At 27.9% G+C, this 72,089-nt stretch overlaps 1 protein-coding gene across 2 annotated transcripts; it reads right to left on the bottom strand.

Annotated features, from left to right (window-relative positions):
• Positions 1-19,806: 19,806 nt before the first annotated feature.
• On the bottom strand, positions 19,807-65,083 carry Gasp (Chitin binding Peritrophin-A domain-containing protein Gasp). Of its 2 annotated transcripts, none has more exons than XM_065516011.1 (5): positions 64,918-65,083; positions 39,828-40,037; positions 39,389-39,577; positions 39,110-39,320; positions 19,807-20,112 (listed from the first exon to the last, which is right to left on the bottom strand). In XM_065516011.1, the coding sequence occupies exons 1-5, from the start codon at positions 64,958-64,960 to the stop codon at positions 20,058-20,060; spliced, it is 708 nt and encodes a 235-aa protein (XP_065372083.1). In that variant the 5' UTR covers positions 64,961-65,083; the 3' UTR covers positions 19,807-20,057. The 2 variants fall into 2 exon arrangements, with proteins under 2 accessions (XP_065372083.1, XP_065372082.1); XM_065516010.1 differs by lacking the exon at positions 19,807-20,112 and adding an exon at positions 37,946-38,772 and having other exon boundaries at positions 64,918-65,075.
• Between the last annotated feature and the right edge of the window lie 7,006 nt (positions 65,084-72,089).

Here is a 72,089-nt window from a genome sequence, read left to right as displayed (position 1 = left end):
AAATCAAAATCCAGTATAAATACATTGCTTGGAATTGCTTTCATTTCACAAGAAATTGTCATGTATTTCTATACAAATCTTGAGCTAAAAATTGCCAAAAAAAAGTAGCAAAAGATTCTAAAAATGTGATGGTCTTTACTTTTATTGTGTTGTCAATCAACTGAGTTTCATAGAAAAATAATTTTACTGCAAACAAAAAATTGGTTTTAATGAAAACTCAGTATCTTTTCGTACCACAAGCACTTGTATGATGGTGGTCAACCTTAAACAAAGGCCAACAAATTAACAAAAAAGTAAAAAAAAAGAAAAATGAAACTGAAAAAGCAACCTGAAATAAAATCTAACAAATACTGAAAGGAAAGCAATTTAACATGAAGAAGAGTGTACGAGTAAAAACATACGACTACTACACACTACTTGTACATACCGAAAACGTACATTCCATTGTTGATTTTAGTTCATTTGCGGAAGAATTTGTTTCATTGTAAGTTAAGTTGAGGGTGAAGGGAATTGCCAGGGTAGGGGTGCTCAACACAAATAAATAGCAATAGAAATATGACTATTATCCTTGTAAAAAGAACATTTCTCTTTTATTTATTTCTATGTTTCTTTTTTTTTTTTGCTATTCATTCAGATCTCCACATATATTTCTTTTGTTATTTTGCATTTTTTTTATAAACATACTTGCAATTTTTTATGATTATTTTCTATGATTTTTTTGTTTTCTCATATTTGAAATAAATAGTACGAGTAGTAGTTGTATAAATATAAAAATATGAGGGAACAAATAAGTCCACTATTGTTATAGTGGACTTGTTTAAGAATGTGGATGTGATTTTTATAAATGTACTTTGTTTGGACAGTGTAGTTTGCTTTTATAAAATAAATATTTGGGGCTCCAACTATTGGTTGAATGTAAATTTCAGATATTTCAAAAGACTGAAAAATCAGTACACTAGGGTGATTCTTATTTTTAACTTTTGCGATTTTCAATGCACCCAAGGCCTAAAATTATTATTCTTTATCTAACCTAATGCTGAAAGTTAGAGCAAAATCGAATAACGTTTAGTTGTACATTTTAGTTGAAGATTTGAAGATTTACTTTGACCCAATATAGCAATATTTTCAAAAGAATTAAATAAAAAAGCCCTTAAGATTGGAATCTTAAAAACTAAAATTGTCAATATCATTGGTCATAAATAGAAAATTAAAAATATAAAAAATGGTTTTTGTATTTTATTTACCCATAGATTTATAAATATAATATATACGTAACAGCTCATTATTATTTGATATCAAAAAAATCATAAAATCTCATCCAATTTTAATAAGAGGGTCAATAAATCAGAAAAAACCCATTACTCAAACCAAGTCAAAATCGTAATATACGATGAATTCTAAGAAGGTTTGCCGAAGAAACCATGGGTCTAAAATCCAAATCGAGCTTCCCGTTTTTAACGCGAAACTTTTCTTTTCGTATTTTATATTTTTGTTTAAATATGTTAACATTTGATTTAGCCTTTTTAGACTTGAGTATGTTTGGGCTTGTTCGACAGGAAAGAAAGAAAATATGAATCTTGGTACATAGTCAAGTTATTAAAAAAATTGGTCTACTTCGGAAGCCTCTTGACCACGCAGTTATACAAATATTCAAATTATTTTTTTTGTACAGTACTTCCCAAAATGTTACCATTGAGAAAAATATAAACACATTATTTATTTTGTTTTTATTTTCTGTGAGTTATATAAAAAAAAAAAATTAGCGAAAAAAATACTTTTTAAAAATGTTTAATTTAAGAGCACATAACTTTTGACTTGGTATCGATTTTGAAATATGTCTTTTCTTATAAAACTAAAAAATTTGTTGTTAATTAAAAAATATATATTTAAAAAAAAAAACCGGCAGAGTTTTGGATCCGCTATGTGCAAAAATGTTTTTTGTAGTTCTATTCTTGTAGATTCTACATCTATACAAATCTTTCAAATTGGATCGAGAACAAAAATTTGGCATCATTTTTAATTTTTAAAATACCCGAGACACCCCAATTTGGGTCCTCGAGGCTCCGTCCCACCTTAATATTGAATGTCACCAAAATCTCCTCTATAGTCGTGGAAAATTTAATTAAAATCGGATTATTGGTTAATAAGTCACAGATTTATTTGTACTTTTTTTTCATTTTCCCAACTGTGACCCAAAAGCTCGGTTTTAGGTTCTTGCACAAACACGATATGAAATTTTTTAACCATGAAGTTTAATGTTAATCTTTCCCATTTTTCTGCCTTTCATTCCTGTAGAACAAGACCAAACATAGTCAGGTTTCTTAAAAGACTCATTAAAATGTTAGCATAGTTATTTAAACAAAAATATTAAATACGAAAAGAAAAGTTTCGTGTTAAAACGGGAAGCTCGATTTTGTTTTCGACCCATGGTATCTTCGGCAAACCTTCATAGGATTCACCGTAGATTACGATTTTGACAACCGTTAGGTGAATTTTTCTTAATGCATACAAATTGACCCACTCTAGTGCACACATGTACAGTTTCCAAGGTAAATCCGCCCTATTCTTTGGATTTAGCCCCGAGTAACTATTTTATTTTTCAAAATTAGAAGAAATTGCTTGGCGGAAAGAGATTTGACACTAAGGGTGAAATCATCTCACAAACAAATAACTATTTTGGTGACTTGCACAAAATAAGTTCTCGACAAATCTTATAAAGGGATAAAAAAAATGTAAGAAACTTTGGAAATAATGTATAGAGTTCATAGGAAAAAATTAAATTATATTTTAGACAAAAACCTGTGTTTGATTTAAAAAGTCACAGACTCGTTGACCCACACGCAGAGAAAAAATATAGTTGGGCATGGTTACTGTAACCATTTCAATATTGTTACAAGTTTTTTAACTATATTATAGTCACAGTAACCATTTACATGATTGTGGTAACCATAATATGGTTAACTTACGATTCACATGATTGTCTCAACCATATATATGGTTACAGTAAACATATATATGTTTGTGACAACCATTTATATGATGAAGGACTTATCATATTATGGTGCTCTCGGCTTATCATAATCTGAGAACAACATATTATGATAAAATTATTCATCATAAATATGGTTGCCACAAACATATATATGTTTACTGTAACCATATATATGGTTGAGACAATCATGTGAATCGTAAGTTAACCATATTATGGTTACCACAATCATGTAAATGGTTACTGTGACTATAATATAGTTAAAAAACTTGTAACACTATATAAATGGTTACATTAACCATGCCCAATTATATTTTTTCTCTGCGTGCACCCTCCTATTACATTCTACCTTTCTACCTTAGTGACCGAAATTTACAGTTGTGGCTACACAATTTTAGAAGTAGTAACAAAAGGTTGGTTGCTTCAACCGAAATTCTTTTTTATCAACTGACTTTCTGTACAACCGAATCATTCGATTGACAACAAATTCGGTTGCTAATACGAATCTGTTTTCTCTGTGTAGCTTTACTTCTATTTTATTCCTCAGGCATCCTAGATATTAAAAATTTCGAAAATTTAGATTGTATCCAAAGGGTCAGTGTATTTTTGGGGCTTAGTCGAATCTACTAGAACATATATCTATGCTAGCAGTGGATAACAGGCCCCTTGAATTATTCGCCCAATATATTGTCTATAATTAGGTCCATCTCTCATGTCACTGCATTGTTGTTATCTGTATGTATGTATATTGTTGTCTATGATAGCTATAAATGTATAAGATTGTAATTGAACGAGTATGTGTGTGCGTTTTAATATGTTGCGTATAAAAGCAAGTATATCATTTGGGTGTTATTTTATGATATTCGCCATTGAACTTTGTAAGTCATGAACATAAATTTTACTTTAGTCCATATAAAGTGTACTACTTTTTATTTTCATTATAATCAGCTCATGGAATTTACCAATAAATACTTTTTTCCTCGTTTTTTTTTTATTTTTTTTTTCAAGAAAACAAAGCATACAAAACAAAAACGAAAAAAAACTACGCAAACAACAAACGGATACAAGTAATAGTTCCAATTCACGGTTTATTTTATATATAAGTGCATACAAGTGTCCCTACTCCTTGATATTTGTTATACTTACTTCAACATACATGCCAACAAAATCCTCCTAGTAGATGAGTGCAATTCATTTTCCAAAACAAAAATCCATAATTCTTGAGGAATGTATGCGAAAATATTTTCATGGTTTTTTGGATGAGAATTCTAAAAATATAAATTGGATTATTGATGTGAATTTGTGTGTAATTGTTTATATTTATAACATTTAACTTTATATATTATTTAGCTAACTTACTTAAGTATTTAAGTGCGTGAACTTCTCCCAGTTACTGCATATATCTTTTATTACCTTGTCTTCTTTTTCATAAATCGTAGCAAATAACTGTTGTGTACATTTGTGAAGTTCCAAGTAACCAAATAAATAGTTATTTCTTAAAGTATACATTGTAAAGAGTCGTCGGTATTAGAGAGATTGAAAGAGGGGAAACAGTTTTATTAATGTTATTCAATAGATTATTACAACAACAATAATAAATTTAGTTAAATTGTTTGATTTAATATTTAATCAGAGCACTTTCCACTACTTAATAATGCAAAAATAAATTAACCAGTGCAAACAGGTTTTTTGTACAGCCATAATAATTAAGTGTTTCCAAATTGACACAGCGACCGAGAATAGGTTAACTATTAGTTAATTGATTTTTCCGTCCAAATTATTTTATACTCAAATACTTCATGGCATATAAAAAATGATTAAAAAACGGTCCATAATTTATTCTCTCTCTATATATTATGATGGTTCATTTATGATATATTTAATATTTATGTTGAGTTTTTGGGGGTTATTCATAGAGATCAAGTCTAAGAAATTTTGCCACATAAGTTAGACAAGTCCATAAATTGTCTGGATGTAATAATGTTTGGTTTTCTGAATATTTGAGTATGTAGAACCTCATCACCTCATCAAGGTAAAAGTGGCACACTACGAGCGGCTCAGTATATTCGAAAGTTCAATAATTATTTTGCTCCATATTAAGCCCAGTTGTACTTATTTTCTTTAAAAATCAAATTGTTTGGATGTTTTATTGGATTTCTCTTTCAGAATTAATCAAGTTTCAATGAATATCTAGCTGAAAAGAACATGTTGCCATTATATGAACTGTGCACATACGACTTCTTAGATAGATAGTATATATCGAGCTTTCTTTAAAAATAATGTTCTTTGTAAGTTTTATTTGTTTTTTTTCTAAGTATTTTTAGGTTATGAACTCTGTGTTTTCAGCCTTTTATAAAAGTGAGCCAAACTGATTTTTACGTACAAATTTCCAAAAATATTTGTCATTGAAAATAACTAAAAATCTAGATAACAATTAAATAAACTCGTTGCAATGGTGTGATGTCCTCGTGCGTCTAATATGTCTCGGAGGAGCCTCCAATGAGTCTATAGGATGTCGAATTTTTGATGACTTCTATGTCAGTACTTATACCAGACAATATTTTTCCAACAACATGATAATTGATAATTCATGAAGCTGACCTTCAGGATTTCTTTGGAGTCAGAATTTGTCTATACATTTTCACAGCTTTGAATATTTATAGATTTTGACCCACTTCACGAAGCTTTGGAACATATTATTAATAATAACACTTTTTGTCAGAACTTGAAAAACGATAAATACCATAACAGGCAGTTGACGCTATTGAGAATATCTTTTCTAAATAAGTTAAACCAAAAAATGAATTTCAATCTGTAATTATACATATTTGCTTCTTTCTAAGTTTGAAGTTTATTTTACAGCAGATATAATAGATAATTCAGCTATCTAATACCCCCTTCGAACAAAAATCCCTCAGCGTCACTGACTTAAAGTCCACAACAATAAGAAATCGTAAGCAATCGAAGTGTTCACAATTCATTGTTATGTTACGTAATTGCATTTCAGTATCGCATAGATATTTATGGCTCCACTCGGTCAAGTAATGCGTTGGTAACAGATTTTGCTGCAAATGCGGTCAACCACAAAAGCTCAGAGACCTTCGATTGTATGTATAAATATATGTATATATCTCACACATACACGTATGACTTGAATGTGCTATACAACCCTCTGCTATTGCTACAATAAAACGTATTAAATTCAAAACGCAAATGTATAAGACTTCTACTAAAAAAAACACTTTTTTTTAAAGGACACAGTGACATAAAAAGTAGGAAAAAATCACATCACTATTGCAGCCACTACTGCCGCTGGCATTAACAACACCTTGATTTTTCTTTCATTTTTTCCATAATTCTATACACAAACACTTGCAACTATACATACATACATCCCACCTATATATAATATACTTATTTGCCACCTGTTTTGTAATGTTGTGATATTCTTCTTAGGGTATTCATTGGACTGTTCATTTCTCTGTTCATATTCCTTCCTTACAGTGCTTGCAACTAAAGGGTTTTTTTTTTCTTATTTTTATGGCATTAACATTTACCATTATTGCTGGGAATCAACTTTGCTGGAGAAGAAAAAAAAATTAAAATTTTTATTGAACTTCACAGCTGGTTTTGTATTGTTGTAATAATAAAGTTTTTATGCTTTTCGATTTAGGTATTAATATTGATAAGAGGACATAAAATAACCCTTAGAAGTGTAAGTAAAACAGTGTTAATATAATGGAAAAAGAAGATTTTTTTATATTTAATTAAAAATTAAGTGCATAATAAATAATATCTTAATTTCATTTCAATTTTCATTGATAGCACAAAGTTTATTTAAATCTAAAATTGAAAATATTCAGTGATATATATGTATATCAGTCAAAGTAACAGCAGTATATAAAAACATAAGTAGTTGACCTAATTTGTTATTTTTCCACTCGTAAATCGGCTAACATGAAAAGTTCGGTTTAAATTCGATATAAATACTAAAGGAAATTATGAACTATCTTCACAGTCCATATTTAAGACGATTTTCTAAATTAAGTGACAGATAATGAAATTAATGTCAGCTTAACTAATGTTGGTTTTTTAAATTTGTGTCTTTTTTATACCCACCAGCAAAAATATTGATTCTGTCATTCCGTTTGTATCATATGGCAATATTTATTGGTCATGGAGCATAAAAGTATACATATTCTGGATCCAGAATCTGAGACAGGCTCAAAAATCTGAGACAGCCTCAAAAAAGTTTACATTTTCAACAATCTTTTGCTATTTTCGTAAATATATTGCAAATAATGCCATGAAATTTTGCACAAATTTTTGCTATGACAAAATCACAGTCTTTCTCATTATTTCTACCAGCTCACAGTGAGACAGAATCAAAATTTTTTGGAAATAAATCAGGCACTTATAAACGACGTGGGCGTAGCCGAAGAGTATTCGAGTTTAAGTTATTAAAATGGGCCCTACAAATGCTCCAAGTACGGCGCTTTTTTTGCCATTTTTTGTTTCCCATCATATTTCAAAGATTTAGGCTAGTTCTTTCTTGCGTGTTATATTTATCACTTATAATTTCCGAGTTATAGGCATTTAAAAATTTAAATTTTAAAATTTGGTCCGCTTTTTTAAAAATATAGACCGTACTTTTGTTAGTTAGACAACTAAATTACCAATAATATAGAAAATATTTCAGAGCAATATCAATTATGGATCCAAAAATAAATAGAGTTTTCGTGTTTTTTTTGGGCGAAAAGGTGAATTAACTCTTTATTTATTAATAAAAAAACATTCTTTAAGAACATATAACAATTTTATATTTTTCTATAAGGTATCGTTACGGAGAACATTTTGGTATAAAAATCATGTCCTATTTTTCGAATATGTCGCCAATACGTTCTTTAGAATTTGATCTATTTTTTTTTATGAAAATTTCAAATTTGGGCGACAGGTTCTTAAATCCCAAAGCAGCTTTACAAACCCTGATGACTTACCTATTTACGCTCAAAGTATTTTCCTAAAGTATTTCCAAAGTATTATAAATATCCATATTGAAGAAAAATTTTACAAAAATCAGTTGTATAATGATAGGGCGTATAAGAACGAATATAGGGGGTGAAAATATTCCTTGTTGATCGAAAATGTTTGGTGTGGAAAATGGGAAAATCGGTCCAACAAAATAAAGGCCGTCCGACGTTTAAAATACGAGGAGATTTAGAAGAACAATAAAAACTATATATAAAACTATACAAATCTGAAGAAGCAGATAGATGTTTTTATACAAATCAATCCGTATAACTTTCATACTTGTTACTAACTATATTTGCTATCGAAATTACATACGCATATAAGTTGCCGATCCTAAGTCTTACTGTATAAGTTTCTGAATGTTTTATGTAATTCAAAAGTTTATAGAGTATTGATTAAATTTAAACAGAAAACCATAATTTATATAATGTTTATTTCAATATCCAGACGTGTATTGCATTAAATATACGTACTCAGTTCTAACCTTAAATTGGCCATAAATCAATTTGTCTTCATCTACATACTTACATATTTTGCAAATGTACTAACGACTACATGGTGCGAGAACAACATAAAACAAGACCAATATTGACAATGAAAATTATGCTTACAACAATGTTTTAACATGTGTGGTATTAAATTTATTTGTCAGTTTCTTTTTTTGCTGCATGTTACCAGTACTATAGGGGTGCAAATGTTTGCAATGAGGCAACAAACCTATTAGTCAGTTTATGGCTACTTCAAACCAAAAAGATACAAAAAAAAATACTTAAATGTGTGCAGGCAATGTATTTTTAAATGTGGACAATATTAAATAGTTTAATATATGGGAGATTTCACGTCAAGTGAACCAACTTTTAAAATCGATGTTTTCCAATCGGGATGAAATTTTAACCAAGACCTATTGGATAGTAATTCAGACACAATTTTTCAACAAGATCGGTCAAGAACTCTCGGAGATAGAGGGGGTCAAAATTTGACATTTTGGCCAAACATGTGATTATTCTCATCCATGTAACTTATTACCTATTGTTCTTAGCAAAATGTGTCCCAAATAGTTTACAAGCTATTTCTTTTATATTTCGAAAAAAAAAATAAAAAAATTTTAATATTTATTTCCGAAATCAAAAACTTTTTGGGATGCGAGTGGGATATCTATTTAAATAAATGTTTTGTAACTCAAAATATGAAATTTTTTGCAAAATATAACTTTATTTAAAATGAGTCCTTTTTTAAATTTTTTTCGTTCAAAAGAAAGCTTGGGTCTATTCCTTTAAGACCTATTTGGTTGCTTAGTGGGATGCGAGTGGGATATATAGCAAAATAAATGTTTTGTAACTCAAGATATACAATTTTTGATTTTTTTTGGCAAAATAGAACTTTTTCCTCTTTTTAAATTTTTTTTTTTGCTCAAATGAAAGCTTAGGTCCATTCCTTTAAGAGCTTTTTGGTCCCTTAGAGGGATGCCAGTGGGACACAGTCAAAATAAATGTTTTAACATACAAATTATATGTCTTGAGTTACAAAATATTTATTATTATTAAAAGTTCTATTTTGCCAAAAAAAAAATCAAAAATTGTATATCTTAAGTAGTCTAACACCCACCTTAAAGTATACCGATCGACTTAGAATCACTTTCTGAGTCGATTAGGCGATGTCCGTCCGTCCGTCTGGTCGGCTGGCTGTCCATGTAAACCTTGTGCGCAGAGTACAGGTCGCAATTTTGAAGATATTTCGATGAAATTTGATACATAATATTTTTTCGACTCAAGGACCAAGCCTGTTGAAACTGGCTGAAATCGCTCCATTATTTCACCTAGTGTCCTCCCGAAATTGGACTTTATCGGTGATAAATGTTTTATTTATATATGTATCTACACAAATTCCTCTCCAAATAAGTTCTATATACACAAAATTCATGTCACTAAATTTTGTTACGATCAGTCCATAATTAGTCATAGCTCCGATATAGACCCGCTTCCGAAAATCACTTTAACGTGCATAAATCGCTTAAAAATGTTGGTAAACACACAAAATTCAACATAGTTAACTTTAGTATAGACATAAATCACGCGACCTAATTTCATGGTGATCGGTCCATAATTGGTCATAGCCCCCATATAAGGCCGACTTCCGAAAATCACTCAAAAATATAAATTATTGAAATTTTAAAAGAAAAATTTTATTTGCTCTTTTACTTAGTGTAGGGTATTATATGGTCGGGATTGACAGACCATACTTTCTTACTTGTTTAAATTGTGGACGTATGAGTAACAATTTAGTATACATCATAATTTAATATTAATCATACGCAATAATGTGGTATTTACTAAACTTTAATTCCCCAATACATATGAATGCTGTAAATGTAATATCAAATAAAAGGCTTTTAATAGAATCCATTGTAAGTTGTCTACACTTTGTATTTATAGTTGTAAAAAAAAGTTTGAAAACTAAAACTCCTGGACAGTTTTAAGCATTTAAAATTGTTGGTTTGTTAATGAAGAATCACTGATTTCAAAAGCAATTTCATTGTTCAATAATATTAACTGGTTATTTGTAAAATGTACAATATAACAGAGAATTTCTCCCCTTTTCGTGTTTTGTATTAAATTGTGTAGACGATTGGCAGTTGCTGTTGCAAATAGGTATATGTATGTACAACAACTTTTAAAACAACAAAACATAGACTAAATACCACAACAGTTCTGCACCAGCAGTGGTGACAACTTGATAATACTAAAATGTTTGTTAAATTCAATGTTGTGGTAAAACTTACATATATATACATATAAATTTCCTTATATCTATAAAATGTTCAGTGTTTAACAAATCTTCTGCTACTGTACAAGCTATTTCGTATAGAGTACCTTATAGATGTTTAGGATGTGTCGAGTATGTCTAATGCAATTTTTGTTAAACAAATACAAACTGTGAAGCATTTTGGCTTTTCCGCTGAAACACCCAGAGTCTTTGGCGGGAATCGAACGCACAACTCTTAGACTGATAACACAGGTCAACAACAAAAAAAAAATACTTGAATAACCACTATATATGTATATTTGATATATGTATCATGGCTACCTAAGTACAAATATGATCTAAATTTTAAATTCTATGTAGATGTTTTTTAAAAAAAAATTAAGTAAAATTAGGCCGATATTATTAAAATAAACTTAGAAATTTAATTGAAATTTACATAAACTTTAAACTTTTTTATATATTGCGTTTTAATCCTTAGACTGATAACACAGGTCAACAGCAAAATTCATGTCACCAAATTTTGTTACGATCGGTCCATAATTAGTCATAGCTCCCATATAGACCCGCTTCCGAAAATCACTTTAACGTGCTTAAGTATTTAAAAATTTTGGTATATACACAAAATTCAACATAAATAACTTTCACATAGACATAAATCACACGACCTAATTTTATGGTGATCGGTCCATAATTGGTCATAGCTCCCATAAAAGGCCCACTTCCGAAAATCACTCACGAATATAAATTGTTGATATTTTAAAAGAAAAATATTTTTACTCATTTACTTGGTGTAGGATATTATATGGTCGGGCTTGACCGCTATAGTAGTGTTGGGTGTAAACAATGGTTAAGTGATGTTTTTTCTCCTAAGACTTGAGTCAGGGAAAGTTCGTTAAAAAAATCATCATAGCATTATCGGAAGGAAATTTAAATTTGGTCTGTGGAACTACATATATTGAGTTCCTCTGAAAAATAAGCGGCCGAAAACAATAACGGTATTGCTAAATGTTGCAAGACCTAGATTAATTATTATATCGAGGGCCTATATTCAAAACCCTCTATCTTGAAAAACACAACTTTTCAGGAGAGCCAAAAAATTGGTTTTTTGTGTATTACTTGAGTTATTAAAATTCGGTATTCTACAATATTTTTTTAAAGCAACTACTGATTCTCACATATAATTGGTTTTTAAAATTTTGCATTATTGTGGATATTTCAAATGTGTATGTATGAAATGATCAAATAGTGGATTTTGCACTTAAAAAAAAATAATTATTTAGATTTAAGTTATGTCATCTTTCTGTTTTTAACTTGATTTATTTAAGATAGCGTCTAATGATACAATATTAAACAAAAAATTATAGAAAAAATGTTTTTATTTTGCTTTTGCAAAATAAGAACATTTTACCAACAAAAAGTAATTTTCGTGAAAATCAAAGATAGAGCATAGAACATAGACCTCGATATTTGAAATTTTATTCGTTGGAATTTTTGGGGTTTTTATAATATTTAGGTAATTATTTCACTATTAAGATTTATATTGAAGGAAATTAAACATTGCAACTTGGTCATAATATGACGATTATTTTTTCTGTACAATGACCACTTATTGATTTCAATTAACAAACATGTTTGTAAGCAAATGTATGGTAATACAATGCATAAACTAATGCATACATTTGCATATTAACACAAGTTTGTTTGTATACACTTCATAGATGTGTATATGTGTACCCTACATTATACTGCATGTATTCTTCCTACCGGATTTTAAATATCTGTAATTATATGTGTGTAAGTTTACTGCTCCAAATTGCAACAAAGCAGACAGTATGAATGTAAATTTTTAAAGTATGTATAAAGTATACATGGATTTGTGATTTGGTATACACAGATTCAAATGCATAAAAATTAGGGTGGCTCTTATTTTGCAATTTTGTGATTATCGGTGCTCCTAAGGTCTAAAATTATTCTATTTCAATTAAAAGTTTGAGCAAAATCGGATAACGTTTAGAGGTTGGACATTTTATTTTCAAGTTTCGTGCTTTGAGTTAGAGTCAAAAAGGGTATACAAATATATTTAGACAACGTTCAAGTGATTTCTATTATTTTAATTGAATTTCATCATTACAATAGTTTTATGAGTATTATAGTTATTATCGCAAGTGGAAATTATATGGGTGCTGTGGCCAATTATGGACCGACATACACAAAATTCAAAATTGATTTTTGCATACTAATACAAATTACTAATCTGTGTATTATTTTGGTTCGATATATGGGAGCTATGGCCTATTATGGGCCTATCGCCATATAATATTGCAAAGTAATTGCTTAGTATTGGAGTGGACCTTATATGGGAGCTATGGCGAATTATGGACCGATATTTAAAACATATTGTGGTATGATTTTTGGATACAAATTGCTGATCGGTGTAAAATTTTGGATCAGTACAGTATTTTTTTTTGATATTTGTGTAGGTTAATGTGTTTTCATAGCCTCTATCTATGACGAATTATGGGCCGATCATCATAAAATTTGGTACAGCAATTTTTGTAAATATTGAAATTTTTTGATTCGAATTTTAACTTGACAACTCTATTTTTAAAATTAAAAAAATTATGAGAATTTTAGAGATTTTCGGCAGTGAACCTTATATGGGAGCTATGGTCAAATATGGACCGATATTCACACAATCCAGTAGTAAGATAACTGGATACAAATTACTGATCTGTGTATAATTTAATTTTGATAACGATATGTTTTAGATATTCGAGTTATGATCGTTCGATTAATCGAACAATTTCGTACGAATAATTCAAAGAATTTAAAAATTACAATTTTCGAATTACGAATAATTCGAACAATTTTATGAAGAATAATCGAACAAAACGACTAAAAATATTAGTTTTAAGTCATCATATTTGTTTAAAATATTTCATAATTCCAAATTTAAATATGTAATAATGTCGTCTATTACATCTCGTTATAATCATAATTAATGAATTTGCGTTCACGTTTTGCCATACAATTTGCAGTAGAACTAAAACCAAGCTTCTCTTTCCTGGATTTTATTTAGAATCATAAATTGTAGGGACCAGATAAGACGACGTAATGCGTAAATATCATGGTGAAATATTGACAGAATCGCAATTATATATTATGCGCGCTATACGTTATTGATACTGTTGTTGGTAAAATAAATAATACTGACAGAAATGTTAACTCAGAAGAAAGTAATATTGAATGTGATGGTGAATATGATATAGATGAAAAAGGACGATCTTAAAATGTATAGAAGTGATGTTATTAAAGGTGACTTTAGACGATACGTACTTTACGTACGACTTGACGAAGAAAAAACTTCTTATTTTACATTCGAATAATTCGGTTAATTTTAAAAATGTAATCAAATTATTCGAACAACTCTTGAAATCTCTTGTTCGAATTATTCGAACAAAACAAAAATTTAATAATATGACGGCCTGAACCGAAAATTTTTAAGGAATGAGATAAATAAATGGATAAAAATAATTTTTAATGTCCAGTTTTTTTGATTTTTCCAGCTTTTTAAACGCCAATTAAAACGCCAATGTCCAGTTTTTTGCGAAATTGAATCTGACATCCCTATTCTAAACACATTCTTTTAAATTGGTGTAAACTTAAGTTTATATTCATATGCATGAATATTTGTTGAAGCTTGTATTTGTTTAAATTCATGGAACTTAGTATTTAGGGTTTTATGGTTGTCGTACCAATCGTGTCTAGTTTTCAACCACTTTGTAAGTGTGAGGCATAGTGCATGTAAGTATATGACAAAATATAGAGAAAATAATAGACAAACATTTCAGAATGTTGAAATTTTTTCTTTTTGTTCGATTTTTTCTTCTTTAAGCCCTAACAACAATGTAATATAAATGCACACAATAGTATGTATGTATGTGCAACATTTGTTATTGTTAGTTCTTTTTATCAATAATTAACATTTTGTTATCTTTTTTTATGCGTCTGTGACTTCTTGTCTACATATTAGTATACACACACTTACATACATTTGTGTGCTTTCATATTTATATTGAAAATTTGCTGAGTGTATTTAAGCTTGCAACTATTGGTTGGTCTTTCAAATTGTGCAACAAACATTGTCAACAAAATACAAAACACAAACATCCCTTGAATTCTCCCAAACATATATATGCATATTGTCTGTATTTATTAATTGTGCTGTAAAAAGATTTCAAATTGTTCTACTTCTCTGTGTTATAAATTTTTTTTTTTATAATATTCTATAGAACTATTAGCTGCAAGCTAATTTTAATCTTCGAATTACAAAGTCTATTGAAAATACTGTTATATACATACGTATACAATTCACACAGCATAGCTATTTGCAAAGCTTAAAAACATTGATTTGTTTTGAACACCCTCTTTTCCAAAACAAGAATTCTTTAAAAGTTTTAAATTGCAAACAATAGCAAAACATTCCTAAAGCATTGGAACATGTTGTTCAGTTTATTCTTTTAATTGTTGGAATATTTGCTAGAATTAAATGCAGTACAGTATGTTCATTAGTGTAGTTCAAATTTATTTTTTCTATGCTATGGAAGGGATATAATCCATACAATTAACATTCTATGATAATAGGAGCACGATGCTTTAATTATTGAAATGAAATATTACGTTATTTAAATTTTAGGTGATGATATACATGAGTATTATAAATTATTCTAAATTATGTTTAAACTTTAAAGTTTAATTAAGTTTTCCTGCCTGGTTTAAATTATCATTGACATAATTGTATCAAGGAGCTGTTATGCTTCTTAAATCTTGTAAAATATTCCACTTATTTGGGGTTTTGAAAATGAACCCGAAAAGAAGGCTATCGATTCAATGTTATTTGTATATGGTTACATTCGAATAGACAGGTCGAATTTTATTTTATAAACTTTAGAAAATCCAGTTTAAAAATTACATACAAATTGCTTACGTTTCTAAACGAATCGTTTTATAAAATGAGGCCTTAAATATTTGTACACCATAGAAAACTATCTATACAATGATATATATTTTGTTGAAATTACGGGCATTAATATGGGGTTTATACAGTATTTATTCCGGCTAAAAATATAAAATAAATACATATTTATTAGAGTTCGTTTGTGACCAGGTCACCTCATTTGTTTTACGGGTATCATCATTTTTCTGAAGGTTTTAGCGCAAATAAAAATAATGGCGTCCTTTTTTTTTGGAAAATTTTCACTACTTGTGGTGGTTCAACGCACCTAAAGACGCGTATTTTGAGCACATTTTTCTGTAGCGCAAAAACGGTTGATTATATTGCAAATGTGATTCCAACAGTCGATTGTGCATCAAAAATTAATACAATTGATGTTTTTTGAAACCTTAAAAATAGTTCCAAAAACCCACAACAGGGGGCGCAAATTTCATAAACAATATAAAAAAAGTATTTTAGGTTTTTTAAATATACACAATGAAAGGGCATTTTAAGATTATCAAAATGGTACCAATATTTCCTTTCTATCACAACCCCTTAAAAAGTGTTCAATACAGATCAGATTACAGCAGCTCATAATAGATAGGACATTTTTGCTCCCACCAAATACAGAGCATAACCTTATCGCCCAAGATATTTGGCTTCAGTATCCATCGTGCTGGTTGGCCAAGCTTCACGTACGACATGTTACTCTTCGGATTATATTATTTTCATCGCGAGTAATGATTCGGTGCAAAAATCGTCGTTCAAGGTCACTTGGCATCAATTCGTTATTACCTAATTTCCCTACTTTTGCATGAATCCATCTGATCGCAAACGTTTTGAATTTGCTGCTTGAGTTACTCCCAATAATGTTTGTCTTCCGTGTCAAAATCACAACTTCTGAACCACACGAACTATCTCTCGCACTTTGAAACCGATGGAACACATTTACCAGTGGTGAGCTTAGATGAGCAATCAGTCTGCTTCAGCGACACTTTTTTCAAATTAACAAAAGATGATACGACATTTTCAAAGCAAAAACTATACTTTACACACCCCGATGAGCCGCTTAAAATCAATAAATTTTGCATCCAAAATTACCCATAAGTCTTCTTTCTGGACATTTTTTGCTTCTTTGCTGCATTTCTGTGTGCTTTTACTGTAAGTACACAGAGAAAACAGATTCGTAGTAGTAGTATTTAACCGAATTTGTTGCCAATCAAATTTTCAAGAGAAAATCAGTTCATAAAAAAGAATTTGGGTGAAAGCAAGTTGACTTTTGTTAACACTTCTAAAAATTTTATAGGCACAACTTTAAAATTTTGTCACTAAGGCAGAATCCTTCGATTGGCAACAATTTCGGTTGCCACAACGAATTTGTTTTCCCTGGGTAGATATAATGTAAGCTATGGTATTGCTTCCAAAAATTATATTGCATCAGTTTATAACTCGGAACCTAATTTATTGATTTTACACACATTTTTTTTTAGATTGGACCGATTTTTATAAATACCAAACATTTCTGATCAACAGAAAATATTTATGTAAAATTTTATCCCCTTAGCTCCATAACTTCAACAAACGAACGGACATAGATATATCGTCTTAGGATTTTATAAGGATCCAGGCTATATATTTGTGAATGGATATGAAAACAGCAATTAGATTTAAATATTGGCCTAACTTTATTACCACTCTAATGTATATTGTACCACACTAATGTATATGCATTTGAATTTATTTTTTTGCCTCAGCATTACAATGAATAAGTAAAAGGGAAAAACCTTCGAAATCATTATAATTTCGAGGTCCTGTTTATTTGTATGTGGTTTATGATAAAGTTCAATACTATCATTGTACCCTACACCACCATATTGGGAGGAGTCTAATGCGTTTGAGCTGTGTTTACAACGCCCAAAAATATTAGTTTAACACCCACCGAAAGTATTACGATCGACTAAGGATCAGTTTCTGGCTCTATTAAACGATGTCCGGTCGTGTGGCTGGCTGGATGTCCATGTAGGCCTTGAACTCAAAGTACATGTCGCAATTTTAAAGATATTTCGATACATTTTGGTAAGTAAATTGTTTTCGGCCCCATTACGAAGCCCATTAAAAATGGCTGAAATCGGTGCATTATTTCCCCTAGTCCTATATAAATTTCCTCCCGTAATAGGACTTTATTTGTCATTAATTTGTATCTTATGAAAATATCCACACAAATTTCGCTCAAAATATTAATGATGATTTTATGATGATCGGTAAAATTCTACAGAAATAAGTTTCATATAGACTTAAATCACAGGACCTTTCATGGCGATCAGTCCATAATTAGTCGCAGTTCTGATATAAGGCCAACTTCCGAAAATCATACACCAAAATAAATTATTGAAATTTAAACAAAAAAAAAAAACGCGTTCAAAGGATACCATCTATTGTAAATGCCGAATTTTTAAGTCATACACCCAATATTTCTAATTTGAAAATACATGTCGTTTTACTTTTTGATGTTTTGTTATATTTTTTCTCACGTTTTTGGAAAAGTATAATTGAGAACTTGATTTATAATGATTCTATCTTATATCATTGTACCATGGGGAACCCATAATTTGTCTGCACTCTAATAAAATAATTTAACTTGTTTTTATTTAATAAATAAAAATCCCTTGGTTGACCAAATAAATTTGTTATTTATAACCATTAGTTTGTAATTCATGTAAAACTCAATACATACCTTTTTCATTAGTTGCTGGTCATTTTAAAGATCTGGAGCAACAAAATGTAGGTGGGAGAGAGAAACAAACAACTTCATGTTTATTTATACAAACATACATTTATTTGATAATTTATATATTTTAATTCAATTAGATTAAATTTAATACCTTAACTTAATCTACAAACAGCATATACATACATATGTATATAAGTAAATTGCCTAACTTTTAGATAAAAGTACATTTGCATAAAGAAAGTCACAACTCAAAATTCGGAATATTTTAACTGAATATAACAAAATTTGTGAAGCGTTTAAATGTCTAATACAATTATTAGATTTTTCTTCTCCAGAATGACTTTAAACTTTTTCTGCGAAATTATACTTTTTGATTTATGACTATGTTAATGCAAATGATACAATTGTTTTAGTGTTTTACATTGAATGTGTGTTTGTACATACATATGTATTGCTATTATTTGTATTTACAAATACTAATAAATTATTTTGACTTGGTATTAAACAAAAAAATTTAATAAAGAAGATAAAATAGAAATTTGTAATACATACACTTTGAATCATTTGAATAGGGGGTTTTTTGTTTGTTTAATTGGTTTGTTCTTGATAGTTTTTAATAGTTATTAATTTAATTTTTATGTATACAAATGCACTATATTTTCGTTAAATATTTATTTTTGAATATTGAGTTATAAAACTCAAATAAAACTTCTTAAGCTATTTATGTTTCCTTATTAGCTAAATGGTAGGTGTTAGTTTTTATTAGTATTGTAATTTTACAATACTAAAAATAGACTGTAAGCTTAAAAATATTGGAAAATATTGGATACATAAATACTTGAATTGTTTTCTTGTTACAAAATTTTGTATATTTACATCTATACATATATTCAAATAAAATATAAAACGAGTATTAAAAAAGCTTATTTCAATTTCATATAGAGATTTAAACGACTATAGAACAGACAGACAAATGTTGGTATAAAATAAAATAGAAAAAAATTAAAAAAAAAATATTATGTATCTCATAAGAAAAATATTATTATACTTAGTTGCGTAAAAAGTGTTTGTGTAAGAGCTTTTATTATTTGTTTTAAAATAAATATGTTTATTTAGATATTGTATAAAGTTTTTATTTTATTTTATAGAGTATGTATGCATATTTTATTTTAATATTTATTATTGAACAATTAAAATTAATTTAAATATTGCTTTTTTCTCTACTAGTTATTACAATCGTATTGGTAGCAAAATATATAGTATGCAAACTATTTTGAAATTTATGTATTTGGTTTAAGGAAAATAATGTCTGTTTTTAAAGAAATATTTATATAAATACAGGACTCAATTCATGCCAAACATACATGAAAATATCTGTGTATACGTTTTCCTTTTTGAAGTCAAATATGGTTCAGTCTTTTTAGCTACAAAAAAATGTAATAAGTAAACTGATTTTCTTATGCTGCTTACACTTGTTTGTTCTTTACAAACTCCAAAATATCGTTGTTTTGTTTTTGTTTGGTAGTTGTTGTCTATGGGCGTCCATTTTAATAGCCCAACTTTTTCAAAGCCTTTAGATCTACATCTCCATAGTAATCCTCGCTATAAATACGTTAAGGGGAAATATAAAAAAAGAAGAAAAATTAAGCAAAATATTTTGATATTTTTAACACGAAGAAAAGTTGAATTTTAAGAAGATAATATTTAGTACTTGTTTCTCGTAATTTATATTTGAATTATTTATTCATGAAACATTACTATGTACATAATTTAATAAAGTTGTAAAAATGTACACAATTATTCACAACAATAATTTGTCAAATTTTATTTAAAGTAATTTTCCAACAATTACCACATCTTTTAATTTTTGATTTATCTCATACAAACATAACGTAAGTTACATAAGATTGACCGTATCCCGGTTTAATATAAAATCTGAGTCTGCTAAATTTTACTTTATTCGTTGTTAAATATTTGTGTTGGCTACCGTTATCGTTAAGCTCTAAAATATTCTTTGAGCTCGACAATGGTTATCTCCAAAATACTGCTACCGAAATAACTGCAATTACCGTTACTGCTAAAATGCTATTATGGTTTTAATCGAAACGTTATTCAAGAAACATTTTTTATAACCACCATCATAAAAAATTGTGGATACGTTGATATTGTTATTCTGTTTACAACACATTAAAATATTTGTCGCATACCCACATAAGTATAGGGGGGATTTCATGTCACGTGAACGAGCTTTTGAAACCAATGTCCGATCGGGATGAAATTAGCACCAAGTTTAGTCCTATTGGAGAGTAATTTAAGCACAATTTTTCAACAAAATCGGTGAAGTACTATTTGACTTATGGCCTCATTTTGTATCTTGAGATACAATTTTTCATTTGCCTTTCCGTGTAGAAAGAAAAAATTAAAATTTGGTATTTTATGAAACTAAGCGATACTTGTGTTTCAAGTCAATTATTTGATGTGGTACCAATCATAGAATAAACGCATAGAACGGAAGGAGAGAGGAAAAATTTACTCTCTTTTCACACATACGGGTGATATAAAATTAAATTTTAAATACAGAAACGAAAAATACGTTTTGAAAAATATGAAAATTCAATAATTACAATTTTTTCGAAAGAAAAAAAAAACGTTTCGTTACGTCTTACAAAATTAGGGCATTACAGTTTGACATTTTGGCCAAACAGGAATTTTTTTCTCATCCATGTAGCTTATTATCTATTGTTCCTAGCAAAAATTTTCCCAAATAGTCAATCTTTCGAAAAAAAATGTTTGACTTTTTTTGCAAAATCAAAAACTTGTTTGACTTTTTTCAAAATGGGCCCTTTTTCTCAAAAGAAAGCTTAGGTCTTTTCTTTTAAGAGCTTTTTTGTCGCAGAGTGGAATGCGAGTGGGACAAGTATCTATCAAAATAAATGTTTTGTAACTCAAAACATACCATTTTTTTACTTTTTTTGCAAAATCTTAAACTTTGTTTCAAAATGTACCCGTTTGTGTCCTAGTGAAACTTATGACATACAATTTATGAGTAACTATCTGGCTGAAATCTTCCACAAATTCTTGCTGCTGGTAAGGTTTGTTTGGTATTGCAAATGGGCAATATCGGTCCACGATTTCACCTAGCTCCCAAGCAAATGTTAAAATATGTTGATTATGCGACAATTCCCAAACAATGTTGCACAAATTATTTATAACTGAAAGTATGGCGAAAACCGGGAAACAGTTGTCCCTAGTCTAAATGCAAGGTAGCCCTCTGAAAATTACTTGAACACTCATAATTGACCTATAATAATTAATATCGTGATGAAATTGGACATAAAAAAGTTTTACATGAACCTAAATCTTTCTTTCTTCTAATTGACCCTACCCCATATAATATCTATGTCAGAAAATTATTTTATTGTCAATAAATAATTTATATATAATGGTATTAATATAAATTTCCACATAAGTCATGTAAAGTTTTAAGAAGGTAATAACTCTATAAAATTCTGTACAATTCAGAACATAACTGATTCAAGTGTAAATAAAATTTGTTGTTTTCCATAATTGAGTTTATTAGAATCCACAGAAGTTTATGTTTAATACAGTACCAACATTTTTTGTAAATATTATTAAAAATTGAGGTCAACCGAAATAGCACCAAAAACCTTTACCGCTAAAATACCATTATCAATATATGTAATTAAAATTATGTATTAGCATTGTATTTTAACCGTTTCGAATCGATATGCGTATGAGTTATTATTATTACATATTCATTGCTCATACTATATTTTTGGTGTAGTTCACACTAGTGATGAGCGATATTTCCATACCTGTGATTTAATCACTGTGATTGAAAAATCACTGGTAACAACAGTTACTGAATATTGCAAGTAACAGGTACATTTAAATCGTTCTTTTATATTTTTCTGTATACTGTTAAATGTTGTTCTTTTATATTTTTTAACATTCACTGGTATCGTTTTAGAAAAATCACTGGAACAACTGTACTAACAGGTACTTTTGATATCTTTCTTTCACATTTTTCAACATACTGTTAAATGTCGTTCTTTTATATCTTTCAACATTCATTGGTAACGTTTTTAAAAAATCACTGGTAACAAAACAAGAAAGTAACAGGTACTTTTAATGTCGTTCTTTTACGTATTCCAATAAACTGTTAAATGTCATTCTTTTATATTTTACAACGTTCACTGGTAACAACAGGTGCCTATTTTTAGGCGCATAATTTTATTTATATCCAACACAGTGTATAAAATAAAATATTAAGTACCATATCAGTTTATTCTCTTAAAATTTTGTTGCATCTGCTTAACTATGCTATTTTCCTATTTTTTTAAAAAAAAACATTTTTAAAACAGCAAATATTAGTTTTTGGTTTACATACGAACAGATTTAAAAATGAAAATAATATATAATATTTTTCTTAACATAGACAAAACGTGATCACGGTCATTGTTTAAAAGAACAGTGATTTATAAATCACGTTCACTGAGAACGACGTTCTTCAAAAATCACGGGATCGCTCAGCTCTAGTTCACACTGAAGAATATATGAGTTTCATCTTGGTTTTAGATTTATTTATTTAGAAAATCAAAAAAAAAAAACTAATTTATAATATAGAAAATTTACCAATAAGTTCCTTCATGTTTATATTCATTTAGAAAAGTGATTCATTTATAGATAATATAATAATATATAACAAGAACGGATAAAATATTACGATTAAAAGCAAAAATTACACCTTTAGCTTTAGAACCTAACGGTTTTATTTTTTTATTTCAGATTTCAATGTTCAATTTTGGCACACATTAATTTTGAAAAATTTAATTCACAAGAAAAAATTGTATCAATTCATAACATTACTATCTGAATATACCAGTATCAGTAGAAGAACTTAAAGAAATTCCAATATATTCAGAAAGCTCGCTTTTCTTTTCATTCTTACGATCTTTCCAGAAAGCTGAAAATGTTAAAACCAGTATTACAAACAATAAAAACAGATATAAATTGTAACTGATAAATCTTATTTCGTAAAAATATTAACACGTAGAAAACGTTATCAACATTATTATCATTTCAATAGCTTTCATGTTTATCTCAACTAAAATTAACAAAATCATATACATATATGTTGGAACCACATTGTGATTGGTTATTTTTATGTATGATTACTGTGATTGTGGCAAGCATATGGATCCTTGCAATTACCATAATATTGTTGAATTAGAGCTTTAAGATTGCTTTTGATCATGTCGAAAAAAGATTTTTTTGAGCATTTATGAAAATAATATTAGAACAAGTTTAAATATGCATAGTCTGCCACAAATTATTCCAATTGACCATCCAATGATGATGATACAAATGGCTATCAATTATGTTGAGAGATTGAATGCTGGATGTTCGTGGCTTGGTAAGGACCTTAGGAACTCTAAGATATTGTACTGCTATGGGAATAATATCTTACAGTTACCATATATGCATATATGCGGACTGTATCCCCCTGATGATGTCATAAGCATATATACTGACGGTTGTAAAGGGGATAATAGGGTCGATGAAGGTATCTTTATGGAGAATTATGGGACAAGGTCCTACTTCAGGCTACCTAACTTCTGCACTGCTCTTCAGGCGGAAACTACTGACACAAAATGTGCATCCAATTGGCTGAAGTATAATCGAATATCTGTAGATATATGTATATTTACTGATATCAAGGCTGCCGAAATAAGGGTATATCGTACGTGACATCAAACGGAAGTCATTTTGAGGTACATGTAGAAATATGCGAAAATTTGCGAATCGTGAGAGGCGTAATGTTTTCTTTTAATTTCTTACTCTAAACCAAATATTTTTCCTTTACAATCCGTCATATTTAAATAAAAACAATCTTTGGATTATTTTATAGTAAATAAAATTTAATATCGTACGTGACATACCGTACGTAACAGATTTTTCTCTTTTAATAAAACAATATATATTCTGTAAATATATGTATACAAAATCTAAAAAAATTAATAGAAAATATACATTCGGTTTCAATAAACAATTTGATAATAGCAAAAAAACAATCAGAGTCAAATTCATTTCATACTACATGCTAATTGAGAGCTTAGTTTTCGCCACAATTTTAGCCTAAAACATACCAATTAAATTAAAAAATTAAATATAGTCAGTTTAAACTATTATTTTTGCCAGAAAATCAAATCATCTTGAAAAAAAGTTTCAAGGGTTTTTGGTTTTTTTTCTCGTGGAATTGCCGATATGTAGTCTAGTATATCATACAGACAGAAATAATATTTTCTTAGCAGTCGAATCAAACATGACAATTTATATAGCATATTTAACACTAACATTATGTTTGTTTTGTTGGTTTGAGGTTTCCTATTTCAGCCACTATTTTGTTGGCTCAATTTAATTTTATTTGTGTTTATCTGTTGGAAATAATTCTTTGGAAAACTTTTGATAGCCATGTATGAGTGCATAGTGAAAGCAGAGGTTCACAAACTTATTGTTTAAAATATGTTAACACAATTGGCTTAAAATTCAAATAAATATAACACAATTTATTACAACTGTTTGAAAAGGGAGTATCCTATATTGATGTATTTCAATTACATCTAGGTGAAGTTCATTTCATAATTTCATAATAAGAAGTTCTAAACCTAAAAGATTATACATCTCTGATTCGCTCTCTCTCTCTCTCTTATTTTTGACGAACATTCGAGTAGAGAACAATAAATTTATACCACAGGCTCCTACAAATATCCTCACTCCACAGTGTGTGCCCTCAAAGAGCTGGATATTTATTATATGTATTGGAGCACGAGTACTGTTTTCTGCAATTTGTTGTCATAGTAAATATTTTTTCTATTGCTGATTTTTTTTTGTATTTAATTTTTTGTTCACAATTGCGGTATTGTTGTGTTGAAGTATTTTTGTAATTTTTTTATATCCTCTATTATTCAGCAACATATTCTATTTATATATTGTAACACATTTAAAAGAATAAAAATAATAAAAAGTGTATATTATCTCCTGTTGCGTTTGCTGTTTTATCTATTTTTTGTGTAGCTTTGCTTTCTCGGTCTTTTGAATTATCTTGTATGGGTTTTTTTATGTACAGCATACTTTAAGGGTTTCATATGAAATGTTAGATTGTTTGTTATTACCAAATATTCTGTTTATTATTTCCACTAAATTTTGTGGAATGGACCAATGTTATACAATTTCATAATTTAATATTTTAAAATAAAAAATCTTTAATATTAAATGAAAGCTATGATAAATATAGATATAACTTTACAATAACAGAAGACTTGTTACAACATTTTATGAATTTCTTATTTACATACCTCCAGCATTACGCAGTAGTGGTGCATGTGAAAATTTCTTTAACTCTATTAACAGTTTAGTTCTTATTTCTAATTATTCCCATTAGCTTTACCATCGGCAATCCTGGCCTTCTATATTATATTTAATAACTTTTGTATTGTGAATCCAACGTCCAATGACATTAGCGTGTTACGGATGTTATCAACTTAAATGAAAGTTTAATTCTATCTATAATACCGTTTCTTAAAATATTTGTCCCGGCTGCAGTATTTGGTAAGCTGGATCAAAGAATAAAAAGGCTTTATTTTAGGGATTTTGGGATTTTTTTCATATTTATCTCCAAAAGAAACATGAAATATTGGTACTAAGTACGTAAAAGGTATTTGAAAAGCGCTTTTAACGTCATGTCTAAAAGATTTTAACGTCATATCTAAATTATTGTGTAAGTAATATTCGAAGTTTTGTAATTTTTAACTTTTAAGATTAAGATAAACATCCTATAATTACGTCGAGACGGGTTTTTTCCGTTTTTCAAAACTCAATCCATTTTTTTTTTCAAACAGTTCGATTTTTTTTGTTCCCGATCTGATGTTAGCTATAAGTTCAAGACAATCACCACTATATGGATATTATAATTTCATTGAGTTATAAATCAAAGTTGGCAAATATACACATTATTTTTCCTACGTATAAACGGAGCCAGCCTAATGTACATTTATATAAAAATAAATATGTAGGTTGGAATAAGAGCATGTGCAAAGGGACGTTCAAATGTAGCTTGTGTCATATCTATTTTATTTGGATATACAACATTGTTAAATTTAATTCATCTTATTTTATTGTGGTAAGAATAAACTAATTTAATTTTAGCTTTCAATTAGTCTTCTGTCTTTATTTGGTTTTTGAAAACGAAAAATAAAAATAAAGTAAAAGACACTACATAACAATTGTATAATATAACAAAAACCACTTGTGCATACTATTTAAATGATTCATTATTTTTTCCTTTCTTTCATTAATTTTTGTTTGTAAAATATAAATTAAAAGGAACATGTACAAAATTTGGAACATTACTTCTTATGATATTTTATTTTGGATTTTTTCTCGAAAGAGTAAAATCTACTCAGAAGACGATTATGAGTCAATTGGTATTTTGAAAGATAGATGAGACCATTTCATTCTCTGTTACAAATAACAGCAATCTATCCAGTTTTATATTTGGGCTTCCGCACTTATGAATATCTGTGGACAGGTTTGAGGACGTAACGATATCGGAAAGATTGTTTAGAATCTAACCTAAGAGTACCACCAGACTATCCTTTTGCCATTGGTAAGATGCAGATCTCTGAGATTTATGATGACGATTTTTAACGTAATAAAAACCACTGACTATTGTCAAAATATTTGAGATAGCAGCTGATCATGCCTATTTGTCATAGGAAAAAATATTTCAATATTTCAGTCGGAAATCTACAAGATTTTTTGTCATATTGGAAGTTGTCACGAACTTTATCACATCTTTGAACGAATTAGGTAATTACAACAAGCCAACATTGTGCTAAATACCGGCCTACGGGTCCAATCTAGTTATGGCCTAATTGTTTAGTCAAACGATGCTTCATTTGAAACAGCCGAACAAAGTAAGTAGCACTTTTCAGAGTGTCTGAGATTTATGATGACGATTTTTAACGTAATAAAAACCACTGACTATTGTCAAAATATTTGAGATAGCAGCTGATCATGCCTGTTTGTCATAGGAAATATATTTCAATATTTCAGTAGGAAATCTACAAGAATTTTTGTCATATTGGAAGTTGTCACGGACTTTATTACTTCTTTGAATGAATTAGGTAGTTACAGCTAGTCAACATTGTGCTAAATACCGGCCTACCGGTCCAATCTAGTAAAGGCCTAATTGTTTAGTCAAACGGGGCTTTATTTGAAACAGCCGAACAAAGTAGGTTGAAAAGTCGAAATCGACTAGTTTCGGAAGTCATAAATATGTTGGTTTTGTGGCAACTATTTGTCCCTATTCCCCAAACAAGGTAGCCCGCATAAAACGACTTGAACATTCATAATTGTCTCATAGTAATTAATACTGGACACAAACAATTGCTGTATGAACCTAAAATTTTCTCTCAACATCTTTGTTACACCCAAAAATACTAGTCTAAAAGTATACCGACCGCCTCAGAATCGATGATAGGATGTTCGCCAATCCGTCCCAATTGTGAAGATATTTCGATAATATTTGGCACATACATACGTAAATGTTTAATGAAAATGCTGCATTATTATCCATTATTTTACCTAGCCCCCATACCAAAGTCCTGCCACAATAACACTTTTATGATATAATTCTCAACATATCTACACAAATAAGTTTTATATAAAATGAAGTAGTCACTTTTTCAAATTTTGTGCGGATCAATCCATAATTGACCTGAGCTCTTATATAAGGCCCACTTCCGAAAATCATTTAAATCTCTTAAAAATATTGCTAAGCAAATAAAATTCAACACAAATAAGTTTTTTATAAACGGAAATCATGCGTTTTCATTTCATTATGATCGGTCCATGATTAGTCATAGCTCTCATATATGGAAATTTGAAATTTTAAAAGAAAAGCAATATGATTTATCTTGTTTTCTTGTAAGTCCCAGAAGTTAATATCGCTCGATAAGGTCGACCTTGGGATACTTACGGGATTTTAACTCGAATTTTTTGCTCTTAGATATCACCAGTAAACTCTTTGTAATGATATCATGGGACTGTGTAGATTTTTTGGGTTAAGGGACGAAATCTCCTATTATTGTTGCCTCTTTAATCTAAACTTAAATCAAATTAAAACAGTTAGGGCCAACCTTAGTGCATAATTAAGTCGATCTGAAAAACAAACAAGTGACACTTCACTTCAATAGGAATTAAATATCTTAGTAAAGTGTGATATTTGCTATTGATTAAAGTAATAAAGTAGGAAAATATAAATTTACACATATTTTATTATTTGATAACACTTATTTGTAAAAGTGGTTTTTGTCATTTTATATTGCTTATGAACTTTAATTGGGCCAAGGTCAATTTATCTTGATATAACATTAATTTGAATTTCAATAATAGATATTTATAACATTAAATAGAATTTCATTTCTACATTAAGGTGCTTCAATATAATATTGAAAACATATTATTCCAATGAAGTCACCGCATTTTCTATGACCACTGGTATCTAAAAAAGTTATGGAATACCAATATCTTCATGAATCTTGCAAGGAAATAAAGATCTTCTGATATTCTGGGATCTTTATAAGACTAAATTACTCAGCACTTGCACTTTTCAGAGTGTCTGCTCATTAGTTTAAAATTCCCAAAATATTACATTTGCAACACCCTAATATGAATCTTAGTATTTGCTCACACACCTGCATCAATTGTTTTAATTTTTAATGTAAACAATTTACCTTGTTAGTAGTTGTATTGATGTGTGCTTGTGGTTGCACGTTGTCAGACTGTGTATGTGGTTCTAAGCTTATTTTTCTTATATAAATTAAATACAGTTTTATTCTACTTTTATTTTTTTTTTTATTTTTCTTAGTAATCGTATTATATACTTTTTTAATGTTTTATATTATTATTATTATAAATGTAAGTACTTAAGTTTGTTTCATTTTCCTTTTGTATTTTTATTGTTGTTGGTTTATTATTATTTTTTTCTTTTTATTGTATACACAAACATATGTGTATAAATAATCCAAGATTGTTAGTCTAGCCCTTAAAATAAGTTTTTCTAGATGTTAAAATTTTGATCCTTAGCATCTAGAACTGATTGAGGCTAAATGTCGAAAAATTAAATAAACTAAACTCCTGTGTTTTAAAATTATCTGTCAATCAGTTTTATCTACCAAAGAATGAAGAGTTCAATATCTTAGAAAAGAAAAGATGCTTCCATATAACGAAGGACAGGTTTAATGTATATTGTATGTATGTTATATTGTTTATATGTCTTTTTATATTTTTCTCAGCCAGTGTTTTGTTGCGCTTATCGTCATTAAAATTAATTAAAGTCAAAATAGCAGAAAAGGATTATATTTTTGTGGCTTAACTACAAAAAAAAAAGAACTTATAAAACAACAAACACAATAAACACATACAAATAAGGACACACATCCCAGCAGTTAAGCAAGTAGTCATTGTATCCCTTATAGACAGTAATTGTCACTAATGTCATATCAATTGGCTGACTCCAATTTATATATGCTGAGAGAAAATAATTTGTTACTTTATATATCCTAGATAATCTAGCGTCAAGACAATTGCAGCTTAAGTGTCTCTAATTAATCTAGAGTGTAGTCACTTTAAACGTTTTGTGAGTACATAATTCGTACAAACTGGTTTTATGCAAATTGTGTTGATATAATTCTCATACAGTTTATTTTTATTTTTGCTTAAGTATACTTGCTTAACTGCTGGATAGTTCGGGGCTGTCTGCTAGAACTGCTGGGATATATTTGTGTGTGTTAAGTTTTTACGTCTGTATACACACACAGAGCCATTTTGCTGGTAGATGATTAAGCCAAACAATGAACCATCGTCTAGTTACACGTTCTCATTCTCTTCTAAGTTTACTCTCTAACAATAGTATTATCATACTAGCACGAAATCTATGACATTATTGATATTGTATAATAAACGTGAACACTAGCGTGTCCCAAAAAAAATGTTTGTTAGGGCTCAAGCTTAATTTGAAAGCTTATAGGGTAAAGTATTTTTGAGATTTTTTTTTAGATCTTTCGGAAGAGGTTTAAAGTTCGCTAAAGTCGAGTTTTTGCCAAAAATCGGGTTTGTCTGTCTTTTTTTGAGTTTTCTTCATAACTTTGTCAAGACCCATGATTGTTGTCTCTATATTATTAAGAATTAATTGATCTTTCAAACTGCATTTTTAGTTTTTGTCATTTTCAAAAAAATTTTAAAAGTTATAAAGCCTTATTTACAAAATTTATGGAAAAAATTTCGAAAAATTTAATGTAGGGCACCTTAATTAATGAGCAATTCATTACAAAAACTAAAAATTTTTGCACACAAAAATAAAGCTCGGACATTTTTCTTTTAAACTGTGTCCTCAAAAGTATTGAAAATCGTGGATATTGACAATGTTATGAATAAAACTCAAAAAATGGCGGACAAACCCGATTTTTGGCAAAAACTCGATTTGAGCGACCTTTAAAAAATCTGAAAAAAATCTCAAAAATACTCTATCCTATAAGCTTTCAAATTATGCTTGAGCACCCATGAAAATAAGAAAAAAGACTTTTTTTGGGACACACTTGGGTGGCCTTATTATGAATTTTTTCGATGTTTCCACGGTCTTAAATTGTTTTATTTCCGTCATAAATAAAAAATAAATGCTGAAAAATGTAATGTTGGAAAAAAGTAGTTGTATTTAATTTACCCATTTAATTTTCTTCAAATACTTAGATCCTTTAATGTTAAGCATCTTAATAATTCGTTAAAGAGCTTAACATTTTCTTCTTCAATAAAAGTAAATTTTCCTGTTTTATGACATAATTTTGTAAGAAAGAAAGCATTATACAAAAATACAAGGTAGTTCCACTTTCTCTTTTTGTCGCCATATTAACGTTCTGACGTTTATTGGAATTCTGAAAAATCGTGCTACCGTATTCATTTATAAAATCCCATTTTTTGTTTATTTCAAAATCAAAAAAAAAAAACAGAAACAAAAAATTTAAACTAAAGAAATTCGTTTTTCAAATAATTTTAAAAGAAAAAACTATGTGTGCAAATTGGAAAGCTCTCTGACGGACTACGCCTCCCCTTATGCAGACAAATTAATATGTATTATAAAATTACAAAGCGAATAGCAAACTTATGTAAAACCTTACTTACGATGAAGTATAATAAAACTTTTATATAATGTATTCTGAAATTTATAAAAGTATATGTTAAAATGAATTTTTTAACGTTTATTTCAACATGGACATAGATGTATGGACAAAGCTATATTTTCTAAGGCCAATTTAAATGGTTGGTTACACAATGTTTTTGATTTTACAAAATCTGGATGTTAACAAAAGAAACAAATAAGTTCATTAAATATGTATCTTTTATGAATTAATATAAATTACACATTAAAATTAAAAATTTCTTAAACGTTATATCCATTTTTCCATATGTGGCAACGATTTTTTTATTGTTTACAGAAAACAAATTTCAAATAATTCCAATAAACTTCAAGAATATTTTTGTGAGAGAGAAGTGGAGTAACCTTGTATATTTGAATCATGAAAGAAAGTATACCAAGTAGTCCAACTCTCAATTTTTTGAAATTCCTCACTCACATATACGGTTACCGTGTGAGCTCAGAGAAATGTTAACAAATGAAATGTCTTGAAATTTTAACTTTTAATTTTTGATAAAATAACGTTTTCTAACACATTATTACTTTAACACATATTTTTTTATATTTTTTTAAAACACTTTTAGCACACTTTCATTGTTAAAAAGTTTCTATTTTGCACAAATCAAGAAAAAAAATATATTTGGAAATTCTGACATGCAATTTTTTGTTATTGTAGAATTTAAACTATAGGATAGAGTTACAATTTTTGGTATTGAAAATTCATATAAATTAATATTTAAAACATATTTATAAAACTCTGTTGCCTGTAGAAAATTTAAAAGTTAACAGCACATGTGTAATTTTGTTACTCACCCATGTTTAGAGTTAGGTACTTCTTTACTAACACATGTATAGAGTTAGGTACTGCTGTCAAAGAGTTGACTACTTGTTATACTTTTGTAAGAAAAATATTTTAATTTTTATATTTTGTAAAACGAATGCATTTCATAAAACAGAGCGCTTGAAATATCAAAATAAAATCTTTTTAATTTTTCATTGATTTTTAAATTTTCAAAGAAAAATTTTTTCAAAAAAATTTATATAAAAATTAAGTTATTAAATATATTTTGCTAAAATTTTCAGCATTTGCTTTTTTACTTAACGGAGAACAACCAGAATTTTTAGTTAACGGGGAACACGAATTTTGACGCCATCGGGACCAAAAGTTAAAAATAAAGGCCACCCTAACGAAAACTAACATACATAATTATTATGTATGTATATTTCGAGTGTGTGTGTCTTGTATTATGTATTTGTGTAGTGGATAGTTAAGAATATGGTTTCTAAAACGTTATAAGATTATTTGCTATAAGCATTTTTAGTCTTATATATTGAGAGGTTTAACTAACAAATATACATTTATATTAATCACTTTTATTAGTGTTTATTTTGTGAAGCTATTTAATTATATGTATTTAACTATTAAACGGATTAACCTAATTCGTGTACGCTGAATCCAGTGGTGCTAACCGTTTTTCAGGTTAGCTCTTGTTTTCGAGATATACCGTTATTTCGAAAATGGCGTAACTCAAAACGACTTAGCTTATTGAATAAACTAAAAGAAAACCAAAATTCCGCAATAAAATTAACTTTAAGCAAGACTAAACGTTTTTTCAATCTTCGTAGTCGTTTAAGAAATATAATTTTTTTTTTTGGCAAAAAAAAGTGCTTGTTTTTTAAAAACTAAACATCGGAGAACACTGAAGAGATGTAGCTAATTAAACTCATAGCTCGTGGCATTACTAACTATACTTTCATAATATTTTTTTTATTGTTTTCGTGTCCATTTCTATTCAGTTCAATTCATTCAATAGCGTTTTCTTGCTGCTTGAAATAATAACATATTCCCTTGACTACTCATAAACCCTTTAAAGGGTTAATTTCTAGATTTATTATTTTTTCTTCATAATTTTTCTTCTATAATAATTAAACATAAGAGAAAAAAAACACTGAAACAAAATATAAAGATGTTTAGTTTTATAAAATAAAATGTAGAAAATAAAACTTTATTTATTCTGTGTTATTTTCTATTTTGTTTTTACATCTTCATGTTAAGATCTCTAAAGATGTGTTTATTTAATTCAAACAAGTTTTAATTGGATAAGCTTACTTTATTCCATTTGCTTGTTTTATAATACTACTTTACACAGAAATAGACAAACACATTTACACAAATAAACCCTCACATCCACAGATATCCTTAGAGTTATAAATCCATACACAAGAAGTAGGAAAAAAGTCATCATTTTAATGGCAACGTAAAGTACGGATGTATTTGTTTTTGTGTATGCGTGTGAGAATTTAAAAGAGAGCGCATTGTATAAATGTATGAAGTAAGTATGTGTTTATATAATTGTAGTTGTATTTTATAATACAAATACAAGAGTCACTGTGAAACTATTAACTTGAAACTACCAAGGACCCGCATTTCTTTAGAAATAAACTTTACTTTTTTTTTGTTGGTTTTTGTTTTACATAAGAAAGTACTTCAGTTCAGTTAAAGAGTTGCTTTAGTTTGTTTTCATTTATTCACTTTTTAGGAAGAGGTCTTTGGTGCTAGAGATTTATTTTGTATGTGTATAGAATGTTAAAATATATTTAACCTCGAAGTTTTTATTATATGAATGAAAAAACCTTGAAAATGATTAGCAAATTATAACATATTTAGTTTTTTTTATGTATGTATTTTCTTACCGAACCATAACGTCGTAAATCACTTCTCGCAATACTTTTTGTAATGTGGTCTTGATATATGTTTTGTTGTTGAAAATTGGTCAAGAAATCACATAACAGGGTTCTGATGTCCTCACATTTTACTGCTAAGATGGAAAGACTTCGAAATAGGCTTATCATTCGAATAAATATTATTCGTAAAATCGAGCAATAGTTAAACTTTTTATTCAAATGAATAACATTTTTCAATTTAGAATAAAAACTTATTTCATTAATAATTGTCAATTATTCGAATAGTCGAATAAATTTATTTTCAAGTTAAAATTGAAAAAAAACAATGTTTATATAAACCAGGTACAATAATGGTTATAATTGATATCAAAAACGTATTTTATAAAAGTTATTTTGAGACTTTAAAAATAAAAATCCATCTAAAACAGTTATTATTCAACGTACAAATTAAAAGAATGAAACTCTTAAAAAAAGTGTCTTAAATATCCATTATAAAAAAATTCGTTTGAGGAGTTTTATTTTTCCCATCAGAAAAAAACTCAATTGAGGAGTTTTATTTTTTCCGTCAGAAAATAAAACTCATTTTATGTAAATTGACACCTAATGCTTGCGCCTGGAAGGTGCTTTACAATTTGTAAAGCACATTGCATTGCACAGTGGGGCAGAATCGAAATTTTTTGGAAATAAATCTGGCATTTCTAAACGGCTGGTCCGATCGGGATAAAATTTGAATTGGGCGTAGCCAAGGAGTATTCGCGAAATTTTCTTAATATTTTATTCAACACAAATCATTGGTTTTGACTTAGTCACATTAAGAAAATTTATAAAATTTTTTTAGTAGGAAAAAGTACAATATTTTTGAAGGACGGAGATATTGACTTAACATTTTTTCTGTAAGACCAAAAATTAACTTATCTAAACAAAACCAATTTGTTCGGAATAATTGTGGATCCAATTGTGCCTAATATTTGCAATCCTATTAAAATTTTGATATAAATTTTAGTTTTAGAATGAATAAAATCTTTATTTATTAACGAAACTCAATAAATTTTCAGCGTTTTTTAAGTATCTTATTCTAAATAACATTGTGTAAGAAACCTTGTCAAAAGGTTAAATGGAATCCCACAATTCCTAAAAATTGGAGCGAAAATCCCAAAAATTGTATTTTTTACAATTTTGCCTATAGGGTCCACATTTCCTACGGGGCTGGGAAAATACTTAAGGGATAAATAGGAAACACATTAGGGTTTACAAAGCTGCTTTCCGCTTTCTAATCCCAGCTTTGGGATTTTAGAACATGTGACCCAAATTTGAAATTTTGATAAAAAAATAGGTCAATTTCCAAAGGGCGTAGGGCAAACATTTTCGAAAAATATCACATGTTTTTTATACCAAAATGTTCTCCGAAGAAGCTTTATAGAAAAACATAAAATTGTTATATATTCTTAAAGAAAGTTGTTTTTTAATAAAAAAAAGAGTTAAGTCACCTTTTTGTCCAAAAAACAGCAAAAATATACTATTTTTGGAATTTTTAAATTGAAAATCGGTTATTTTTGGATTCGTAATCGACATTGCTCTGAAATCTTTTGTATGTTATTGGTAATTTAGTTGTCTAACTAAATTCGGTCTAAAAGTGCGCCCTATATTTTTAAAAAAGCGGACCAAGGTATGGCAAAATTTTAGAATTTCAATTTTGAAATGCCTATAACTAGGAAATTATAAGAGACAAATAGTACGGGCAAGCATGTTTTTTCAAGACCTAGCCTAGCGCTATCCAAAAATATAAAATTCTTTGAAATCGGATGGGAAACAAAAAAATGACACGTGTTTAAAAATTTTACATGTCGAAGGTACTTCGGACCAGCCATTTAGAAATGCCAATTGAATAAATTGTATTTAAAATAAAATCAAGTGGGATTTTAATTTGTTATTGTTTGATTCCTGTTATCAAATTGTTGTTGTTTTTCTTCTTAAACAAATAAATTACTACAAATATTATATCAGAGAGACTCAATAAAGAAAGATACTGAAAAAAGTATAAAATAAACGAAAAGAGTTTTATTTTCTGACGGGAAAAATAAAACTCCTCAAATAACTTTTATTTTATGACGGAAAAAATAAAACTCCTGAATTGAGTTTTTTTTCTGACAGGAAAAATAAAACTTCTCAAATCACTATATTTTATGACGGCTATTTAAAACTATTTTTTTAAGATTATCATGTGGACTTTTATTGAAAAATAACTGTTAACTCTGGAGTTGAGATCATTTTTTTAATATCACCGTAGTTTCTGAAAGAGCACGTCAATACGAATTTATTGGCATATCACAGTATATAGCGGTCCCTGATATAAACACAAATTTGGACAAAACTACCTCAATGAAAATAGAATAGTTTATTACAATAACCACATTGAAAACTTTTCATATCGAATTTGCATTAACTCATCAGTATATGGCAATTATGAAACTCAAATTAGAATCGAAAACCTTGTCACTACTAAAGACGTAGGAAATGTAAATGTATATGCAACTGAGCTACAACGATCTTCAAAATAATAACAAACAATCTAAATATAAATTATAATCTATTTTGACTGAAAGACTTATACGAATTTAAAAATACATCCCACAATCACTGATTCTGGCGATGTTGCAGAGCTGTTAAAAGTTATTGATTTTATCAAGTTTACACACTAGATTATTTATAGTATAAGTCACCACAAGAAAAACAATCTTAGAATTTCCCATGACACCTATTATGCATGATGAGTCATTCTTAATAGATCTTCTTAAATCTTATTCATGGAAAGAATATCTTTTGAATTAAAATCCGGAACGCTACTGAATTGGAAAAGTAAAATATCACAAATAAAAACTCCAAGGAATTGGAAGCAAACAGTGCATTTTAGAAACAACGATGGTAATTGCACTAGTTCAAATCTTTATGTACAAAAAATATTTGATGAAGTACAAAAAGGCTTCAAAGTTCAGACCATAAAGTTCTTGTACCAGAAAATATCCAGGATTTTAAATTTCTATTAAATTGTTAATACAATATGCTCATATTGAGCGGGTTTTTTGTTATATGAATATGGTTTTGCATATGGATTTCCTACGAATTGTGATCATGCACGTATTTTTCCTACAAACCCTTATGACAAATTTAGAACTCAGAAATTATATCAAATACACTTTAGAAAAATGTTCGAAACTTTTACTGTTAATAAAAATTTCCCATTAAATGTTTGATAACAAATAACTGGGCTCACGACTAGACCTGATCCTAGATTAATATTCAAAAGGATGTTAAGGATTTATGTTAAATATGAGATGAATGTATGATGAATGTCTGTAATAAGTTGTTAATTGTATCGAAATTTCTGAAAATTAGTAAAATGTTAAAGATAGAGGAAAAAAATCAAACTAAATTTTTTTGTATTTTTTAAATTATTTTTTTATATTTTTTTCGTAATTATTTTTTATTTTTTTTTTTTAATAAAATTATAAACTTAAAATCAAAAATCACTTAAATTTAAAGAAATGTCTAAAAGTAAGTATTTACGACATTTTTATATAAAAATTTTGATAAATTTACTCAATTGTTCACTCAGCTGTTTGATTATAAAAAAAAAAATATTAAGTTATTTTTTTAGTTTTTTCTCTGATGGCTTAACTTTTTTCTTTTTCTAAATAAAGACAAACAAAAACAAACAAACAAAATAATATAGAATTTTGAAACATTAAAAACAAAACAAAAAGTTATATAAATTAAACCAAATAAAGCTCATACAGAGAAATACAAAACAAAAGTTATAAATTTTTTTCTTTTTTTCTTTTAAATAAAATAATTTTTTCTTCTTTCAGAAAAACGTACACAAACAATTTTTTTTAAAATTTTTTGAAAAATTTCAATATTTTTACAGGAGTATTTTATAAGGATAGTATTTTTGTTGTAGTTGTTTTGTTGTTTTTGTTCTTGTTTTAGTATAAAAGTGTATAAAAAAACTTGTTGGTTACTTTAAAATACACGTAAATTTGTAAATTTGTATTGAGAGTGTGTTGGTTGGTGGTACGTGTAAATTGAGAGAGTGTTGTGTGGATGTTTGTTTGTTTGTATGTTGTGTTGGTGTATTGGTTTGTATTTGTTTGTTTATGTAGTGGTAGAGTTATAATGAATGAGTTTATGAGGAGGAGGGGGCAGCTTTGGCTTTGTTCTTGTTGCGACCTTCACTATTCAGACCAGCTAAAAGTTCACTTTTACGGATGCTCTTCAAATCCAAATCGCCGTAGTAGTCTTCACTGTAATGTAAAGGGATTTTTTTTATGTGAGCGGTTTAGGATATGTAAGGTTGATAATTCTATTCTTTTTAATGGTTTTTTTTATATTTTTTAGTTCAAAGGTGATTTCTTAACATAAAAAGGCAAAAAATTGTGGGTTTAGGTATTCAATTTCACAAGCAGTTTGAAAATAATAAAGAAACAAGCAGCTGATATTTTTTTTACAGAAAACGAATATAAAATACAAATTGCTAGAACAATATATTGCTATATGCTCAAATCATAAATTTGCTGTAGAGGCTTTAAAGCTACCAACACCTTAATAAGTATATTACAAAAAAAGGAATGTATCACTTACCAGCCGGGAACATCTTCGGGATCTTCACAGTTACCAGTACCATCACCATCACCAATCTTGAATACAGTACCAATGGGGCAACCATATTCACGGGCAACACCTTCCAAGCAAATGTAGTATTTACGGCAATCTTCGGGATGGGCATGTCTGGAGAAAGAACCAGCATTGGCCAATTCACCGGCAGCGGGACAAGCGAAACCATTGGCAACTTCTGTAACATTAAAAGTATGATATTTAATTGAAAGTTTTTAAAGTAATATTTTTCATTTCTGAAATTACCTTCGTTTCTACATTCGGGAACTTGATCGGCCCACATACAGACACGGGCATCGCGATCGTAAGCTAAACCGGGAGAGCATTGATATCTAGAGGGTTCACCGTTCCAACAGTTCCAGAAGACATCACATTTGTTCTCATCGGGGAAAATACCATATAAACGGGAACAATGGGGTGTAGAAATTGGTGGTTCTGTAAGAAAATTCATTTAAAATTAAAAATTTCTTCGCTTTCATATTAGTGTATTAATTCAACACTTCACGAACTTTTATACTGTTTCTGTAAATCATTCCATAATTTCAAATCAAAAATACAGATGACGTACTTTTACATTGTTTCAAAGAATCTTTATGTATTTTTAATTCAGTCTAGATAAACTTGAGCAGTCTTAAAAGTTCCCTTAAGTTTTCAATGAGTTTTTTTGTAGAATTTAACAACTTACCCAATTGTGTACGCTCGCCACAATCAACATTGTGCAAGTAGTCACAGTTTTCAGTTAAGTATTTTGGATCAGAGGAATCGAAAGCCAAACCATTACCGCAGGTCTTCAATTCAGCAACATTGTTGTCACATTTCCAATATTTATCACAGGATATGTCATGGGGATAGAAACCAAAATCATCGGGACATTTAAATGAGTCCTGGGCAACAGCTAAAAAAAATTAAATGAAATATAAATTATTAATAAATATTATTTATGGCAAAATAAATGCAAACAAATTAAAATTAAATCAACAAATCATAAAGGAGTAAGAGATAAAAATTAAAATAAAAATAAAAACCAACACATGTGTCAAAACTAATTAAAAATTATATTATAAACTGTGAAAACAGCATACAATTAATTAACAGCTCACAATTATAAAGCAGGAATAATAAAAAATTATTAAACAAAAAACATATGCATATAAATGAAAATGAAAATAAGTACATATAATAAAAATAATAAAAACGGCAACCAAAGAGATTTTAAGCGCTACATTTTTTTTTTTTGCTAACAAAAGAATATTATAAAGGCCTAAATGTAGGCACTGGTTTTTATTCAAATTAATGTTATGGTTATGTGTAGTATAATTAAAATAACTTGCATAGACAAGATTTAAATTGCTGTATTAAGAACAATATTTTAAATTAAATCATACTATTTGCTAGTTAGTGTTACATACCGTTACTTTTATTTAATACTCTTGCTAGTTTAAAGTTATATACTATGACAGCAAATAACTTTAAATAAACATGTTTAAAGAGAATAAAAACCAATAGTAACTGACAACTATAAAAGCAATAAATAGACAAACTATTTACAAATTAATAAAACACAATGTTCTGTAAACGTATAATATAACATACATACATATATATGTATGAATGTACATAAACTCAAACTTTTATAATTCATGAAATTGAAATTATATAAACAACATTTTGACACTGCTTTTTAAGTAGCCAATATTTACAATATTAAATAGGCATATCATTTTTGAATATCATGTTACGCGCTCTAGTCATTTACAATGACAGCAACAAAAACAACAATTAAATCACAACAACAACAACTACAGCAAACAGCAACAATATCAACAACTAATATCGATTATAAAAGTTACACAATCCTTTACAGTATATTTACATTTATGGTTTGGTAAATTTTACAGTTGTTTTTGTGCATTTAAGTTTTCATAAATAAAATCGTTTGTTTGGTAATGTAAATCTGCATATATTTATATTTCTGTGATAATAACACAAGTTTACAAAAAAAAATATTTTTTTTTGTTTTTTGAATGAAACACATGTTTTTGAGAAAGGCTAAGTACGGCAGTTATTTAAATACATATTTTCTTTTTCTGCATAAAAACCTTGTAAACTAGTGTAATAAGTACCTTTATATGATAGAATATTTTGTAGGTTTTATGATTTCATATTACATAATATTTTTTGGAATTGCTAGTGATAGTGAAGTAAATGATTTTAATTTAATTAAACTATAGCTTATTTAAAATTTAAAAAAATATTTTAAAAGTGCAATAAATATAAGATGTATGTTATTGACAAGCACTTATATTTCGTAGCAATTTAATCAATATATTCATAAGTTTTCAATAAAACTGGAAAGGGAATTGAGTTCCCTATTTGTAAATAATCCAAAACTAACTAAGTTATTATCTCCTCAATATTAATTCCTCACCGTTTATTATAACAGATTTTACAATTTGAACTGGTTTTTGGAAAATCATATGGATCCATTGGGTATTAAAGGTATTGTAAAGATTTATTTCGTTTATACAACGTTTATAAAAAATCATTCAAAACATTAAGTTGTTTTACTAAATTAATTTTAAGGTTTTCAAAAAAAAAAAATACATAAAAATAAATAACAATTTAACACAAAAAACTATCACAAATAAACCACAATAAAGTACGTGAGCAAGTCAAAAAGTGTTTGTATAATATTTAACAACAACTTTAAATATAAACAAATCACAACAAAACCAAGTAAAAGTAGCAACAACAATATAAACCACAAAATTTTGCAACTAACTAAATTACTACTACTGCTACAAACATATTTACAGCCAAACAGAGATCCAGTTTTAAAATAAAACACTCTCACAACACCCACCCACACTTACGAACATACATACATGTGAATTAAATAACAGCTTAAAATATGCAATACATTTTGAGCACTCTATGCTAAAGTTAATAAACAGAGATGAGAACCACTGTAAAATGACTGAGGGCCTTAAAATGTACAGCCTAAAATATGCTATACATTTTCAACACTGTTAAAGTTAACAAACTGAGATAAACCACCGTAAAATGTCTAAGGGCCTTAAAATGTTTAATAAATTCATAAGTAAAATACTATTAGAAATTTAATATTTTTTTTATTTATATTTTTGTTTACTTTTCCTTTCAGTTTTGTTCATTTTGTTAAAAACTTTCGTTTTTATGTTTAACCTGTAGTGGTGTTAGTTAAATTATCTGACAAAAACATTGAGTGAAATTTAGGAAAACTGTGTGATAATCTAATTGCACAACCACAAAAATGAGGTAAACACTGTATTACAAACAAATCCCTTTTATGGTTGAATTTTCAAATTCGTTAGTATAATATAACAGCAACAACAACAGCTGTTACTAAAATGTACTTAAATTGTAAATACAGTTTGTTAAAGTCCTTGATAGTTGTGTTGTGTTTTTTTTTTCAATTACATTTTTAAACTTTTTTTTGTTTAGCTATGAAACAGCAAACAACCACAAACAAATTAAATCAATTTAGTTACACCTTTAATAAATTTATTTGCAAACAATTTTAATATTGCATCATGAAAACTGAATGATAATATACAAAGTGTTTTGTTTTTGTTTGTTTGGTGTGTTAAATTAAAACAAAAAATTCAAAAATAATTACTAAAGTGTTGTGTTAAAATTAATGCAAAATAGACACAATACAACACAACATGATGTAAATTTTAAAACAACAAAGTGCTATGAAAAATTGATGTTTAGTCTTTCAAAATGATATGGTATAAATAAAATTGATGGTTGTTGTAATACCAACACTAGTATAAACGAGTTCAAGTAGCAAACACTCGTATATGTAGCTACCTCATGTATTAAAGTGCACTAAATACCACTATGTGGCAAGTGCAAATGGCAACGACCGTTATTTTATAATTATTGCCGGCCAATGTTAGTTATACAACCGAGCATTATTTTTAAAAGTCTTTGATACCACAATAACTATTGAAAATACAACAAAAAGAAAGAAATAAATAAATAAAAACACATTGATTTGTTTGTATCTGTTGTACGTTAATGACCAAAAGACTTTGAACGTGCAGCAAAGAGTAAACTTAGCAAATTGTTTTTTCGTTTTTTTTTTTGTTTTTTTCTATTTCCATTTTCAAATTAATGTGTATTGTTTAGTCATATTTACAGCACAAATTTAATATTAATTAGAAATACAATATTATTTTTCTTGCTATCTTTAATATTTGCAAACATTTTTTAATGACTTTGTTAAACGTTTTAATTATAGTAATTTGAAAGTAAACAAATAAAATTTAATTACATACTTTAGAGAAATTTTTGCCAGCCAGACATTGTTGGGTGAACCATGAAATTGATGAAAATAAAAGTAACATTTCAAGCATATTTTCAGGGCAATAAAACACAAAACAAGCGAAATATTGAATCGCCTCTATGGCGTTTAACTACCCATGAAGTTGAGAAAATTAAAATTTCAACAAAAAATTTTATAAAGTAAAAGGGGCTTTGAATCATGCACTCTTGTAATGGAATTTATTAATTTTGTATTTTTCTCAGCTGCAAAAATAAAGTAAAATTTACAAAAACCCAAATGTATAAAATAAATAAATGGAGAAAAACATATCAAAATTCTTCTATCATACACAATGTTAACGCTAAAAAAAATATAATGTGATAGTTGTTCTTAGACAAATCCTTTCTCTTCCATCAACTGTTTTTATTTATTGCATTTTAGTTTAAAAGCCATATGATCATTACGATCAGTTTTAAACGTTTTATTTAAAATGTTGCTAACATTTCTAAAAATCCTCTCTAAAATTGTTTGATTGACAGGTTTAATCATTAGTTAATTTTTAGTTTCAAAACAAAAACAATTTGAGTAAGATATACTGTTTTCGTTGTTTAAAATTGAGTAAACTTTTAGTCAAAGTACTTGGACAAAAAATATTTTAAGAAATAGTGAATCACAGAAGTTTTAAAAAGTCGCTAACGCTAATTAAACATATAATTTAATAGAAAATTTTAAAACTATTCTATGCTAAAATGTTTCATATTTTTCTATGTTTTAAAATTTAATTCAAAGAAAAATTTGCGAACTTTTTTAAAGCCTTTAGAGTTTTTTTAAGTTTAGGTACTTTTTGTGGTACTTTTTTGTTTTTAAAAAGTATCAAAAATTCGCAAACAGAAAAAACGATTCGAATCGAAAAAAAAACAATTTACTGATCCTTTTTTAACATTTTGTACTTTTTGTGGTACTTTTAAAATTAATTAACAAAACGGTATCAAGAAGTTTAAAATTCCCGATCTAATGACACTAAATTTGAATAATTTTATGACTTCGTAAAAAACGATTCGATTCGTAAAAACAATTTACTAATACATCTTTTGGTAAAAAATACCAACAAGTTTGCCATTGAAATGGTCTGCAAATTTCGGTAAAAGATTCGAATTCGCGAAGCATCATAACATGTTTTTCGCTTTCGAACGAATGTTTTCATTTGATCTCTGAGAAATTAGGGTTTAATTGGCTCCAATTTATGCGAACGGTGTAAGCGTTTATGGTAAGTACTTAAGTGTAATGGGTTAAAATGCTATTGTGTAAATATGGAATTGTCATATAATGTTTTTACCAAGGAAACTGTGTTTCTACAAAAAAATCGTTTTTAAAAAAATCTTATAAAAAGATATTTATAATCTTAATATTTTCTATTATATTAACAATATACTTTGCTTATTCTAAGCTGATAATTTTTAATTAGATCTCTTGAAAATACTGATCAATAAATTTATCCAATGCTTGATTTATAACTTTTTTATATTCCTCTTAGTTCTAAAAGATTTAATCTTAAATTTCAACACTTCCCTCTATACCTATTCTAACAATATTATATATGTATATGGAATACCAATGGGTATAACAATTCTTCTGAATATGTTTCCCAAAGGCAACGCTTAAATTAAATAAATAAATTTATCAATCTTATCTAAAGATTTTGCACAATTTCAATTTATTTTCTTTATATCTAACATCAAATACAAACATATAAATATATTGTTGGTAAGGTAAATTTCAATATTATGTAAATGCTATTGTAGCTGCTGATGTTGGAAACGATAGTTGTGAGTGTGTGTGGCAATAATTGAAAATACGACAGCAATTGCAATCTATCTAAACGTGCTCCACTTACAACATCCATATCATACAAAAACCGAAAAAAACTTTGTAAAATAGCAACAAATAACAAAAGTGAAAGTCAATTGCTATTGATGAAATGCTATACAATTTTGAACTTATTTAAATTTTTTTTTTGGTTCACTTTAGTTTATTTTGGTTTTGGTAAATACAAATGACAATAATTTAACTATGCACAGAGATAAATGTCACTAAACAATAAAATATATAGCTTCAAGTAAAATACCCTAAAGGCAGAGGAAACTGCTTAGAAACTAAACAGTATTTATCTATACAGTAAAACCTTGATAATCCGAATAACCCTAATCCAGGTTATCAAAGTATCCGGTCTACCGAATATAAATTTAAAAATATTTTGCAGAAGAAAAAACAAAAAAGAAAAGTCTTGTATTGAACTTTTCTATGATTTAGAAAAAAAACATGGAATTGCGGAGAAAATAGTTTGATTTTGCAGCAGAAAAAAAAAATAAGTTTTTGGAGTAAACATTAATAGAGATTAACACTACTACAGAAAAAAAACTATGTTTTTGGAGTAAAAATTAATAGAGATTAACACTACAGTTTGTATGCAATCCGGATTATAAAGTTATAAAGATACAATCAATCCGGATTATTGAGTACACAATGTAATGAAAACTGATGTCCGGATTACCGAATAATCCGGATTTACGATGTCCGGATTACCGAATAATCCGGATTTACGATGTCCGGATTATCAAGGTTTTACTGTATATTTTTATTAAGACTGTATATGTTTAAATAACGGCCCTATGCTCCTTATATGAACAACAGGAATTAATATATATGTTTAAATAACAATTATTGGAAAAAGTTTTGAAAAGTAAAGAATTAATGTTTATTTCCGAGTTCAAAAACTTTACATCATGTTGTAAATATGTTTGATTTCATAAATGTTTCCGCGCGCAAAGTGGTGTCTAATGAATGTACTTATTTATTGTTTGAAGGTGTTGATAATTACCTCTTAAGTTTTTTTAACACTTTTTCATTATTTATTACTGGAAAATTTTAATTAGTTGTATTGTCTGTACTAGCGTATGTATATGGCTAACAATTAGTGTTTGTCAGGATTGTTATGGCAGCCCAAGTTAATTATGAAGAAAACTATTATAATAAAGTAAGTATAATAGGTACAAAAGAAAGAACTAATATGGTAAAGTAAGTAATTAAAAAACACAATGTACTCGTAAGTGCAACTTATTAAATGACAATAAAAAAGAGCAAAGGTTATGTAAAATATAACGTACTAAACGAATTTTTTATACTCTTTCTTTTAATATTGTACTTCTAAGCAATGACTTTATGAATGCTTAGTACTATTGCGAGTTAAACAAAATGTATACTGATGTGAAGGAGTCACATTATTAAATTCACTAGAGACCTCAAATTAAAATCTTCACATTAACACAAAAAAAAAAAAATTTTTTACAATTGTCATCATCCACAAAAATATCTAACAAACTGATTGTAGCTGAAACTCTAACAAATCTAGGCATTTCCTAGAAATTGTTACAAACACGACAAAATACTCATATAAACCTTTCGACACGACACAATATTTGTTGTGTTTACCTTAGCATGATGTTATGAGTTTTCAAATAAAAATTGTTCAAACAGTTAGTTACATGCAACACAAAACATCAAACGTGAAGCAGCATAATATAAATGAACAATTTTGTATATACAAATAGAAAAAGTGATGGTAATTGTTGTTAATTATTAGAAATCGTTACAACACTATGGGCAAAAGCTTTACATTACAGCAAAACAACGTCATCGTGTCATCTTCAAACTCAGGGTCAACTCCTTTCATTTTTCATTTCACATACATACATATGAAACTCAAATTACAATTAAGTTTTATGAAAGACAAAATGGAAAAAAACAGACAAAAACAAATGAAATAAAATTACATTAATTTTCATGTTTCTTTTGTAAATAAAAATAAAACTGAAGAGGAATACAAAAAAAAAACTGAAACACATCAGGTACATCTTCATCCTTTCAAAACAAAACAAAAAAAACTGAAAAAGAAGCTGCAGTATACTCAAGGTTATTTGAATTTTCGTATGCAATTTCTGTACTTTTTTCACTTATTTTAGATAAAACAGAAAAAAAGAAATAAAACTCATCCATACTGACATGTAGTAAGTAATTGCACGCAATACTTGCTCGTTTGAATGTTATATACTGTGTAAAAGGTGAGGTGATGCTGTTGCTGTAGTGCACAGTACTGTAGTGTTTAAAGTGTGTCACATATCACAAGCTTCATTTACAGGTTTTTTGTCCCTCTTTGTTGCTGCAGTTCCAAACAAAAAAGGAGTTGAATCTTTATGTTGGTTGCAAGTTTTTTTTTTTTGTTTTTTGTTCGTCTTTGTGCTACCAGTTTCATCTTTAAATAATGTGGTATGTGGTTGTTACATAATATCTTTGGCTTTGTTTTTTTAGGTCAAATTAAGCAAATACTGGTTTAAACAAACAAGTAAGTTGCGGTGTGTTTTTTGTGTGTGCGCTAGTGCACCAAAAAGGAGTTGTTGTTAAAGATTCACTTTAATTTTTATTTAAGATTCTCCTTAATAACCAAGATTTTTGTTTCAAACATTATTTTTTTAAATAATTAAACATATTTTCTTGTGTTTTACAAATTACAAATATTGTAGTTAGCTGAAATTGGGCAAGATTTGATGTTGTAGTGCTAGCCACAAGTTTAAAGAAAGAGAACCTTTGACATTTTGTATTTCGAAATGCAACTATTTATTTGTGTTCCTTCAATGTTTCCAAATTTTATAAAAGTCATAAAAATAATTCCAAAAAAAAACTAGTACGATCGCAATCGCTATCACGTAAGGCATTTACTACGAAGTTTTAAAATGGGGTACAGCCGACTTTTTCATATAAGAAATAAAAACAAATATGATTTGGACAAAAAAAATATCAGAAAATCGAACATGTTTACTTTGCTCCCCGATAAAATGAAGCATTTATCGCATCGGATTATAGTTTATGGTCATTGCTATTATATTGTAGTTAACCTATTGCGTTTGCAAAAATTTATCTCATCGGATTGCATCCATAACTCTTATCCCCCATAACTACTCGTTATTAGACCAAATTTACTTAGATTAATTAGCTATTCCTAGCCAATAAACCACTAATACTTAGCCGTCCGAAAACTTATGTATTGATCACATCCAATTGATACTCTTACTCAACTAACCGTAGTTAGGCAATTGAAAGCCAAAGAATTTATCTTGTCGAATTGTCTCTAGATGTTTAAATATATAGATCAAAAGGCAAACGACAGTAACGTATCGAAAAAAGCTTAATCATATCTCGAAGATACAAAGATTTCAAAGAAAGTTTAAAGTTGTTAAAGAAGATTTCAAAGAAAGTTGAACCTAATCGTACGATGGTTCTTGAATCTAGTTATTTAACTAAAATCTATTTAATCAATATTAAATTATCCGATCATCATGTATCTTAGACTATTTTTGTAAGAAACGCATCAGCAAATGTTGCATGTTTTATAAAACTTTCTAATAAAAAGGAACTTCCAAACTCAAGTTTTAAATTTTCTAAAATTCTCATGCCCGTACTAAAATTCAATGTTTAAATTTTTCAAATTAAATCTTTATTTTGTTTTTTAAAAAACCAGTGATAAAATACAAATTTCTTTATGAATAAACTTTGACAAAATTTGTATCAAATAAAAGTTTTTCACGGATTTACACTATGACAACCAGAAGAGAGCTGAATACGACTGTAGCCAGAAAATGCTTGACACTTTGCAATGTATCCATAATAATTAAATTTCAATGAATTTTTAAAATTATTAAAATTTTAATTTAACTTTAGCTTGAAAGCTATAATTATATCATTTGAAAGCTATAAATTAGTTGCAAAATGTTTAAAATTTTGAGGTTGTTCCAAAATTTAGTCCATAACTTATTTTCTATTAAAGCAATTTAGCTGGGTTTCACTAAATAACTACTTAGGATAATGAAGATATTTTAGGCTAAATCTCATTAATATCGGTTATGTATGTTTGCCATTAACGTGTTTTACACTAACAGAAAGCTAAATCTATTAGAAGTTCAAAAAATCAAAAACATATAAAACTTGTGAGTCATAAATGAATGTATTACACATGTAATTATAATAAATTTAATAAATCAAAATTTCAATACTTAAGTAACTATTTTATTGAAAGTGATTAAACCTTTTATAAATATTCTGCCATTTTGCCAGCCAGCCAACAGTCGTTGACCAGACAGCATAGGAAAGCAAATCAAGAAAAAAAAACCAGTCAATACATGCACCTAAAGAAGAGGCTGACAACAAGTTATAAAGTGAAGAGTTAAAGAAAAATTAAAAAATTACTAATAAAAAACATTGCAAAAGAAAATGAAAACCATAAAGAAAAAAGGTAAACAAGAAATAAACGGCTAAATGAAATTTCAATATGGGTGTGGTTGCAACAACTTGGCTGGGTTTAACTCGTGTTATTTAGTTCGTAAGAAAAAATATATTATGAAATTTGTTTTTGCCAGACATTGCATAATTTTTTAGCTTGATTTATTTGTTAATTTATTTTTTATGTTTTTCAAGTTAAGCTTAATATTTATTCTAATGAAAACGAAAGCAGCAAAACAGCAAACGAGATAAAATATTAATTATAAATGTAAACAAGTCAGTTCGACTGGCTGTGAGTCTCTTCGGCCTCAAAGCCAAATGAAATAGTGAAAAAAGAAAACACTGACTGACACATGCTCACAGAAATCCCAAAAAAAATAATCAAAACACAGACAAACCAGTTCGTTAACATTACGGCTTACTAACCTAGAAAATGGTCAAAAACATCACGACACCTTTACACCAAATAGCACAACAACGACAACAACAAATGCATGAAAAACATACACAATTTTTAATGATCATTATTGTGGTATATTAAGAGCGGTGAACCATGGACTGGGTCTCTGTTTAGGCCGTGTACAGCTTATAGTTTATAGTTATGTATATTTTTTGAAATGACGCATGATAAATCATTGTTGTATGCAGCTAACATAAGAAAAACGCATTTTATTTTAGAGAAACCTAGAGAGAGAGTTTCTTGAGAAACTGCTTGAAATAGGTATTTCAAATATTATGTCATTTTCTTTTATTTTCTTTATATATATGACCATGCTTGGCTACTTTTAATGGGTGTTAATTTATTTTGCATTTTTTATGCATTTCACTCTTCTTATACAAGTTGTTGTATTTTAGTATTTAGCTTTTTGAAGTGTAAAAAAATCATTTGATTAATGACCATTATTGCCCCAAGTGATTTTTAGCCCCCAGTCTCTCTCTAACTACACTTGACAGATAGTGTATTTGCGAAAATATAGCTTAACTTGTTTTGATTTTATTTTTAGAGTTTTTAAGTTCTCTATTGAGAGTTTTTCTCTATTTTTTTATAAATTTATTGAAAAATCATTCAATTATATTTTCAATTCATTAAGCATTTATGCAAACATTTTTATATTGATTTAAAATTGTATTTTTTTCTTTTTGCTTGTTGTTTAAGTATGATATAAATAAGTATATAGTGGCAAATTGTATAATTTTACTTAATTTGTAGTTTTTTGTTTTGGAAAAATATACGTTGTAGTTTTTGCTGATATTAAGTAATATACGGTACATGATTATTCAATTAATTTGCAAATTAAATAAAGATTTATATAAAAAAATAAATAAATTGTGTAAAAAGATAGATTAAAAAAATGTATAATAAATTGTGGAAATTGTTATTTAAATGTTAGATTAAAGTTGGATTGTGAACACAAAGTGGACCACCTAGGATATGAATTTGTGAAACAAATGTTTCAAATTTCATTTGTGTAGTAACAAAATATTGTTGACTTTCGAAAAAATTCGATGAAATAATGTTAAGTTTTTAAGAATGTGACAAATCCAGCCAGAATGGTAAACAATGAAACATCGAGTGATAAAGCCAAATAATTATTGTTATAAATACTGTCACAATGTTTTTACACCTAAAATACTACCCTTATTGTACTTTAGGTATTACTGCAAAATCAAGCCGTTGTTTTTCGTAAGTTTTAGTGGTATTTCACACAGAGAAAAAAAATATAGTTTTGCATGTTTGCTGTAACCATTTCAACATTGTTAGTTTTTTAGATGATTGTGGTTTTTTACATGATTGTGGTAACCATAATATGGTTAATTTACGATTCACATGATTGTATCAACCATATATATGGTTACATTAAACAAGTATATTTATGTGATAACCATTTTTCAGATTTAGGGACCAGATGATTTTAGTTTTAATACTATAGTTCTATAGAGGGATCTTTAACATAGTATTTGCCTAGGAAAGATTAAATTATCACAAAATTGTATTAAATTTGATTTTTTTTTTTGGACAAATTTATTTAAATTTGCTAACAAGTTAATTTAAATTTCGCACAGGATTAGTAAAACAGCATAACTGCTTCTGATTACAATCGTTCTGAACAAGTTCTATAAATTATTTTGCACCATTTTTTACTAGAATTTTATTTCTTTTGAAAAAATAAATCTAGCAGGTTTTAAAACATGTTTGAGTAACACTGCTAATTAGTTAATTAAAACATATTTTTCTGCTTCAATAAAATTCTAGAAATATTTGCCATTAAATAAAAATACCCATATGTATGTTCATTTATATGTTAATTCGTGGAAGTATTAACAGAAATATTTAAATTGTTTTAAAATTTGTTGATTTTGACCTTTCCTGGCTGTTAGGAAAACAAATTCCAGTGAAATATACAAAAGAATAATATACAATTTAGCTTATATTAATATGTTATACGGAAATATTTAAAACAAGTCGAAATTGACAAAAAAAACACCAAACTACATATGTACATATTTCCAAAAACGTCATCATTTTGTATTGACCAATATATAGTTTTTGATTTAAAATATTTGTTTGCTTTGTTGTTAATAAAAGCCACTTAAATGACATTTAAATAAACTAGTTTTTGCTTATGACAAATATTTTATTATGGAATTGACAAGAATATTGCTGTGATCAAACGAGGCAACTGTGAGTGATAAATAAATAAATTTAAAATTGTATATTCGTTTTTTCTTTTCGATAAAAAAAAACAAATATTACATAGATTTGTAAACAAAATTTTGGCATTTTTGTTGATGTCTTGTTTGGTTAACACGTTTTTGGTGCCAATGTATATGTCAGTTTTAATAAATGTTTGGGTAAATTAAATCCATAAATTATACAAACGAATAACTTGAAATTGTACAAAACGTAAAAAAAAGTTACAAAGTGAGCAAATAGCAATTTAAATATTAAAAACTGGTTAGTTTGATAGCTTAAAATCACATCAGTTCTTATTTATAAATGGACTTATTTGTTTAATAACAAGAATTGTTAAAATTATTTTTTTTTTTCAAATTTTATACCCTACATATGGGTGTTTGTTTCTTTACATTAAGATCTGTAAACCAATTTAGACATACTTAAGCTGAAGTTTTAAAACTACCACATATTTAAATCTCATAGTACGTACTCAGGTGTTCGTATCATGAAAATGTCATAAATTTTAATTTTTTCATCTATTTTTTGTGGCATATAAAAAGCCAGGAAAAGCATTTTACATAACACTTTACAAAATTGTAGTTTATTATTAAAAAAAAATAAAGAAAAAATAAACTATGATTTCTTTTTTTTCAATTTCCATGAAATAAGTTAAAATGAAAACCAAAAAATATTTGACATATAATAGTATTAAGGAAAAAATAACAAACAATGCAGAAAAATAACACTAAAATATACATTTGTGACATTTCAAAGAGTTTTACAAATATTTAAATACCATTTGTCATAGATACAAATACACAGAAACACATACTTGTAGGAATTCCAAGACAAAACCACAAAAACAAAATACGATATTATGAAGTAAATATGAAATAATAAAAAAAAAACAAAAAAAAAAACCAGCAACAACCACTTCAGCAAAAATAAGCGTTAAAATGTCAGTAAACACAATTATTTGCAAAATTTATTGGATTTTAATACCATGTTGCAAGTAAGCAGGCAGGCAAGCAAGCTAGGTTGCAAGGTAGCAAAGATATTTTATAGTTACTTTTTACTCTACAGTAACTGATATTGATATACTACCCACAGTACTAAATATACATATATAATATGCAGGGTAACACCATGAAATGGGGAAATACTAACTAACATGCTTATAACAATTGAATAATGCAAAAACTGAAAAATATGAAACATTAGTTTTTTTTTTATTGATGAACTACCATTGTGTCTATCTATCACTTGAATATGATAGTTTCTATATGCACACACAGAGAAAAAATATAGTTGTGCATGTTTACTGCAACCATTTCAATATTTTTACAAGTTTTTTTTAACAATATTATAGTTACAGTAACTATTTATATGATTATGGTAACAATAATATGGTTAATTCACATGATTGTATCAATCATATATATGGTAACAGTAAACAAGTATATGTTTGTGATGAATCATTATATCATACTATGTTGTTCTGAGATTATGATATCCATAGGCCGAGAGCAACATAATATGGTAAGTGCTTCATCATAAAAATGGTTGTCACAAACTTATACATGTTTACTGTAATCATATATTGATACAATCATGTGAATCGTAAATTAACCATATCATGTTTACCACAATTATATAAATAGTTACTGTTACAATAATATTGTTAAAAAATTTGAAAATATATTGAAATGGTTACAATAAACATGCACAACTATATTATTTCTCTGCGTGTATTTTGTTATATTGTTATAATAAAAAATAAACAGTTTTTAATTAAAAATATTAATTTCTCTATATTATGTAGCCAAAGGTGTGTACAAATGTTAATTCATTGTTAAATAATATATAATCAATTATTATTTTTCATATAATCTATGCGTGTGGTTTGTTAAGAGTTATGTTTTATTAAAATTGTATTAATAAATAATTTAATGCAAATTAACATTGATATAGTGTTTTTTTTGGCTTGTTTTTAGTCAATAGAGAAATCTGAAGGACTACTACTGTATGAAAGGGTTTTTTTTATGAAATATGTAATATTGGTTTTGAATTTATTGAAAACCACTTTGCTACAATGGGTTTGATCATAAAATAAATGGTTATAAATATAGAACAAATTTTGAATAATACAAATTTTCTGAAAGTTCGAAAATTGAGAAATCTTTTCTTAAAAATTCTCATATGATCTGATTTTTCGAGAGGTGAATGAAGCCAAACATTTGACATGTGGAAAACAAAAATTTAAACATTATTTATATTAGTTTCTAGAGAATTGTCTCATATTTTTTGTATTAATTTGTGCTCTGAATATCTGTGTATCTGACTCAGATATCGAAATTATTTTCGAATATATTTTAAACCTATTTAAGTAAAATATAATCATTATAATAAATATATTTTAAAGGACAAAATAAATTTAAGAAAATTTCACTTTAATGGTTTTTATTCTGAAAATATTATAGAATTACCTAAATAATGCTATATAACATATTTTATCCTTAACTGGTGTCAATATTTCCAGTTACGTAAATGAAATATTTACTGTTCTAAATATAATTTATAATTGAAATAAGTTTTTTTTTATATTTTATTAAAAATTTTCTTATATAGAAATAATAGTTTTATTAATTCATTTTGTATATAACATAACTTTTTTATAGTTTTTAAGTTAAATAATACAAAATGGTGGGGGTCCATTTTAACCCCACAATACCAGTTTAGGGTTAACTTGCACTGGATATGAATTGAGCTCTAATAACACTTTTTTATTAGCAAAAATAACTTTTTCTTCTATCGTATAGATCTATTGTGATATTTATAGTTTTTGTTTGAGGCTTATTGTTATGCAATAAACCACTAATTTCTGTAGCCTCAACCAAGAAATTCGTTTGCGGAAACTAAATCTAATGAACTATTACAAAAAAATTAAAACAGATTTCTTTGCTATCCACCATTAAACCAATTAATCTAAATTGTAAATATAACATCTTTTTCACCTAATAATTAATAGAAACGTGCAGCTAAAGGCATTTCCTGAGCTTTGAAACAAATCTATTAACATTTCTAATGTTTTTTTTGTTTAAAAAAGTTAATTAAATTTTCTTTATTTAAACAAAAGAAAAACGTAGTACTAGCTAACACTACTATGTAATAATTAACACAGATTCAATAATAAACTTTGGCAAAACAGGAAATTATTATACATAAATAAACTAAAAGACAACACAATACACAGATACTTGTACAACTCTAAAGCTAAATGCCAAGATGATATACCGCAAAGGCTTGCCACAGCAACAAAACTGTGTGTGACAGTCGCAGAGTAGTCTTTGGTTTTTACAATTGCAAATACTATTAGCACGTATTCAATGTCAACTGGTTTCCAATAATAATAATAAAAAAACAGAAACAAAACCAATAAAATATAAAAAAAATTTACAAAAAAAAACCGGCAATATTGTATTGTACGGTTTTCAACAATTGTTGTAGAGTACAGGTATTAAATAATTCAAATATACATACAAATACTTAAACAACGTTGGACCACTTAAACAAGTGTTTGTATTTGGTTTACACAAAGTAACAATAATGCTTTAAGTATCATTAAAACAAATTAAAAAGAAAAGTGGTAATACAGCCATCAGCATAAACATAAAGGAATGAATTCTTTAATGATTTGCTAAAGCAATTACATTAATTTTATGAAAATATCTTTATTTCTCTGTGCGAGTGTTAAGCTGACTCGTAAATTATTAACAAAAGTTAATTGTTTTAAACTAGTATTTTAATATATTATGTTTTACATAGTTCATTTGTATGAACATATGTTTTAATATTTACTATGTACAATAATAGTTTTTACTTTATAAACAATAACAAATTATAAGGCATTTATTATTATTTAAATTTTTTTTTTATTATTTATAATTTACATGCAATTAATTGAGTTAAATTAATACTGTTTAAAACATTTGTTATACTTGATTTAATACCATACAATACAATACAATATGCTTGACCAGTAAGTACATTCAAACATACATGTATCTACGAATGTTGCTATATTTTTAAGCCACCCAATAAACAAATTCCTGTGATGCAGTTTTGTGTAATTAATGAACCAACTACTTCCAAAGAACCAATCTATTCAAAAGGGACCATGCTAAATTAAGGCAAATATTATAGCTCTCTATAATACATGTTGTCCTCTTCCGTCTTAAAAACTCATTGCGATTCTTCAAAAGCTTTCATCTTTTTTCTTACGAACAAAAAATAACTCTATGCAATACAGACAACAATAAAATCCGCACCGATTCATTTAATTGGCATTTTCACTGAGAAACTGAATCCGCAAACCTGTGTTTCTACACTTGGCAACTAAAATCTAGAAAATATCAAATTTTAAACAAATATAGTTATATCGCTGAGGAAGATTTATTTAAAATATGAGATTTAATTTAATTCCCACGTGAATTTTTTTCAAACATGTTGCTTTTTTAAAAAATAGCAACAACAAAACTGACAGCTTCGCAAGTGTTCGAGACTAGTAAACTTGTGGGAAACGGCCATATTTGTTTGCCATTAAATTTTGTTTCAAACATGTTGTAAAGAATTAAATGGTTACAAACAAAATTAATGCCCTACAAATTTTTTTTTTCGCTCAAATCTTTAATACCAATAATGTAAATTATTTTTACATGATTTCTTTCCTATAACATGTTGCTGAGAATGTTTATAAACAAACTGAAATTGCAAGCTTCGGAAGTACTGGAGACTTCTAAACTTGAGGGAAATGTTTATAAAAAAGTAATGTCCAACACATACGAATGCACCTTAAATAAATAATTATAGAGATCTGTATGCAATGCAGAAATACCAAATTTTGGTAAAATTTTTATTCAGAAGAAAGTTTTTTAACATAAGAGATTTGCATGTATTATTCAACATGAGTTGTTCATCTAACATGTTGCTGAGCATTAATGGTTTATAAACAAAGCAGCAAGTAAATTGCTAGCTTCAAAGGCGCTGAAGAGAAATACATAATTTCGTTTTACCAATACTAGTTGCCTTAATAAACATGTTGCTGAGAATACAATTAAATGTTTATAAACAAAATTTAAAACTGAACTGTGAGATTCTAAAGATATTTAAATAAATAAGTAAATAGTTCAGAAATAAAAGCTTTTGTTAATTTTTTATAAATTTTATTTACAATTTACCGTGATTAGATTTCTATAAACATATTGCTGAAAGTTCAAATCAATGTTGAGAAACATATAAGTTTGTTTAATTGCCAATTCGTTAGTGGTTAAAAAAAAACATTGTCATCCCGACTACAATTATTCGGATTGTGTATTCTTAACCATCTCACTCTGTATAACAGGATTGGGTTTTTTATGTTCCAGAGAGTTTAAATCAATGTCAAATTACTTAATTTGTTTAATGATAATAATGATGTTTGATTCTATGATGTTTCTGAGAATTTAATGTTTATAAATAAAGAGAATTTTGAGGCCTTAGAAATCTTTTAAGGCTAACACACTTGAGGTCAATGGAAGCATTTGCAGTTCTTCAAAAATTTTCCTCTCTATGATGCTGCTGGGAATTCAATGTTTATAAACAAAGCTAATTAGTAGCAACAATAGAGAATGCTTAAGAAATATAGAAATTTAAATCACTAACTTGTAAGAAATTTACAAACCATCCAAAATTCTGTTGCTCAAACATGTTACTTGGAATATAGATAAATGTTTATAAAATAAAATATGAATAGAATTGGAGCTTCTAAAGCAACTCCCATAGACTTCAACTTTTATTTAAAACTATATTTTCTTTTTTCATATTTTACCAATATTGAAAAACATTAAAACTCTCAATTTACTTTGTTACCAATTTGTTTATTGGGTAAAAAACATACTTGTATTTTATATACAAAACATACGTGGTGATATGTACAAACATTCATTCATTCATAACACAGTACAACATTTTTCAGTTCATTGCTTTGGGACTCAATTCTGACAATTGCACGTAAAAGTGGCCCCAAAAATAAGAACTTCAGCATCACTAGTTTTGTCAAGTTGGCTGCCGTAATAATTTTTTTCCTCAAGGTGTATTTTTTTTATCAATTTTTCTATATTTTAGCGCTGTTATATCTCGTATACCGTACGGAATATCTCTTTTGTGGCTGAAGCAAAGTTGTAGATATTGAATAGTAGAAAAAAAGTACGGAACATACCTACCCGAAAAAGGTGCATCCAGTGTCTTAAAAATCGCAAAAATGTCCATTGTTTAAAATTTTTTTTACCAATTTTTCACATTTTTTGCTAAATAACTGGATTACAAATCCAATAATGGACCGATCACCATGAAATTAGGTCGTGTGATTTATGTCTATATGAAAGTTATTTATCATGAATTTTGTATGTATACCATCATTTTTAACAGATTTATTCACTTTAAACTGATTTTCGGAAGCGAGTCTTATATGGGAGCTATGAATAATTATGGACCGATCATAATAAATTTTTTGACATGAATTTTGTATATATAAAACTTATTTGGAGCGAAATTTGAGTAGATACATATATAAATTAAACATTTATGACCGATAAAGTCCAATTTCGGGAGGACATTTGTATGGGGGCTAGATGAAATAATGAACCGATTTCAGCCAATTTCAACAGGCTTTATCCTTGGGCCGAACAAATTATATGTACTTAATTTTTTTATGATCGGTCCATAATTAGTCATAGCTCCCATATAAGACACGCTTCCGAAAATCACTTTAAAGTGCATAAATCTCTAAAAAAATTATGGTATACTTACAAAATTCATGGTAAATAACTTTCATATAGACACAAATCACACGACCTAATTTCATGGTTATCGGTCCATAATTGGATTTGTAATCGAGTTATTGAGCAAAAAATTTGAAAAATTGTTAAAAAAATTTTAAAAAAATGTGAAAAATTGGCATTTTTGCGATTTTTAAGGCACTGGATGCTCCTTTTTCGGGTAGGTATGTTCCGTACTTTTCTTCTACTATTCAATATCTACAACTTTGCTTCAGCCACAAAGGAGATATTCCGTACGTTATACGAGATATAATATAGAAAATGTGATAAAAATCCACCTTGAGGAAAAAAAATTCGTATGGCCATTAAATTATTACGGCAGCCAACTTGACAAAACTAATGATGCAGAAGTTCTTATTTTTGGGGCTACTTTCACGTACAATTGTCAGAATTGAGTCCCAAAATCATGTGTTGTACTGTGTAAGTGGAAATTGTTCATTTAATTGAAAATTAATTTAATATGCATTACAATACTTTCATTTTATTTTAATTTTTTTTTTTTCTGTTTTAAGTGTGAGAAGAGAAATAGTGAACAATACACAAACAAATTTAAAACTGTATACATAAATTTGTACGTATTAATAATGTCAAGAGTCATTGGACTTTAAACATATGTATTTACATATATATTTTTTAATAATAATTAAAAATTGCAATAAATAACACGTAAAACTAATGTATTCGTTCATTCGAAAAAATATTTAAAAAAAAAAACATAATTTTCGCAAATGAAATACTTTGTTTATTTAACTCGTGAAATGTTTGTTTTGATAATCATTTAATTACAGCTAGTTTGTTATTGAGACATAATTAATTTCTATTTGATAATTCAAGATTTAATTGTATATTTTTTTTTAAAATTTACAAATAATTGGTTTTTATGGCAACATTGACCATAACAATTTCAATGACCTTTCGATGATTATTAAAAGTTTTTTGAAATGTTACATTTTGTATTTTTTATTGGAATTATTTAGTTATGTAAATTGTTTTTATTATATTCATGAATATTTGAAATTAGTATTTAAATGAATCAGATATATTTTTATATTAAAAGTGTTTAGAATTTGCAATTAAGACTAATGGCATTTTTTAATGACTTATAAATTTCATAAATAAAGTATAAAGTTTATCTTCTAAAGAGTAATAGTGAAAAAAAAAATTAAGCCTTAAATAGTCAATTTCCCATCAGTCTCAAATTGTATCAAAGAATTCTATTTCATTCAGGTTGTGTTTAAATAACGAATTGACTGATGACAAATCTTGAGATGAGCTTTATTGTTATTCTTTTTAAAAATACTTTTAAAGAATTCATAGTTTCACATAATTTTATTATGTTACATTTTTAAGGTTTCAAGTATGATTTAAATTTTTGTTTCTCAAAAAACCAAAAATACTTTGACAGCTCAATATGTATGTATACATATGGCCCTGACAGCCAATTTACTGTCACGATTTAGACATAGTAAATAAAAGTGTGTTCTTTTTACCACAAAACTGACATACATACAATAGCACCTACTAACGTGTGTCAAAAACTTGTCAAGCAACCCACGCTTAAAGTAGGTGAATATTAAGGTTCTTGTTACAAATTGTATGCATTTTAAACATGAAATGCCATAATAATTTGTTAAATAAAATATTTGACTTAAAATTAATATCTACAGCACATATTAGATAACATTTACTGTAGATATAATATACATAGGAACCCTTATATAAGAAAGTAATACTACCGTAGTTTTTATAATTAAAAAACAAAGAAGCAACATAAGTATGCTTATAATACATAACAAACAAAAGATCTAAATGTTGTTCCAAAAAAATAAAAAATTCATGAAACTAACAAACTTTTACTGAATATCATTTTACACACCACTTAACCAAAAAAAAAAAAAATACTAACTGAACATACTGCAGATTTTCACTCATTTATAAAAAAAAAACCATATAAAAAACTTACATACAAAATATTACATATCTAGCATGAAATTTTATAAAAATTCATTGCAAAATATCAACTTTGTTTGAGATAAACTTTTATTTTAAGGCGTGTAACATAAAATTACAAATAACATTAGTTACGCTTTTAGCTTTTTTTTTCCACAAATTTTATATATTTACAATATAATCATGCAAAATTCACTAGTTTGTATTTGTTTTTATATCTCATTCATTCATTTGGTTTACTTTCATCCAGCTCTTTAAAGTTTTTCTTTAATGAACAAAATAACAAGTAAAAAAAGCTTAGAGCCAAGTAATTATTAAGTTTATGTCGAATTTTATTTATATTTCCACATGATGTCTGTTTAAAGAAATATTAGAGCTTTGAAAAAGCTTAGCATAAATAGTTATAGATTTGCTAGAAAGTTTTAGATTAAATAGTATCCATTACTTTTTCCCTTAAACATGTTGCTGACATTTCAACATTAATAAACAGAGCATAGTAGCAGCAACTAAAGTTATGAAAGCTCTTAAGACTAGTAAAATTTAAAGCTTTGGACTGAAATTTGTCATCATGACATTTTCTTTTATTGATATTTCAGGCGAACTTGTGATATGAGATCGAGTTTTTGTTTTGTTTTTATCATAATATTTTTCCTGAATTAGCACCAACCAAATACAAAGCTTTGAAGAACTGGCGATTAATAAGCCTAACAGAATTGTTAAGCTTTGCATAGAATACATGTCACTGGGTCTAGAATACAATGTTTGTAAACAAACAGCAACTAAGTATAAAACATTGAAAGTGCTGGACACTAAAAAAATTGAGAAAATTTGAGAAATGAATAGAGTGGAGGAGCTTTGAAAAAGCTTAGCATAAATAGTTATAGATTTGCTAGAAAGTTTTAGATTAAATAGTATCCATTACTTTTTCCCTTAAACATGTTGTTGACATTTCAACATTAATAAACAGAGCATAGTAGCAGCAAATAAAGTTAAAGTTATGAAAGCTTTTAAGACTAGTAAAATTTAAAGCTTTGGACTGAAATTTGTCATCATGGCATTTCCTTTTCTTTTATTGATATTTCAGGCGAACTTGTGATATGTGATCGATTTTTTGTTTTGTTTTTATCATAATATTTTTTCCTGAATTAGCACCAACCAAATACAAAGCTTTGAAGAACTGGCGATTAATAAGCCTAACAGAATTGTTAAGCTTTGCATAGAATACATGTCACTGGGTCTAGAATTCAATGTTTGTAAACAAACAGCAACTAAGTTTAAAACATTGAAAGTGCTGGACACTAAAAAATTTGAGAAAATTTGAGTAATGAATAGATTGGAGGCATAAATTAAATTCTTTGTCCCTCAAAACCAATATATTTAAAGCAAATCCTTTAAAAAAAAGTAATAAATATAGTTCTCATCGTAAAGTTATGTATATGATTGCGGTAACCATAATAGGTTTAAGTTAGCATTCACATCATGTTTATGGCTATCATTTTCATGATGACTTATATATATAATATGATGTTCTAGGATTTGGTTATCATAATCTTAGAACAATATATTATGGTGAAATAATACATCAAACAAACAATCATATATATGATTGCTATAATTCTGTGTGTGGTACCTTAAACATATTATGGTTACCGCAATCATAGTGGCCATAATATTGTTAAAAAACTTTTAAAAGTGTTGAAATGGTTGTGGTAAACATGTGCAACTATATTTTTTCTCTTGGTTACTTTGTCATTACAAATATATTAATTATAAATAGGACCCTCAAAATCACAAATAGCTTGAAGTGCGAAAATGAAGGCATAACATAAGTTGGCGAACTGGTTCCAAATTAAAATTAAACAAGTTGATAATAAAACCCCTTTAATATTCTATACAAAATTTTAATTCCTATTATATGTTTAGTATGTGGTAAATATATAAATACAAAACTTTTAAAAAATTTGCACTCGTTTTAAAACGTAATGAAAGATTGATTGGAAAAACTTAAAGTAACCAAAACTGATTGAATTGTTTTTGTTCACATTAGCTTTTACAAACAACTTCTCCATACATTTTTTAAGACAATTTATTTTATCTTTTATTGCTGTATATTTTTGAAATATAAATGATTGGCATCGAGAGTGAAGTTTATAGCTCAAGTATTTGAAAGGATTTACTTTAAACAAAATTTAAACAAAAAAAGAAATACATCAAATCATTAAAATGCTATAACTGAATTAATTTTCATAAAATTTATTCATTTAATTTGCTGCTTTTGCAATTGTCAGATAAGTAGATACAATTACTATTATACCGCTAACTAATAAAACAAGTTAGTTGAGATTTGAAGGAAAAAAAATCAGAATATTTAAACGTAAATGTATGTCAAACTAGAATTTAATAATTATTTATGACAAATTCAATACATATATTGAAAGTTGTCACATGTACAGTTAAATAGCAATTTAAACACTGAGAGAGAGGGAGAGAGGAATAATATAGATTGAAATCAAGTTTTCGATGTAGAACGTTTTTAGGTTAAAATAGACTAGTTATACTTTCAAAATAATACGTTTTTTCTTCTATTCAATTAAATGCGAATAGACAAGATTTTTAAAAGTAATAAGTAGTAAAAGGCAATATTTATTATGCAAGTACATAGTTGTGTATAGTTTTATCTGAGTTGAGTGGATTAATGTGAATGACATTTGAAAGTTCATGCTTGCCATAGTAGATAGAAAGGCGTGTTCAAAAATATAACTCGCGAATGCAATTTGTAATTTCGTTCGTTTGCAAGCAAATATTTTGCGAATACTGAATGAATGCAATACAGAAAACTGCTTTCTTTATAAATTTATCAATGATATACAATTTCATATTCAGATTTAGTTAGTGAAATATTTTTTTAATTCTTTTCTTTTTTAAAAATTAAAAAATTTATTTGGAAAAAGAATTTTTCAAACATTAAATTAAAAATATTTTTTTTTAAATTAAATTGAATAATTAAATTTTTTAATTCTTTTGAACTAATTTTTTAGTAGGTAAGTTTAAACAAAATTGACTGGATTTTAATTCTTAATTGAATTCAATTCACTTTGTTTGTTGATTTTTAGCACACATTGTTTTAAGCTTTAAAATATCTATTTAAATTTCTGTGTTAAATCGTTGAACATTTAAATTTTTATTTCGCAATATTTCATGGAATTCCTTTGAAATAAAACCACTAAAGTTTATTACTAAATTAATGTGAGCATTTTTAAATATTTGAATTCTCAGAAAAGGTTTTTTGTGGTTTTTAAAACTTCAGAAAAATATGTTTTTTTATAAAATTAATTTATTGTTTTTGAGTTTAAGATTTTTAAACATCTTGTTACCCAAGTTATTGGTATTTTTTATTCAAGCACAGTTTTTTTTTTGTTATTTTCGTTATTGTTTATGCACTTTTTACTTATATATATTTTTTAAGTTGTTAGATCATTTTAATATTTATTTTTAAAAGTTTTTATGATCCTTTGATTTAAATAACACATTTTTCTGGACACTTGTGTGGTTTATTATTTATATTTTTCTCCATATAGTTTTTTTTTAATTCTATAATTTTGTTATATTTTTTTTTTATTTCAATACATACCGGCTCCAAAAAGTGCAACAAATACAATCATAAACTTCTTCATTTTGTATTAAATAAAAATAGTTTATATTTTTTTATAATCCAAATAAAATAAAATGTTATTCGTGAATGTTTTTTTAGTTGTGTGTTTTTTTAACTAAAAAAAAAAGTATTTAAGATCTCGCCTGAAAAAATTACTTGCGACAACGAAATACTTGTACCGACTGTGTGTGGTTGGCGGTCTTACATTCGCTTTTTATACCGCTGCGAATGTGCGCACGCGTGCATGAGCTGTAAAAAAAATGTCGCTCGCGTTGAATTGTGATTATTTTTGTGCTTTTTTTTTTCTTCGTTACCTTTTTGTGCTGTACAACATGAACGAACGTACGTTGTTGCTGTAAAAACAATCTTAGCTACTGCAGAAAAATAGTCAAAAGAAAATAGTAATAGTAATGAAACAATAAAAAGTTGCGAAGGAAAAAAAAAACGCAATGAAGAAAATAGCCTCAAAATTAATGTTTAGTCAACGTAGTTGTGGTGGTAAAACAAAAGACGTAAAAATACACTCCTAAATGAAAATGAACTCAGGAAAGTGAGAAATAAAGTTAAAAGACTTTTGTTAAACTCAATGTGAGATTATGGTTAAAGCCAACTATTGTCAGCTTTGCTCAAAATCAAAACTCAAACACTTACATACACATATACATACTACGTATTGCTATGAAGCGGAACAGTGATTCCCAACCATTTTGTTTATGTTATAAACTAATTCTGGTTATTCATGCTGACAGTTCTTGAATTAATACTAAGTTGTTGGTGTTTCATTTCTCATCGATATTAACAATTATAAAAGATCAGAATATTCGATTTTCATGAAACTTAATATGCCTTAATAGCATGTTCACATTTACAGTGTAAATTATCTCAAACGTGATTATCCATACATTTAAATGGTTTGTTAATTATTTCAAATTGAGATAATGTATCATCGGCCACAATAAACGTACCTTTCAGGTGTACTACCGATAAATAAATTTTGGAAGAAATTTTTAATCGGTCCGTGATTTCTACTTGTCCATGAATGCCTTTTGACTAGCAATATCCATACAAAATTCAGCAAAACTAAATTGAATGTAAAAGAAATTCACAAAATTATATATTATTTGGATTGGACCATATTTGACCATAGCCCCCAAATAAGAAAGGCCTCTAAAAATCACTTAACTACACAGAAATCTCTTATAAAACTATCAGTATCGAATCAAAATTTTACACAGATCAGGCATACAAATGCAAAAATCTTACTACTTGATTTTTTGGCGAACAGTTTAAGATCTACTTCCGAGAATAACTATTACCTCCATAAAGATTTTATAAATACCGTTATTATTACAGAATTCAAGCAAAATATGCCTCAAATACACAAAAATCACGGCATAATATTTTATGGCGATCGCCCTACAATAGGTCACAGCTCCCATATAACGCCAATATCCCTAAAATATTGCGTGTATGACTTAAATATGGATTTTTTAAAATTTTTAGCATTTATTTTGAAACATTTGTACAACATTAATTTATTATATTAAGTATTGGTCATTGTTCTCTATGACATCTTCCCATGTTTTTGGCAACATATGGATTCCGAGCCGACAGAACTAACTGCTCATCTTTTGAGGCCACGAACGCATTAAGCCAACATCTAATACTCTGTTCTGAAATGAAACGTATCCCAGAGGAAGCGTTCTGCGTCGATCGAAACAAATAGTAGTTAGAGTTGGTCTGGACTAAGTGGCGGGTTAGGCAAAACTACTTAACCACTTCTTTCTAAATAGTTTTTAGCAGGTAACGCAACATGTGACCTAGCGTTGTCATGATGGAATACTACTTTTGGCGCTACCAAATACAGAGTATTACCTTAGTGCCATGTATATTTGGCTTAGGTGTAGATTCATCTGGATTGCCGAGCTTCTCTTACGCTTTGGGTTATATATGGGGGCTATGACCAATTATGGACCGATCACCATGAAATTAGGTCGTGAGATTTATGTCTGTATTAAAGTTAACTATGTTGAATTTTGTGTGTATACCAACATTTTTAAGCGATTTATGCACATTAAATTGATTTTCGGAAGCGGGTCTATATGGGAGCTATGACTAATTACGGACCGATCGTAACAAAATTTGGTGACATGAATTTTGTATATATAAAACTTATTTGGAGCGGAATTAGTGGAGATACATACATAAATTAAACATTTATGACCCATAAAGTCCAATTTCGTGAGGACATTTGTATGGGGGCTAGGTGAAATAATGGACCGATTTCAGCCAGTTTCAATAGGCTTGGTCCTTGGGTCGAAAAAGTAATATGTACTAAATTTGATCGAAATATCTTCAAAATTGCGACCTGTACTCTGCGCACAAGGTTTACATGGACAGCCAGCTAGCCAGCTAGCCAGCCGGCCAGCCAACCAGACGGACGGACATCGTTTAATCGACTCAGAAAGTGATTCTAAGTCGATCGGTATTGTTTAAGGTGGGTGTTAGACTAATATTTTTGGGCATTACAAACATCTGCACAAACGCATAATACCCTCCCCACTATGGTGGTGTAGGGTATAATTAGCGCATGTGTAATTGCGGGAAACTTGAAAACTAGTGATGAATTAACGGTAAACCTCCAAACTGTAAGAAAAGCTCTTAAACTAAATGTATACAATGGTCGGGTAAGCCGTAAGAAGCCGCTTGTTCGAAAAGTGAACATGAGAAAGAGATTGGATTACGCTATTGAGCATATTGATAAAGATTTTATTTTTTGAATCGAATTTTTTTTTAGCGATGAAAGTAAATTTAATATTTTTGGTTGTAATGGAAGAAAAATGGTATGAAAAAAGCCAAATACTGAAATGGATCCGAAGCATTTGACGCTAACCGTAAAGCATGGCTTCATCTGGGGTGGAAAATCTTATTTTTATTGAAAAGTAAATATGCATACCTAATATATTAAAAGAAAACTTAAAACAAAGTGATGCAAAAATTATGGTTGGGACGTTTGTATTGCTTCCAATAAGACAACGATCCCAAACACACGTCTGGATTAATAAAGGAATGTCTTATTTATAATGTTCCTAAGCAATTAAATCGCACAGCTGAGTCACCTGATCTCAACCCGATTGAGCATCTATGGGATCACTTGGAAAGAAAGATTCGGCAGCACAATATATCGAGTAAAGATCAGCTAAAAGCCGTTATAATGGAAGAGTGGTATAAAATAGATTTCCTAACAACAAGGCTGGTCCATTCCATGCACTGCCATTTACATGTTGCAATTGCTCAGAAAGGAGGACCTACCACATATTAAATGCAATTAATTTTAATATTTGGGTTCCTTGCCTTAAAACGGTCAACTGTACGGAGACTTTTTTGGTGATACTTTTAGTACAATTATTGAATTTATGTAAATTTTTATGTTGATTTCTAGTTCATAAAATTTTTTATAAAATTAATTTAAAAAAAATTTAAATATGTATTGAAAAGTGACCATAAATTGCAAGTTTATATTACAAGTATTTCTGTACGGAAACTTAATTGATTCAGTGTATATACAAAATCGTCTTTCGAGGTCTTTCAGCTTCAGTTCGTATGGTACCCAATTTTTCAACTTTTGGATGAATGCTGCTGCTTGCAAAAGTTTTGAAATAACTGACTGAGTAGCTTGCAATGATTTTGCAAGCTCTTGTTGAGTTTGGCAACAATCTTCATAGAGTAATTTATGCAATTCTTGGTCTTCAAACATTTTTGGCTGGCCTGGACCATATTTGTCTTCCGTGTCAAAATCACCACTTCCGAACCGCACAAACCGACGCATTTACCATAAGCTTTGGTGAGAAAAAGTGCTTGCGGCACATAATTCAGCGTAATCGATTTCCAAATGAGCAGATAGTTTGTCAAATAATTCTGGTAAAAGATGTTAACAATTATATTATGGAATAATTGTGGAAATATTTAAGAACCCCTGCCTACCAATGGATGTGTACAAATATTAGAGTTAAAGTTGTTAGAGCTGCTTGATGTTTTTGTTAAGTCAGTCATCGTAGTTGATGTTAAGTAGCAGTTAGTAGTGGAGTAGCAGTTGTAGTAGTTGTTGTTTCTTTAACTTTTCGATTTTCTATTTTGTTTTTGTAATTTTATAAATTTTTTTCTTCCACAGTTTGTATTAGAGTTTAATGTATTAAAAAATAAATACAAAAATAACAACAGAAAAAAATGCCAAGTTTCTGGTTGTTTCTTGTATACGAGTACAATAATTTTGTATGCAAGTTGCGCATGCGTCATAAAATTTTCAGCTAACGTCGTCTACCACTTCTACTACACTGCTATTATTCTCTGCTCTGCTTTGTCGGCGTATTTCAATTCACATGCACACAAACAAATACAAAATATTCAAAATAGACGTGGAGTAAAAATACAAATTAATATAGGTATTTTATTTTTTTGCTCATATTAGCGGTATTTACTATTTTATTTATTCATTTTTTTTTCTTACATTATTTTGAGGTGGGGGTTGAAATTGATTTCTATTTGTTGTCTTTGGCCATTTGTTTTATGTTTTTCATTTAGACACATTCAGACATTCATACCTTCATTGTGATGGTTTTAGATTTATGAGGTGATCTACTTTGGACAAAAAAAAAACACACGAAAATATTTATGTGTATGAATAATAAAAGCAAATTGATTTTCACTGTGTGCTACTCCTATCGCTATTTAGAAAACTTGGAATCAATTTTACTATGCATGTTTTAATATGAAAAAAGTTTGAACATATTTAATGGCTTTTAAGAAATTTGTTTATTTTAAAAATAACAATTAAAAAATGTTTGGCAGAGTGTGTATTACATATTTGTAAACAAATATGTTATTTGTTTTATTATTATCAAAGTTGAGAAACAATGTTTGAAATTAATTGCATCCATCTGAACATTAATGGTCCCCGCTTCACATACTTCCTACCTGTTTACCTAAAAAAATATACAAAATGATGACACAGTCTGAATTTTTCATTTAACAGATTGTAAATTGTATTAAAATACATGTATGGAAATGTTGGGGGTTTTTGACCTGATGATCAAATGCCAATTAATACTCTGATTAGTCAATCTAAAATTAAATCTAACGTGGATCCACTTTGATGATTTTGGTTTCTAATTTAAACTCTGTTTAAACTGCAGAAAAAGTCACATTTTGTTATCAAAACTGAGTAATTTATGAATAAGAAAATTGTAGCTGGCTGTGTGTGAAAATAAATTGGAAAAACTCCCCAAAGCCCAAAATTTCTGGTTTGCGGGTTAGAGGGTTCCTTAGGAAATATTTTAAAATAATAATTCCAAATTATATTCATATTTATTTAATTAATGATCCTGTTTTATTATTACAACTGAAATTAAACCCCTTGTCTGTCCCTTCATGCTAAATATTTACTTATAATGTTAATCCCTATAATGCTCCTATTTATGACTCATAATTGTGTGCCCCTTTAATAAATGTTTTGTTTAAATTTTTTAATTTTCCCATGATTTATGGAAAATTATGCAAGTAGACAGAAAAAAAAGAAGTTTCAAATGAAACGAAATAATTGCAATAATAACGATTAAAATAATAATACTATTGGCAATGATAAGAGTAATGATCCTCAATAAATAACAATAAACTAATCAACACTACAACATCATAAAACGTTCATAATTACACAATGACTGGCCTAGAAGAGTAGATGAAAACAAAATGTAATGAATTTGCAATTAACGCTTGGTTGGATGGATGCATGGATGATGATACTTTAAATGACAGTTGCAGAATTAATGACATTTCAATGGTGGCAGCTTTTAAAGCAAAAGCAATACTATTACAAGTACATAAGTAAGTATTTGTTGCAAGTGAAGCAAATAAACGAACAAGTCAACGACAACTATTCAAAGTGATGGTCAACAAGATAAAAGTTGAAGCAAAGATAAATGACTTGATATAGTTGTTGCCAGTTCTTTTTTGTTTATTTTTAACTTTACGCTGTTGATAATTTTGCATAGCTACGGAAAAAGAGACGACAAAAAATACAAAATTAAGCAAATATTTATCTCGTATACATTTTTGTTTAACCTTTTTTTAAAGATCAAACCAATTGTCTCAACATGCAACATAAAGACTGTCCTTCAAGTAGTTTTTCAAAATGGCTATAAAGATGTAAACCTGAAGTACTAATATGGGTGTTAAGCATTTGTGGATTTAAATACTAAAGTTCATTTGGCATCAAATAACTTAATGTCTCTTATTTGGATTAGGTATTTGTCAAGATTGATAATAATAGTGATAAACTGAATACTCCCACAGCAAAGTGGGACAAAAATAAATCTGTTGTTTTTTACTGACTGATTCGATTTGTATGAAATTTCATATAATTAGGTGTAATCTTCTTCTATCTATATAAATAAAAATCAAATGTCGTTAGTAATTGCAACAGTTAAGAACGGCCAAACCAATTTAGACAATTCTTTTTTTTTAAATGTTGGCCATAGTCCAACTTAGGTTTTTACGGAATTAAAAATTGACCACGCCGACTTTTTTTCGATTTATCCAAAATCGGAAAATGGATGCACCTATTTGGCTAATTTTTTGTTTAAATGTTCATAGTAATCCAATTTAAGTTTTTACTGAATGAATAAATGGCCACGCCAATTTTTTTTCTATATATCCAAAATCGAAGGACGCCTGTACCGAATATCTAAAATCGCTAATAACTTGGCCAATAAGCGTTTAATCAAGAAAAGGAGCTCGATGTGTGATCACTTATATTTCTGAACAAAAATCGATTTTTTATATAAAAACTCAAGACATGTAAATTCGCTAATAACTTGGCCAATAAGTATTTAATCATAAAAAGGAGCTCGATCTGTGATCAATTATATTTCTGAACAAAAATCGATTTTTTATATAAAAACTCAAAATATCTAAATTCGCTAATAACTTGGCCAATAAGCGTTTAATCAAGAAAAGCAGTTCGATCTGTGATCACTCATATTTCTGACAAAAAGTCGATTTTTTATATAAAAACTCACAATATCTAAAATCGTTAGTAACTTGGCCAATAAGCGTTTAATCAAGAAAATGAGCTCGATCTGTGATCACTCATATTT

Source organism: Calliphora vicina, chromosome 1 (assembly GCF_958450345.1).
Source record: "Calliphora vicina chromosome 1, idCalVici1.1, whole genome shotgun sequence".
NCBI lineage: Eukaryota > Metazoa > Arthropoda > Insecta > Diptera > Calliphoridae > Calliphora > Calliphora vicina.
Note: the sequence above shows the minus strand (reverse complement) of the source record. Positions and strands in the feature narration are given on the sequence as shown.

Coding starts and splice junctions, on each gene's coding strand:
- Gasp (XM_065516010.1), bottom strand. CDS start 64,960: ATGAAGAAGTTTATGATTGTATTTGTTGCACTTTTTGGAGCCG. Junction 40,038..64,917: donor TGTTGCACTTTTTGGAGCCG/GTATGTATTGAA, acceptor AATTTTTTTTAG/CTGTTGCCCAGGACTCATTT. Junction 39,578..39,827: donor TGGCGAGCGTACACAATTGG/GTAAGTTGTTAA, acceptor ATTTTCTTACAG/AACCACCAATTTCTACACCC.